Here is a 52,834-nt window from a genome sequence, read left to right as displayed (position 1 = left end):
AGCTACAGATACAGCAAGGATTAAAAATAAAGCAGGAACAATTAAAAAAAATCACATACAAGTAATGACACTTCACCTCTCCAAAATGGCCTTAATAAATCCAGAAACCGCGGGGGGCGGGCGGAGAGAGGCAGGCTGGGCCGGAATTGCAGATGTTCTGTGTCCGAACCAGCTCGTTTATTATTATTTCTCTAGATAAACAGCTTAGGAACCTTTTGTTGAATCGCAGTAGATAAATATTTGTTGCTGTTGTTGAAAATGTTACTAAAAGGATGGGAAAAAATCTTTAAAAATCACATGCAGCTACAGTAAGGAATAATACAATACTATACAATAAGGAAAATAAGAATAAAAACCAGATTTTAAATGAAAATTAGGAACAATGGGGTTTGGCCTCTGCAATGTTCCCAGCACTGCAGTTTCAGAGCGACACTGACTTTTTGTGGCAGAGAAGAATTACCGCTGTGGTGTAAACACGAACCACATCTCAGTCAAACACAGAGCATCACACAGAAAGAGAGAGAGAGAGAGAGAGAGAGATATGAAGGCACCCCACCATCCCTCGTCCAGGAAGGCGAGAAATGATTCAACCCTGACGTCAGCCCTACCTACCACTAGCTTCTTTCAGCCCCCTTAGAAAATGTAGCTGGCCGGGGCCGTGGGTGTTTCGGGGATCAGCGTGATGACACCCCAGCTGTCGAAAATGTCAATGAAAAGGGCTAAAAGTGGGAGACGGCCCTTCGGAGGTGTGAAGTGAAGGTGCCGAATGGCTGACACTACACACACCACACACACACACACACACAACAGAAACCTGGAAAGTTCAGGCTGGGATTGCAGTGGACGCTAGACACCCATGTTGGCCTTGCGGGTACAGATTGTTTGGGACCGTTGGCTGAAAAGACCAGCCTCTTCCAGCCCAGGGTGACGGGAATTCGGCCCTCCCGCTGTGGTCAGACTAAAACTCCTGGCATCTCAGTCAAGCTGCCAGTCAGTGTCACAATACCCAGCTAGCTGGACCAAGCATCAGACTCTGTATATAGCAGCTTCACTAGCAGAATCCATAGCTTGGTGGTAGAGCATCTGCTTGCCTGCAGAAGGTCCCAGGTTCAATCCCTGGCAGGAAGGGCTGCGAAAGAGTCCTGCCTGAAACCTTGGAGAGCTGCTGCCGGTCAGTGCAGACAACACTGAGCTAGATGATACAAGGGTCTGACTCGGTTTGGCAGCAATATGTGTATTTATCTAGGTTATCTGTTAATCAGTAATAGAGCATCTGCTTTGCATGCAGAAGGTCCCGGGTTCAATCCTTGGTGGCGTCTACAGGAAGGGCTTCTAAATATTTCTGCCTGAAATCCTGCAGAGCCGCTGCCAGTCTGTGTAGACAATACTGAGCCAGATGGACCAAGGGTCTGACTCAGTATATGGCAGCTTCCTATGTTTCTAGAACATTTGTTTGAAATGTTGCAGTACTGTATGCTTGCGAAAAATAAATGTTCATGCAACATTAGGAACATAGGGAGCTAAGCCATCTTCATACAGGCCTGCATTTTAATATCATTTATGGGAACATATCCATATATTTCCTAAAGTGTTGACATTCAAAATCTGCACAGATAACTGGAGCACCTGTGGGCATGCTCAGAGTGGCCCATAGATATGTCAATGCTTATTTTTAAAAAACCTGAAGAAAACCCTAAGGGGAACAAAAGCAACCAAACCAAACAAAAACAGAAAACTTGCCTCATAAGGTAGGTGCTCCAGGCCCCTGGTCATCTTGGTTGCCCTCTTCTGCACCTTTCCCAGTTCAACAATGTCCTTTTTTAGATATGGTGACCAGAAGTGTACACAGTACTCCAGGTGTGGCGGCACCATAGTTTTGGATAAGGGCATTATAATATTAGCAGTTTTATTCTTTTTATTCTCTCCTTCCTAATGACCCCTGGTCCAGCTCCATTTAGCCTCACAACAACCCTGCGAGGTGGGCCAAGCTGTGAGCCCGTAATTGGGCCCATGGTCATCAGCAACCCCCATGGCTGAGTGGGGACGAAAATGCCGGGTTTCGCCCATTCTAGTCTGCCTTAAGCCTAACCCTCTAACACCACCACCCAAATGTATGACCATTTTGCACTTTTCTCCCCAGCCTGCCGGCCTTGTACATAACCCGTAGAATTCTGCACCACAGTCTTTTCGCTGAATCGGGCAAGCAGAAATCCCCTGCTTCGTAGACGTCTGCCTAGCTGGCGTCACCTGAGCTGAGCAATGTGCGGAGGTTGTGTTTTGCACCATTCCCCCTCCCGCTTGAAAAAAAAAAGGTTATGGTTTCAGGTCTGTACCTGGAAACCCAGGGTTTTTGCTGCTCTTGCAGGAGAAAGAGCTCGCCTTTCCCCCTGCAAAACAGTCTCGTAAGCGCTGACGGCATCCGTTTTTTTGGGGGGATGACTCTCAGTGGCTATCGGCGCATTGATCAGTGCGCTTGAAACCATGACGATGGGAAGCGAGAAAGGCAGCAACGTGCACAGACGCACACCACACGCAGACCTGCCGCCGTCAAAATGTGCTGACTCCGTGTCGCTTCTGACCACCGGGTGTCCATATCTGTCTCTCTCTCTCTCTCTCTCTCTGTGCTGTGATCACGTAACAGAAATGTGCAGAACGGGCCTAGGCCCGTTTCCAAAGGAAAATTCGGAACCGCACCATGCAGGGACGTAGGAAGCTGTCAGGAGTCGAAATCAACTCGACGGCACACTTTACTTCGTTCTTATCAAATTGCTTGGAAAGGGAGCGTGTTGCATACTCCTATGGTGGGCTGGGTGATGGCGGGGGAGAGATGTCTTTGGAAGAAGGCAATGTAATAAATCTATAAATGGAAACACACACACACACACACACTTAATCCATAGAGAAATAAATGAATATTTTAAACTTCATGTACTGTGAAATACTATAACTATCCTGGATTCTTGACGGTGTACAACTCGTACAGGAACACATTATTAGGTCTGGAAACCGAGCTCTCTCTGCTGTTAACCTATAGGTACTGCAGCCAATTTAATCTCGCCATCAACAACACAGCACCAACTTTTAGGTCCTGCGTCATCATCGCCGTGGATTAGACAAGCTCTTGATCACCTTGAGAACCCCCCCTGCCTCATGGGCTTTCTGGTGGCTATTGGGGGAAACTGGATGCCCCATTTGATGGGCTTTGCACTTGTGAAACTTTTATACCAAACTCCTAAAAGTATAAAGTTCTGGAGGCCTTTGGTCCCGAGCGAAGCTTCTCGGCCGCTTGAGTCGAAAGAGAAGGAAGATAAATAGTGCTTCGGTCAGCACCTTGGTGAAGGTAAAATCCCTCCACATCTGATGCGCAGATATGATCAAAGATGACAGGATGAAGACACAGAGTTCGGAGTTATTTTAAACATGCACTGAAACTGCAGCTCTCTTACATAGACAGCTTCTCCGTGGTGCTCTTCTTCTCTTTCCGGAAAAACCACATAGGCAGCAGAAGCTCAATGGAAAACGATCAGCGAATAAAGCTGATGGCTTTATTCCCAGCTGGAAAGAGGAAGTGCTTCTCCAGACAACCCAGTTTAGCAGGTGGGACTCACTCCCACTGGATGTGAGAACAGACACTAGCTTGGATGGCTCCCCCTGCTGGTTTCTAAGTTTTATATCTTGTGCACACACACATCTCCAACATTTCAAATTAAAATATTTCTCATTTCTAACAGTCTGATGGACAGCCGGCTGCCAGCTGATAAGGTAAAGTGTGCCATCAAGTCAATTTCGACTCCTGGCCCCCACAAAGCCCTGTGGCTTTCTTTGGTAGAATACAGGAGGAGTTGACCATTGCCTCCTCCCTCACAGTATGAGCAGATGCCTTTCAGCATCTTCCTATATCACTGCTGCCTGATATAGTGCCAGTGGGGATTCGAACCGGCAACCTCCTGCTTGTTAGTTAAGCATTTCCCCGCTGAGCCACTTAAGGTGACATCAGCTGATAAGAGGAAGTGCTTTTTCAGGCAACCTAGATGAGCTGCTGGGACTCCCTGCCACTGGCTGAGAAGATGGATGCTAGCTTAGATGGCTCCCACCCAACCATCGCGCTGGACCCTATGTTTTATATTGAATGTTCACATGCACACATCTATTTCAAATGGATATCATTTAAATAGGTTTAATTTTTACACCATTTCTAATGAAATATTCAAAGTATTAAACCCAAAACACTGCCTTAGATTTTTTGACTTTTTGTCCTTTCCATGTGGCATCCCAAGGAATGAATGCAATCATCATGATTCTTGGCAAAACTGACCCCCGCACCCACTGACTCCCTGAGCTGTGGGGGAAAGCAGCTTTCTCTGTGTTATCACCCCTTCTTTTTCCTTTCACCCCAAACGATTGGGATAAAATTGCAGTCATTTTACACAGAGCAAAGGTTTTGGATTAGAGTCATGACAAAAAAAAATGGCCCCTCTTCACGGAGTAATCTGTGGAGGACACTTCTGCCCATTTTCATTTCCATCCCTCGGACAACAGCGATACAATCTGATTGTAGTGTTGGTGTTTTGGAAACTTTTTAAGGCGTTGAAAAACTCCTTGCAAGTTTGCCCACAGCAGGCCCGATGATCAGGATAATAAAAGCCTGAGAACATCGTGGAAGCTGAAAAGTTTGCACAGATATCTCCTCTCTTCCATTTCTAAAAGGCAAAGTGTGCTGTCGAGTCGGTTTCGACTCGTGGCGTCCCCAGTGCCCTGTGGCTGTCTTTGGTAGAATACAGGAGGGGTTGACCATTGCCTCCTCCTGCGCAGTCTGAGATGATGCCTTTCAGCATCTTCCTATATCGCTGCTGCCTGATAGAGGTGTTTCCCATAGTCTGGGAAATACACTAGCGGGGATTTGAACCGGCAACCTTCTGCTTGTTAGTCAAGCATTTCCCCACTACGCCACCAAAACTCACAAGGAATATTCATCCCCCCACCCTCCCCAGAAGGTACTAACCACCCCCAGCCAGATCATGGACTACAACACGTTAAGCTTCATTCCTGCTGATTTGATGACATAAATCCTAATGTAGTGTGGTCATGTCAGCCTAGAGAGAAAGAAGCACCAAACCCCAACAATGTTTATTTTTTTATTTGTTGCAGCTGTTAAATCCGTTTCGCCTTTCACCAGCACCGGAGTGGGGTGCTTGGTTGTAAAATAATAAACACAAAGATGTTTAGAAACAGAGCAGGGGGGAAAAATATTCTGCATCCACGTCATGAAAATAAATGCATTTTCAAAAGTGAAAGAGTTGGCTTTGGCATGTGGGTTGATCACATGCATACGTGCAGCATTTTTAAATTTTACTTTTGCGGGTGGGGGGTGGGCAATTCCGTAAACAATAACACCCAGGTAGTAATGGATCGTCCTACCTGCAGACAAAACAGAATTCAGGATGCAAAAAGCCGAGAAATGCAACGGATTGCCAATATCGTAAGGGAAGACCAGAGTTTATCAGGAGTTTAAGCAGAGCAGAAATCCACAATTCCATTCCTGGGCATTTCCAGTTAAAAATGTTAGGTGGCAAGAATATTCATTTTAACTGCATCGCATCTCATGAAAAGGGCTATTCACATATTACGGTGTAATATGAACATACCAGTTTTTGTGTGGATGATGGTATACCTGTTCATTTTTTAAGGGGCCCTGGGGTTCAAGCATCTCAAAATGAGGAACATAGAAAGCTGCCAAACTGAGTCAGATCCTTGGACCATCTAGCTTGGAATTGTCTATTCTGACTGGCACCAGATAGCCAAGGTTTCAAGCAAAAGGCTCTCCCAGTTCAGCATGGAGATGCTGCCATGGATTGGGACCTTTGGCAAAAGATAAAGGTACTCTACATGGAGCTATGGATGTGAAGCTGCCTACTGAGTCTGACCTTTAGTCCGCCTAGCTCAGTACTGTCTACTCTGACTGGCAGCAGCTCTCCAAGGTTTCAGGCAGAAGTCTTCCTCAGGACTTCCTGGATAGGCCAGGGATGAAACGTGAGACCTTCTGCATACAAACTGGGTGCTTTAACACTGAGCTATGGTAACATGTGAATAGCTCTTTAGAATGCTGAAAAAGGCGGATTTGAAGTTGCAGGAGACTGTTATTATGGTTATTATGAATAATTATATACCACTTTTCAAAAACAAAATTCTGAAAGAGGTTCACATTAAGAAGGAAAGAGGGCATTCCCTATCCCAAACGAGTTCACGATCTAAAATAAAAGAAACACAAGGTAGCCACTGGAAAAGGGCTGATCTCCCTTTGCTCAACAGAAGAGAGACACCACTTTTAAAAGGTGCCTCTTGGCCCAAGCAGCAGGGAATATTTGTCCCGATGGGTATACGGAAATAACCTCTATAATCAAAAGCTGTTACGCTCTGGATACCAGATACTAGAGAACAAACAGCACAGGAGGTGCCATTTCTTCCAGACCCTCTTCGTGGCTTTCATAGAAATATTTGGGGCTGGTGTGGGGAACAGGAGATTGGATTAGAAAGTGCTCTGGTATGATTCATCAGCACATTTTAGATTCTCCCCCACAGAGAACCTTAAGAACTGAAGCTCTATGATAGGATGCACAACTTTGGCTATCCAGCTGATTTTTGGGCCACAACAGCCCCACCCCCAGTGACAAACAGTGAGGGATGATAGGAGTCATAGTCCGACACCTGCAGGGGCAGGGGCAAAGTTGGGGATAGATCTCTAAACGAGATTTTTCAACTTCCATAGAACCACAGTCCTTCGCATCATTTGTGGGAAGGCCATGACCCTCAAAGATGGTATTATATTTACATGTGTCTGTTGAATACCAACAAATTCCATGCGAGATTTAAAAACATGTCGAGGTTGCTAAAGAGATCAGGGTTGAGGGAGGCACAGAGGAAGTCCAGGTCTCAGGTGGTTTGTAAGGTAGAAAAGTGCAGGTGGTCTGCAAAAAAAAAAAAAAAGAGAGAGAGAGAGAGAGAGCATTGGAGACTAGGGATGTAAACAGACCATTTTTGGGTGGTTTGGTTCAAATTTGGACCAAATTCGGACGAGTCGGTTTGAATCGAATTTGCAAATCGAACAAATACATAAACCAGTTTGGTCGAACCAGCCAGCCAGTCCGTACTGGTTTGGTGGGCGATACTTGTAAAGGGGGATCCAATGAGGAGTTTTAAAGGACTTTTAAAATCCAGTGAGGATTCACCTTTACAAGTAAAGGGGAAACCTGACTTTAAAAGGCTTCTAAAGGACAGCCGCGGGTGGTGGCAGCAGCAAGGGGGCACCTTTAAAAGGAGGTGTTTTCCAGTCCGGCTCTCCTCCTAGCACTACACCCATGCGGCGGCACAGTTCCAAAACTGACCTGGCCTCTGTGGATATGGGAAGGCCATTTGTGTGACCCCTGCAAATGTGCGGAGGCCATTTGTGTGACCACAAAATGGCAGAGGACGTATTCACGCTCAAACAGTTCGTGCACACCGCTCTCGAAGACCTGCCATCCTGTGCCGCAAACCCAATTTGGAAGTTCACACACACACACACACACACACACACACACTCTTCCACTCCACTCAGCAACAGGTGACATGCATTTCGGTCCGGGCTTGCTGGGGATGGTCAATTCCGCACCAGGCTGGATTTCAGATCAACTTGCTGTTCCTGGATGGGAATGCGATAGGTCTTCCTTCCATCTGAAAAAAACAAGAAAAGGCACCCATTGCAAGGAAGCCTGAGAGAACAGGGGGAAGATGAAGAACAGCTGTTACCCCAAAGGGTCCCATTTCCAAAATGTCTGCCTTGGAAACCTTAGGAACACAGGAAGCTGCCAAATACCGAGTCAGACCATCGGTCCATCTAGCTCAGTATTGTCTACCCGGACTGGCAGCGGCTTCTCCAAGGTGGCAGGCAGGAATCTCAGCCCTATCCTGGAGATGCCACCAGGGAGGGAACTTGGAACCTTCTGCTCTTCCTGGAGCGGCTCCATCCCCTAAGGGGGGGAATATCTTCCAGGGCTCACACGTATAGTCTCCCATTCATATGCAACCAGGGCAGACCCTGCTTAGCTAAGGGGACAAGTCATGCTGGCTACCTCAAGACCAGCTCTCCTCTCCTAGACCTTGGAACCTAGACTATTTTCATCGTTGCAGCTAAAACTCGAGGCCATCCACAAACCGGGCAGAATCAGGGGACAGAATCCTAGAATGGGCCATGTCAGAACACGGGTGGAGTGGGGGGGGGGTCGGTCGGTCGGTCGGTCGGTCTCTCTCTCTCTCTCCACTCCCCCCTTCAACATACAAAACTTGCACACCAGAGAGAGAAGTTGAGTATAGCCAGTTGTCACATAGACCCCAAATGTTTCCAGGAATGCTGCCAACAGTGCCTGGAGGAAACCACCCTTCTGTGCTGTGGTTCCCACTGCTCAGTGGTGGAACATCTGCTTTGCATGCTGAAGGACCCAGGCTCAGCCCACAGCATCCTCAGGCGAGGCTGAGAAAGCCTCCTGCATGAAACCCTAAAGAACCGCTGCTGGTCAGTGCAAGCAATACTGAGCTAGATGGACCAAGGACCTGACTCCATAGGCAGCAGCTTCCTATGGTCCATCATCTTTCATTCCTGCTATGGACTGACCTTCGTGGAATGGCACCTCTAGTCTCTCCGGTGCCACCTTCTTCCTCTGAAGCCTTTGCAGAAAATAGCAAACTGCCCCTGCTATTCCAAGGAGGAGAGTGGCGCAGGTGATGGGAACAATTAAGAAACCTAGAAGACCAAAAAAGGGAGACCACCCAGAGTTACAGGGGTTTGGGAACCGGGTTGCTGTTCAGAGGCGATGCAAAAAACACATCAGGGTGGACAAACCAAACCAATGACTCTTCACTTTATTTATTTGTCAGTTAAATTTTTATACTGCCTTTCATTAAAATAATCTCAAGGTGGTTAGAGTTAGGGTTAGAAGTCAGTGCAGCCAGGGAGCCCGGAGACGCCTCCCGGGAGCCCGGAGACAGCATGGATTCCCATTACCTCTCTAAGTATTTAATGTCCAGCAAAACCCTCAATCCCCTAATAATGTTCTTGGCCCCACCTTTGCTTATCCCAAACGAGTTGTTTTAGAATCCGGAAGAAGCACCGGTTTCTCTTGTGAGTTTGGGGAGAGCCCCTTTCCCTTACCCCAGTTAGTGACACTCGGAAGGTCCAGGGAGGAATCAGTGGGAGGAGTAACGGGAGGAGACGTGGGCTTCAGGGTAGTCACAGCTGATGTTCCAACCCCATTTCCTGGGCTGGAGTGGGGCAGGGTGGAGATGGTTGATCTTGGAGAAGGGGATGGTGGGTTGTCACATATTGCATCGGACGTACTTGTTCCTGAGCGTAGTGTCTTTCTGCCTTGAGCAGCGCAACTACCGGAGAAAGTGAAAACGGGGGTCCATTATCGGCTAGCTTTCTACATGCAAGGACATCTCCCACTTCATCAATAGCATTCAAGCCCGCAGCTTGAAAGAGCATTCCGATTCGCTTGCAGACTGAAAATTGCACAGGCCAGGATATAGATGGGATTCATTAGGAAGGGGATTGGGGAGAAATAAAAAACTGTTAATATTATAATGCCTTTATACAAATCTATGGTGAGGCCACATATGGAGTACTGTGTGCCGTTCTGGTCACCACATCGCAAAAGGGACATTGTAGAAAAGGTACAGAAGAGGGCAAACAAAATGACCAGGGGGTTAGAGCATGAGACAAAGGCCTCAATATCTGGGGCTTTCTAATTTAGAAAAGAAGGGGGACACATGATAGAGGTCTATACAATTATGTGTGGGGTGGAGAAAAATTGTTTTTCTCCTTCTCTCACAACACTGGAGCCATGGGTCATTCCGTGAATCTGACTGGCAGGAAATTTGGGGCTGCCCAAAGGAAGAACGTTTCCCACACAGTGCAGAATTCGTCTATGGAACTCTCTGCCTCAGGATGTGGTGGCAGCAGCTACCAGCCTGGATGGCTTTAAAAGGGGTTTAGATAAATTCACGGAGGACGGGTCAATCCATGGCTACTGGTCCTGATAGCTATAGGCTACCTTTAGGCTCTGAAGCCAGATGCTTCTGAGTACCAGTTGCAGGGGAGCAACCGGAAGAGGGGGGGGGCATGCCTTTGTCTCTTGCCTGTAGGCTTCCAGCGGCATCTGGTGGGCCACTGTGTGAAACAGGATGCTGGACTAGATAGGCCTTCTTGAGCCTGATCCAGCAGGGCTGTTCTAAGGCTCTTATGCAGAGGAGGGGAAAAAATTTGGCTACTTAATTCTCATTACCTTTAAAGTAATATTGGGAAACACTTACTTCGTCCACGGCTGACACATCTCTTTCTGGCCCCTGGAAAAATAGCCCTCGCGACATGCGATACATTCTGAAATGACAATAAGCAACAAGATGGTAAGGATTAATTATCATCATCATCATCATCATCATCATCATCATCATCATCTACAGAGGCATTGTAAGCCTGGTGTCACCAGTGAACATGTCTCCTGGTTGAAGCTGGGAGCCGTCACCCTGAAATGGGATCGAGTGAGCGGGGAAGGAGAATTCCCTTAAGGGGATGGGACTGTAGCTCAGAGGCAGAGCATCTGCCTGCATGCTGAAGACCCCAGGTTCAATCCCCGGCCGCATCTCCAGGTAAGGCCGGGAAAGACCCCCTCCTGACTGAATCCTTGGAGAGCCACTGCCAGTCAGTGTAGACAATGCTGAGTTAAGGGGGGTTGACTCAGTATAAGGCCACTTCCTATGTTCCAGTGGCTACTGGTGGAACCCCCAGTTTCAGAGGCAGTCTACCGGTGAATACCAGTTGCTGGAGAGCAACAGCGGAAGAGAGTTCTCGCCCTTCGTGGCTTGGCTTCCTGACTGGGCCACTGGAGACAGGGCATGCTGGAATAGGTAGGACTGATCCCAAATGGGTGGTCTTAACGCAGTTACCGGCAAGAGCAAGAATGTCCCCCTCCCAGGTCACCCCACATCCGGGGTACTTGCCACTGGCAAGCTGGCTGGTTGGTTGCTCTGGGTCTCAGCTGTCAAAGAGGATCATACTTACGCTCTATATCGTCACTCTCTTTTGCCGGCGAGTAACCCGCACGACACGTGCAAATGGTGTTCGAGGTACTGCTACATTTCTTTACCTTCTCGAGTCCTCTCTCTGGGGAACAGAAGAAGAAAGGGAACAAGAAAACCTAAGAATATCGCTTCAATTATTATCAGGGTGCGACAGCCGCTGGCCAATCATTCCTTGATTATGTGGCCAGCTGACATTTTTCGTGTTAGAAGAGGATCTCTTGATGGCTGGGGACCTCTCTCTCTAGCATTTGGAATGAGATACCCCACCTCCAAACTATTTTACAGATCATCTCTTCCTCTGGAATTCCGCTCATCAGTTTAACAGCTTCTTGGGGTGGCTCTGCTTACTCCGCATGGCCATACGAAACGAGGTTCAGTTCTCAAGCAAGCACCTGGGGGCCGGGCCTTGTGCTACTGGCTTTCCCCAGAAGGTTTGTACAACTACATCTTTCCTGGGTTTTTAGGCAAACTGTAAAAATGGTTATTTTGCAATGCCTGGAGAGGAGGGGCAGAGAGAGAGATTGGGAGAGAGAGAGAGAGAGAGAGAGAGAGAAGTGTGCAGAGGAAAAAGAAAGAACTTTGTTTTCAACTACAAGGGAGGAGCGTAGGAAGAGAACAATTCCGTAAAAGTACAAAAAAAAACACAAAACACCAAACCCACAGAATGTGGTTCACGGTACCGAACTCGACTTCCTTAGAATTTTAGCTTTAATTAATTTTTTTTTAAAAAAAAGAGAGTAACTTTCTATTTCTAGACCTCATTGCAGCAAAAATGCACACTTGAAAATGTGTGGGTGCTGACTGCTGAAATCTCAGGAACCCGAGTGGTGAGGGAACTGGATTTCCTACCACGACAGGGTTGAGAGTATTGGTGCTCTCTGGTGCCCCCACTGACAACTTACCAACGCAGTTATGCAAAATAAGGTAAATGGTACAGATTTGTCCCACTCATACCTGCTGCAGAAATTGGAGAACATTGGAATTATACTCCCCAAAGGTGGATCTAATCTTACCCAAGGCACAAATCCAATCCTATCAAAGGGCTTGAAAGCCATATATATTATCCAAACACATCAAATTTCTCTTCCACACACAGATTGAAGAGAGCCTCGCTCTTGGCAGAAGAAAACAGGAAGATTAAAGAACTCCAGCAAGCTAGACAATCAGGGATCACATAGCCAGAATGGAGGACAGCAGCCAGTAACCAGAATGGAGGACATTGGGGTGGGCAAACCTGACCTCCAGTTGTTGAACTACAACTCCCATCTTCCCCAGTCACATGGTGGCTGGGGATGATAGGAGTTGTAGTTCAACAACAGCTGGAGGGGCACATTTGCCCAGCCCTGTAATTGATATTTCAGATTTGGATTCTCTCTCTCTCTCTCTCTCTCTCTCTCTTTCTCTCTCTCTCTCTCTCACACACACACACTGAAAAGAGTCTTGTTCTGATTTGAGGAAAAGAGGCAATCTAAATAACTCAAGTAGACAATACAGTCTAGCCAATCAGGGATCACATAGCCAGAATGAGGACACTGGCCCATCAGATTCGCACACATCACAACATCCTTCCCTCAGACTCAATGAAAGCACATTTCTTGAACCTTTTCTCATGGCCTGGAAGTCTGCAACTGTAAAAGAAAGGATTCATCTCTCATTTCCGAATTATCACCAGAAACACAACCCCTCCCCTTTCAGCTCTGCCCCACTCCGTAAAGCATCACCTACGCCGATGGGGCTATGCCCAGAAAACCAAAACGTGTTCGGGGAGTGGATCTGGTGGTGCAGTTCTGACTGTGAGGGCTCTGCCCCATGAACATTGCAATTTAAGGCTTCCTTGTGAAGCAGGGCTTACCTGCAAAACAGACGGTGCATGGCTTACAATCCGAGGAGCCGAAATTCTCGGAATAACGCTGTTTGGGACATGGCTCGCATCGTGTGTCAGCCTTTGGCTTGCATCGTTCTTTCATTTCCCATCCTAAACAGCAGAAAAAGTGTGTCTTGAGAGGTGGGAGAGAGGAGCTTGGAATCAATTCCACCATCCGAAACGCAAAATCCCAAGGATTCACCAAGCAACACCCATTTACTCTGAAGGAAGGTCCACTGAATTCAATAGGGTTCCTTCATTTTTCGCTTTTACAAAAGCTAACTTTTAGAAGCTAGAGTTTCTCGGTTTTTAAAAGCTATAGAAAACCCCTGGAGAAATTCACCTTCCTTTTTTCCCCTGCTAACCGAGCAAAGAGGCCCCCTTTTAAAGTGGTGATTATCTTATATTTAGCAGGGGGAGAGCAACTGGCCCTATCCATCCCCAGCACAGCATCCCTCCAGTGGCTTTTGCTGGTGTCTACCTTATGTTTCTTTTTAGATTGTGAGCCATTTAGGGACAGGGATCAATCTTATTAATGTATTATTGCTTTCTCTATGGAAACCACTTTGGAAACTTGTGTCAAAAAGCGGTATATAAATGTTTGTTTGTTTGTGGGATTCTCATGAAGCTTCCCTAGAAAGCCTTGGATATTTGCCCTTGAGAGAAACCCAGAAACTGGCTTTGACTCTCACTTCTCCCCAGAAGTTTAATGTCAATCCAGAGTTCCGAAGGCTACATAGGGTTGTAGCCTTAGCCCCTAGCTCCACCATCATCATCTTCAGAGAGATGGGGGGTGGGGGGGGGGGAAGCAAAGAGCTGTCACTCATCCAATAGGCCTCCCTCCCTCAGGGGACTGGGGACATTTGTCTCCCCTTGTTCAATTCTAGCTACGCCTCCAAGTCAAACCACATCTGGGGACCCAACTCCGAGACTCGATCACCCCAGCAGACACTGCAGTCTAGCCAATCAGGGATCACAGAGCATGAGGACAGAAGCCAATCAGTTCTGGATATGTCACAACATCCTTAACAGAGAGAGAGAAAGACTGGGGAGAGCCATGATCTTGTCCGAGGAAAATAGGCAGTAACTCCAGTAGACACGACAGTCTAGCCCACCAGGGATCACGTAGATGAAATGAGGACAGTAGCCAATCAGTTTTGGATATGTCACAGCTTCCTTCTCGTTACCTCCATGGGAGAACATTCCTTGACCCATTTTGCTCTGTGACCGTAAGAGAAATGATTCATGATTCATTTCCAGGTTATCACCGGAAGCACTTCCCTCCCATTTCAGTTCTGCCCTACTCCATAAAGACTCACCTACGATGCTGCTACAATGCCCGGTTAGATCAATTTAAGGAGTCTTCCCCTCACTGATGTTTGGATAGCAGATTTTTAAGAATTCACTGTCCCTGGGGTGTGCCTAGCCAATCAGGGACCACATAGCCAATCAGGGACCACATAGTTTAGATGGCTTTTTAAAGGGGATTATTATATATATGAAACTGCTCTATACTGAGTCAGACCCTTGACCTGCCTGGCTCAGAATTCCCTGCACTGACAGGCAGCTGCTCTCCATGTGGGTATTTCCCAGCCCTACCTAGAGATATTGGGGATTCAACTTGGACGAACAGGGGCTCTACCACCGAGCTATGGATGCTCCCAACGAACACCTGAAGCTGCCAAACTGAGTCAAAACTTTAGTCCATCGAGCTCAGTATCATCTACTCTGACTGGCAGCAGCTTTCTAGGGTTTCAGGCCGGGATCTTTCCCAGGCACACCTGGGAATGCTAGGATATGGGACCTTCTGCCTGCTTAGGCAAAGCAGAACCAGGAGCTACAGCCTGTCTCTGACATGCCCTGACAAAAGTTGTTCTCTTTGACTGTCCTAAACCTTCAAGACCTTCCTAAACCTTCAAACCACCAGGTTGAAGGTCCTCACTTTGCACCTCCCAAGTCCCAAGATTATTAGAAGTGGGGGGGGGAGGGCATCTATACAATTCTGCAGGGTGTGGAGAAATTGGGAAAAGATGCCCCTTTTTTTCGTAATAGTGGGATTTGAAGCAGAAGGGTTCACCTGTTGGAACTCATCTTGCCGAATCAAGATCAGAATCAGAAGCTCTTGCAGAAGCCCAACCCTTTCTCACGGGCCAGATCCTTGGCCACCAATTTTTCCTCTAAGAGCCAGTGCCAGGTTTAGGTGCAAGTTAAGAGCCTCACATTAGGAGGGGCCTCTGAAAAGAAAAAAGGGACTAAATCTCAGGTTGTGTGTGTAATAGGTTTCCATTGCGTCTTTGACGAGTGCAAATAAAGCTTGCTTATTTCTCTTTTCGTTGTCCTTTTCATTAGTCATTCATTCATTTTATTTTATTTTATTTTATTCATAGGCAGATTGTGCCATCGAATCGGTGTCGACTCGTGGTGACCACAGAGCCCTGTGGTAAAATACAGGAGGGGTTGACCATTGCCATCTCCCACGCAGTATGAGATGAGGCCTTTCAGCACCTTCCTATCTCGCTGCTGCCCGATATAGGTGTTTCTCATAGTCTGGGAAACATGCCAGTGGGGATTCAAACCGGCAACCTCTAGCTTGCTAGTCGGGTCATTCCCCGCTGTGCCATATACCACCCAAAACCTATGTCGCTGAGCGGTTTACCACAAAACAATAGAAATTAAAACAAAACTGAAATGATACAATAATTCGACATTTAACGCTGTGTTACAGACTGTGAAGAAGTCCAAATAAAAGTCTGGGTGAGCAAATGTTTCTTAGCTGCTTTTTAAAAAGTTGTCATGACTAAGGAGGCTCTTATTTCAGCAGGGACGGTCGGACAGGCTAGGGGGGCTATTAAGCTTGACGTATCTTAGGGGCTCAGAATGTCATAATCCATATTATTTGTTTTATTTCTCTTTGTAAACTGCCCTGAGCCATTTTTGGGAGGACGGTATAGAAATCGAATTAATAATAATAATAATAATAATAATAATAATAATCCGGCCGTGCTAAGCGCTCTGCTTTGTCAGGTTTCCTCCACCCTTTCTCGACGCATACTCCTGTGTGACCCCCGTACACCCAGCATCACTCACCTGGTGGACATTTATTGCAGCATTTCGAGTAGCGAGGGTATTGGTTCTGGCCGCAGCTGAGCGGGGAGCCCAGCACAGTGTGGGCCAGCGAGGAGAAGACGAAGGCTGCGGCAAAACCCCAAACACTTTGCCCGGTCATCCTTGGAGTGGGTGAGCGGATTCCCAGCTTCGTGACACCGAGGAAGCAGGCGTTCAAGGAGACCCCCCGGGGAATCCTATTCCTGTAGCAGAAGGAGGAGATCTGTACACGTCTGAGGCTTGACAGCAATTGAAATGGTACACCTAAGCCACTTCCTTGCGTACGTTTGGGAAGTTCCCAGGAGGCAGAAAAGATCGACCGTTGCAGTTTTCTGAACCTTTTCCGTGCTCTGAGTCAGCTTCAGAACGAGGGGAGAAGTGTCGTCCTAAGCACTTTTGATGGCAGAGGTGGGGTGGGGGGGAAATCCCAGAAATACTACGGCGATTTCACCAAACTCTTGTTTTCTTCAGCAAAAATGGCATAAATTTGGGTGATTCAGATACTCTGCGAACGAAACAGCGGCTTTGGAAAGAATGGCAAGTGGTCAGAGAAAACAGACGAACGTACCTAATACTGAGTCAGAACCTGGGTCCTTCAACTGCAGCGCTGTCAACCCTGACTGGCAGCGGCTCTCCATGGTTTCAGGCAAGAGTCCTTGCTCGACTTACCTGGAGATGCTGCCAGGGATTGAACCTGGCATCTTCTGCATACAAACCAGGTGCTGTTCAGCTCAGCCACAGATAAGCCCAATGGAACTGCCAAATTGAGTCAGACCCTCAGTCCATCGGCTTCAGTGTTGTCAACACTGACCGGCAGCAGCTCTTCAAGGTTCCAGGCAGGAGTCTTTCCCAACCTTACCTGGAGAGGTTGCCAGGGACTGAATTTGGGAGTTTATGTAGGCAAAGCTGATGCTTCACCATTGAACTAAGAGCTACAGCCTCATTCATAGCTCAGAAGCATCACTTCTGCATGCGTGAGGTTTGTTTTGTCCTGTTAAAGATTGTGCAGCTTTCTAAAACCTAAGAACATATGAACAGCCCGGCTGGATCAGGCCCAAGGAGGCCCATCTAGTCCAGCATCCTGTATTACACAGTGGCCCACCAGATGCTTCTGGGAAGCCCACAGGTAGGAGTTGAAGGCATGTCCCCTCTCTCCTGCTGTTCCTCCCCTGGAACTGGTATTCAGAGGCATCATGCCTCTGAGACTGGAGGTGGCCTATAGCCATCAGACTTGTAGTCATTGATAGACCTGTCCTGCGTGATTTGGTCTAAGCCCCTATTAAAGCCACCCAGGTTGTTGGCTCTCACATCTTGTGGCAGGGAATTCCATAGGTTGATTATGCATTGCGTATCTTGTGGCAGCAAGCACGAGTCTGTCCCCCCCTTTGCTAAGCAGAGTCCAGTTGGGTGTGCATCTGGATGGGCGACCACAATTGAGAACGCAGTTAAGACATTCCTCTTGGCAGATGGGGGCCGTAGCTGCCTGCCCCTAAACATAGAGGCTCTATTTAGCCACCAGTAGCTGACAACAGAGTGCTTTCCCCCATGAATCTGGTTATTGTCCTTTTAAAGCCATCTAAAAGGTAAGCCCTAAGATCCACATGTGGCAAACTGAATACATTAAAATTGGGCAGCTTTGGATACCATATTCCATCCCCGCCCACTAGGCAATCACAAGCAAGGGTCCCAACCCACTACCCCGCAATCCTGGGCACTGCTCCACGTCCTTACATGGCTGGCTTAGAGCCCAACCCACCTCTAACCAGTAGGATTTAAACCAGACGATCGCCGCAGAAGGCAGAAATACACCAACATCGACAAGAGGCCTCTGGGTGGACAGTTAGCTGACCCCCCCAAATGGGTCACAACTCAGGTGCAATGCTGTAGACCCGCAGTAGCCAACCAGGGTTCCTCCAGATGTTGCTGAACTTCAACTCTCAACATGGGAGGTGGTTTTTTTTAAAAAAACATTTATTATCCCGCTCTTCCTCTGAGGAGCTGAGCGGTCTACATGCTTCTTTTTATCCTCACAACCACCTTGTGAGGTAGGTTAGGCTGAGAGAGACATGACCGGCCCAAAGTCACCCAATGAGTTTCATGGTTGAATGGGGATTCGAACTCGGGTCTTCCCAGTCCTTTTCCAACACTCTAACCACTACGCCCATTTGGAGGAACCCTGGTTGAAGACTACTGCTTGTAGGCACTTACTTGGAAGTAAGCCTCATCAAACTCAGCAGGATTTATGCTTGTGCAAGTATGCCCAGACGGCACAGCCCATACAAAGTGGGATTTGATAACTTTTTGCTGCTCTTGAAAAGCAGTGTATAAATGTTTCTAGTGATAACGAGGTCTACAGTTTTCTCAGAGAAGTCCCATCGAGTTTAAAAAGGGACTTGCTTCCAAGAACTGCTGATTCAGAGTGCTGACATTTCTCCGGATATTTGAAATCCAAGCTCGGTGACCCGTCCTTGAAGCAAAGCAGCAGCAGGGACTGAACCTCGCTTCTTAAATATATGCATAGGCTTTGCATATATTTCCGCCAAGTGGGGAAATAAAACACGTCCCACACACAAAACCATCTTGATACAAGCTGTTTACATAAAGGGGATCTTTTAAATTGGGAGAGAAGCACACGCCGTTACAAGCATTTACATTCAATTAAGAGCAATATTTGGAGCCGGAATCTTAAAAAGAACGAAGTCTTGGAGGAAGGCTGAAAGGTGGACCACAGCGTGAGTGGATGCAGTCCCAATGTGAACATTTGCAAAGTTAGAAGGGTCAGTGGAGATTCTCTCTAGATGCCAGTCACAGCATGATTTAGGGAAAGAGTAAAATGCAGACGGGTTTACAGAAGTCGGCTATGATCCACTGCTTGTGATATTTGTAGTTGATGTGGGGCAAAGGTGTATAGATCCATGAGCGCAGGTAAAGAAACACTGACGGGAGGCCATTCTGCAGAGAGGGAGCATAGCTGCATGGTTCGTTTTGGGTTTTTTTAAAAAATAAAATAAAATAAAATAAAAATAAAAATGCACATATTAAATACATAAATACATGCATTTATTTAATAAATTTAAAAAATGCATCTGGGGAGGTAGAGTTTGGCTTGAAGATAGAACTCCCAGAAGGTACTGACATGATGAAAGCAAAAACGGATTGAATGAGGACCATTTTCAGTTTGGGAGGGGGGAGCTCAGCAAAAGCAAGTGGTCGAGGTTTTCCTGGATCATACTAGGCTGCAGGAGTGCACTGAATTTCTGAAATGTATTCACTCACTCACTCGGCTGAACCCTTCTCTGCCATCAGTTTTCCACGTCAATTCTTATTAAAAAGTGATTTCCCATGGTTCTGTCTGCCACGGGACACTCAAAACAGCTAACATTCATAGAGTTAAACATGAAACTATATTTACCGGAAGAGAAGACACTGTATTTAAGATGACCCCCTTCAAAAACAGATGTTAAATACAGGTTATAGGTGTATTTACCTGAAAGGAAGATGACTCTGAATTTAAGATGACACCCCCCCCTCCATTTTCTAGGATCCAAGATCTTGAAAAAAACATAGTCTTCGATTCAGGTAAATACTGCCTGTACCATTAAAAAACACAAACACAAAAAACCCTGCCAGGGACACAACGCAAGATTTGCAAAATAAACAGCCACAAAAATCAGCTGCAAGCATAGAAAACTCAGGTGTACTGTTTCCTTGCTAGAGCTTACTTGATCTCACGAGGCCAGGAGTTCCACAGACTGGGTGGCATTGTTTCAATGGCACCTACGAAACTAGTAGTAGTAGAAGATAGGGCGTACAAAAAGTCACAATCAACTACAGCAGGGTGTGCAAAAGGGTTTCAGCAGATAACCTCAAGAACTGGGTAGAAATATAAGGATGCAGGTGGTCGTAGAGGTATCCTGTTACTATGCCATTTGGGATTTTGCTGCAAACCACATTCGCTGATGTAGTAACATGCAAACCACACACACAGCCTGAAGTGGTCCTGCCCAGGATTTATCACCATTATTTTTAATTCTGCTCACCCAAATAGGTATGCTCAAAAGGGAACAGGCAATGCCGAGCGAGGAAAGGGAGTGGGGTCGCTTAGTTATGCCTGCTTTCCTTGTGAGAGAATTCTGGCGGGCGCAGTCAGGTATTACTCCTTACCCTGGAGTGGGAAAGAGATTCAACAAGTGATGGGAGAAGCCCTTGGAAGCCACGATACACTCAAGCCCTGGGTAGATGGCACTGGTCAATTGAAGCCCATGTGGATATGGCCCGTGGGTCCAGCAACAGTGGTACAGTTGTGGGGAGAATAAATAAGCATGTCAAACCACACAAATGCCCCCCGCAACTCCATGCACAAGCATGCCTCTTGCAGAAGGTGTACGGATGGCATCAAAGGTGTCTTTGGGCGAGCAGATTACATTTAACTGGAGAACGAGGTGTGCAAATTGTGGGGCTCTGTCCCAGAATGGCGCAGGGAATCGTCCAGGTAAGGAAAACGGCAGGCTGGAAGATGCAAGTGAATGAATCGTGTGAAGAAATGAGGCGATGGGGAACCTGGGTAGGAATGGACTGCACTGAGATATATGGACTGCACAAATATACCGCATTTAGCCAAATAGAAGACAACCCTGAATTTAAGATGACCCCCTTAAAACTATACAGTTTAAGTATTTATCAGGACGAGAGACGACACTGATTTTGAGACGAGCCACATCCAAGAACTTGGGAGAAAAACCCTTTGTCTTGAATTCAGGTAAAGATGGCAAACATCCCTTGTGGGGAAAAGAGTCATGAAGAGGCAGCCAGGTCAGTGAACTTTCAGATAAATTGTATTCCAATATGAACCCACAACCCCACTGCATTCCGTAGTGTATAAAGTAAATTATATGTAGAACCAGGACGCTGGCTGTGAAGGAGGCATTGCAAATAATCGCCGATTTGCCTGGCATGCTGTTACAAAATCACCCGCCCATACTGAATCTACTGCCCCCGTTCCCCACAACCCACCCACCCCCACCTGTGGGGCAATGATCCTGGGAGGTTAAGCATGGCTTTCAGAAATCAAGCGAAGCAGGAGAGGTTCACAGGCAGCCTTGGGAGAGGCCCAGGGTCTCTGTCGGGGGAAGCCGGAAAACAGGCGAATGAAAATGTGTCCGGATCCTGCCCCGTAGGCTTGCGGGAGTCCTCTTCGCCCAAAGGCAAGCATGATGTGTGTGCGAGATTGTTAACAGACGGACGGCTTTCTGTCTGAAAAATAATAGGAAGAGTCTAGACCACGGCACGCACGCACACGCACGCAGAACACAGATATAGCAGCAAAGGTAACTCTCTTTGAGTTTCTTTTCTTTCTTTTTTTTTGGAAAGCAAGAAAGTGCATTGTGAGCCCGGCGGGGAGCGCTCAGAATTCCTCGTGGACGTTCCGGGCATAGTCCATCAGCTTGCTGCCGGTGAAATACTCGCTGTACTTGAGGATCTCCTCCAGCTCCAGGTGATGGTTCTGGTTCTCGTCCGCCACGGCAATCATTTGCTTGGCTTCGTTCAGAGCGTTGTACTCGTTCATGGGGTCCATGTATTCCTGGGGAGAAAGAATGGAAAGAGGCTGGGAGAGGCGGTTGAGGCAAGGGTCTCTGACCACCTGAAGTGGCCATGTTGCTAAGTGGGTGGAGGCCTGGTCAGGGCCTCGATTGAAGTGGATGGGGACATAACTGCACGACATCCAGAAAGTTCCTGGTTCAGGCCCTGTGAGTGTTCCCTCTAACAGGGATTCCCAGATGCTGCCGACTACAAATCCCATCATCCCCAGCTGCAAAGGCCTTTGCTGGGGGATTATGGGAGTTGTAGTCCACAACATCTGGGAATCCCTGTTAGAGGGACCACTGCTCCCTGGCAGTATCTCCTGGTATGGTGGGGAAAGCCTGACCAGGACTTTGGAGAGCTGCTTCCGCTCTGCCAGTCAGAGTGGACAATCCTGAGCAAGACAGACCAAGAGTCTGGCACGATTTGGCAGCTGCATGTGCAGCATCCATAGCTCAGTGGTAGAGCACCTGCTTTGTACACAGAGGGTCCCAGGTTTGCTCCCTGGCAGCAGGAAAAGAGCTCTGTCTGAAACCCTGGAGAGCTGCTGCCAGTCAGAGTAGACAATACTAAGCTAGCTAGACCAAGGGTCTGACTCAGCAGAAGGCAGCTTCTTATGTACAGGATGGTGAAAGGCACTGTTTGAGTATCTACTTTGCATGCAGAAGGTTCCAGGTTCACCCCTTGGCTTCTCCAGGTAGGGCTAGGAGAGACTCCTGCCTTGGAACCCTGCCGCTGCCAGTCAGTGCTGACCACACTGTGACAGATGGAGCAAGCGTCTGACTCAGTCTGGCAGCTGCGTATTCCGCAAGATTATCTGTAGCTCAGTGATAGAGCAACTCTCTTGCAGGCAGAAAGTCTCAGGTTCACTCTCTGGGCCTCTCCAGGTACAGCTGGGAAAGACCCCTACCTGAAACCCTGGTGAGCCGCTGCTAATCAGAGCAGACCAGACTGAACTTGATGCACCCAGTTCTCTGACTCAGTGCAGATGTTCCTACAAGGCCACCTTGAATCCCACGGTGGAAAGCCTAGACTTCGAGTGGGCGTTTTGCTAACAAACAGGATTTGCAGAACTAATAGAACTCTGTTCAGCTCCTAGAGTCGAAAACCTGCAGCAATTGACACTTTCTTAGGCGCTGACTTTCAGGGTGCTGGCGAGGATTCAACCAGTGCTTAGGAGAAGCCGGGGATGACAGTAGAACGCCCCAGAACCAGAAGCCCTACAGATTAAATCTGATCAATCTGTTTGATATTAGACACCACAATCTCACTGGCCTCTTCAAGAGGAACCCCTTGTAAGACGTGAGAGAGAGATGGATTCCAGAAAGCCGAGCCGCTCTCAAAGAGGGGAGGCGAGTCAGATATACCAGGAACTTAGACCACAATTCTCTGCCCGCGCACACACTCGGCAGGGACTTCCCCGCCTTGAAGTACCGTCTCGGTATGGAAAGAGATGCCCACGCTCCAGTACATCAGCTTCCGAGCCGAGAATCGGTTCATGGCTGAAAGGCCCGTTAGCTGGGCCCCCAAATTGTGGCTATCGGCATCGCCAAAGGGGACGAAGGCGCAGACCATCTCTGGCAACGGCGACCACCCGAGGGATGGAAGAGAGGGGACGACGGCATTGTGGCCCTCACAGCTTTCTGGGTGCGATCGCCCCTTTATCTCTGCCCCCACCAATGACCAGGGTAAAACTGCAGTCATTTCCGCACAGAGGAAAGGGTCAGGGTGGCGAGGAATCAATGGCTGTACCCTCCCCACGGAGGGCACAGGAAGCTGCCATGTACTGAGTCAGACCCTTGGTCCATCTAGCTCAGTATTGTCTGCACGGACTGGCAGCGGCTTCTCCAAGGCTGCAGGCTGGAGTCTGCTTCTCGCTTCTCCAGAGCTTGAATTTTTTTTTTTTTGGTTCAGAACCAACGAGGCTGCCAGGGACTTCCGAGGAAGCCAGAATGCCCACGCCAGTTCCGATCACCTTGTCTGAGAGAGCTCGGCGCCAAGTAGGGAATTAGAGGCCACGCGTTTATCTCCTCCTGCATCTGCTTTTCTACCACCACCTCTGCCTGCAACAGCGATTTGTTAGCTGGTTTCCAAGACAACCACTTCCCCTCAGCCTTCATAAGAAAAAATTAGGAAACACAGTCAGTCCACTGGTCCATCAAGCTCTGACTGGCAGCAGCTCTCCAAGGTTTCAGGCAGGAGTCGCTCCCAGCCCTACCTGGAGATGCTGCCAGGGATTGAACCGGGGACCTTCTGCGTGCGAATCAGATGCTCTTCCATTGAGCTACAGCCCCATCCTCAAAATGGTGGTCTGCTTTACAACAGAAGCTGCCCTATAAAGCGTCAGACCCTTGTTTCCTCTAGCTCAGTATTGCCTACACTGACCGGCAGCATTTCTCCAAAGTTTCAGTTCTTAATGTGGAGTCCGCCAGATGTTGATGAGCTACAATAAATTGTGGCATGGGATCCTGGGAGCTGTAGTTCAGCAGCGTCTGGCGGACCCCACATTAAGAACCACTGGCCTACACTGACCGGCAGCAGCCCTCCAGCCTTTCAGACAAGGGTTTCCCTGGACGGTCCGCACTGACTGGCAGCAGCTTTCTGAAATTTCAAGGAGGGCTCTTTCCCCCGCCCTACCAAGGACTGAACCTGGGACCTCCCATGTGCAAAACAAGGGGCATATAAATATAGCAACAACAGCTGGAGGGGGTTCTTCCACCAAACAGCCCTTCCATCCGGGGGGGGGGGCAGATCTGGGGACTCCAGCAGAAGTCTAATTATAACCTCCTGAAATCCCATGCAAGGTAAACAAGGCCGACTTGCTCACAGGAAGAGAAAAACTGCATTGTGCTTGTACTGTACGTTTCCTGCAGGGGGGAGATTGCCCAGACAACCAACCTCTAACTCTTCCATGGTGACGATGCCGTCGTGGTCCGCGTCAATGACCTCCTCAAACTCCTTCTTCCGGTCTTTCACCCAGTCGTCGTCGATGTCCTGAGCTTGCTGGTTCTCGACGGTGCCAACGGGCAGGGAGATGAATTCGGAAAGCGTCAGCTTCTTATCGCCGTCTTGATCTGCAAGAGGCACGGGCGGATGGGAAGCGAAATGGGCCGTGAGTCACCCCTCGTTTCCCTCAACGCCCCGCCATTCAAAATGAGGTGCCCAGGTGCATCCTGTGCGAGGCTTTCCCACCTCCCGTGTCCCGCGAGCAGGGCAGGAATCGGTGGCCAGGACAGCGCCAAGAATTTTAGGGCCAGGGTGCTTGCAGGGACAATTTAATGCCTGCCCACACAGCTTCGATTCCTAAGACTGCTGTCACTAGTAAAAAGGGCAGAAAGAAAGAAAAAATGGCATGGGGTGGGGGGAGAACACAGGATGTGGACGTGGGGTGAATCACTCCGCTTTGTGGAACCTCCACTACCGTTTCTTCAAAGAGAAACTCAAGTTTCTAGCCCTCACCGCTGCAGAGCGATTTTCGGGAGCCCACGTGGGCCTACCGAAATCTCAGAAGCCTGAGGGACTGTTGGATAAACTTCCAGTAATTTGTGGCGAGACGTCCACAGCTCTGAGCCATCTCAGCTGTCTGGCAGAGAAACCAGTCAGATATATGATGCAACATTACTCAGGTCACACGATTTAGGGGAGGAGATTTATTTATTTTATTGTCTTGGGGTGCAACTCAGGTGGTATATAAATTGAATGAATGAACTAAACAAGCATGGATTGCCTAAAGTAGGCCTGCTCAAGTTAGGCCCCCCCCACCCCAGGTGTTTTTGGACTACAGCTCCCATAATCCCCAGCAACAGCGGCCAATAGCCAGGGATTATGGGCCAACATTTGCAGGAGGCCCAAAGTTGCACAGCCCAGGACTATATCTTCTTCTTCTTTTGCACAGCATGGGATACATCATCTTAATCTTGATTGAATCCTCATCCCTCCTTCTCCATCTAAAACAGCATTCTTCGTTGTAAGGTCTGGGGGTCAATTAAGCCCCCCCCCCAACCCTAAGTGGTCCTGTGCGGAGATCCGCACAGTGAAAAGTGGTCCTCGCATGAAAGAAGAGTGGGAGATCACTGGGACACACACAACCTTGTCTCTAGCCGGACAATATTTTGCAGGTTAAAAATGTAAGGAAGGCCCCCACCGGATCAAACCCAATGGCCCGAAAGCACGACACAAACGCTAAGTGTTAGTGTTAATTTTAAGGACTTGTCTCGTCGCTCGGAGAAAGGTACGCACCCAGGTCCCGGACAATTTCTTTGACCATGAACTTCAGCATGCCCTGGCTGTGCTCTGGATGAAGGAAGGACAGAAATTCTTGCTCGTCCAGCAGAAGGTCAGTGGGAGGACTGTCAGCTTGGTACCAGCGGTCTTTCAGGTTATCAAGGACTTCCAGTGCTAGATGTTTGCGGGTGGGGTGAAGGGGGTGGGGAAGAGATGCTTGTTAATATCTATTTATTATTTGTTTAACATGTTTTCATACCGCCCCAAACTTGTGGCTCTGGGCGGTTTACAACAAAAACGACAACAGGAAAGTTAAAAACAAAACAAACAGAGGAATGAAAACATTTGTTAAAATAAATGTCAGCAAAAAGTTAACACAGGACGACAATTTAAAATTTTAAAACAATAACTTAGAACAATGATAAAACTATTAAAATGGTAAAGCCTGGGTGAACAGATCTGTAAAGATCTTTTAAAACCCGTTCTTTAAAAATTAAATCTTTAATTTAAAAGATTTGTAATTTTAAAAGCTGTTATTTTCCAGGTCTTTAAAAAAAGAAGTTGAGCCACGCTGAGTTGACCCCTCTTACCTGAGCAGAGACACCTTTTTAAATTGTGACTCTCTTATATTTAGCAAGGGGAGTACAACTGGCCCTATCTGACACCTCCCCCCCCCCCGCTGAAAAGGCATTTTCTACTACTACAGATATTTATATACCGCTCTTCAACCAAAGTTCTCAAAGCGGTTTACATAGAAAAAATAAATTCCTAAATAAGACTGCCCTCTGTCCCCAAAGGGCTCACGCCATCTAAAAAGAAACACAAGGCAGATACCAGCAACCACCACTGGAGGGATGTTGTGCTGGGGTCGGATAGGGCCGGTTGCTCTCCCCCGCGAAACAGAAGAGCACCACCATTTTAAAAAGGTGTGCTTCTGCTCCGTTAGCACCTTGCGTCAGAGTCACACTAACAAGGGAGCAAGACGCAAGTTTGGGCGGTATAGAAATGTAAGAAAATAAATAAATAAATAAATAAATAAATAAGAGAGTGACAGACGAAGGCAGGAGCGCAATACAGATAGATGAAGGGAAGCTTTCAATCTGCTGCCGCCTCCCCTCATGCTGGAGAGGAGGCATACTGCCAGCTGGAATGCCTCTGCCCCATATGGCCCATTGCACCAGACCAGAGTCATTAAGACAGGCGGCACAGACGGGATTACAGGTTTGCCTCATATGTACGTTGACTATTTTAGATGGGATGTTATAATATGCTTGCAAGCAGAGTGAGTGTGTGTGAGAGAGAGAGGGTGTGTGTGTGTTTTGTTTTAACCCAAATCACGCTCCTTCCAATCCTCCTAAACTGCTCTCCCGCAAGAACTCATTTTAACTGACAGGCCTGCATTTCTCAGATTCTGCTACAAGCAGAATCTTCTGTTTCGCGGGGGAGAGCGACCGGCCCTATCCGACCCTAGCACAACATTCCTCCAGTGGTTGTTGCTGGTATCTGCCTTGTGTTTCTTTTTAGATGGAGTGAGCCCTTTGGGGACAGAGGGCCATCTTAGTTAGGCATTATTCATTTTTTCGGTCTTATTTATGGCTGCGGCTTCATAGCAGAGGAAGCACTTTGTCGCCAGAAGCCTCAGTTCAGAAACTCCACCCCAAGAATAAAAGCCCTGCTGGGCTTCTCCTGCTAGGGACTGGGGCCGCAGCTCAGCAGCAGAGCATCCGCTTTGCATGCAGAAGGTCCCAAGTTCAGCCCCTGGCAGCATCTCCAGGTAGGGCTGGGAAAAGACCCCTGCCCGGGACCTTGGAGAGCTGCTGCCAGTCAGTGCAGACAATGCTGAGCGAGGTAGAGCGGGGGCTGACTCCGCTGACAGCAGCTTCCTATGTCCAGTATAAAGCCACTTCCTGGACTGGAGGGCATGCCAGCCAATTTCCATTTCCATTCCTCCAACAACATCATAGCTGTTTTTAAAGCTTTTCAAAGCGTTTAAAAAGACTATCGCGAATGTGGCCCGAGGGTCAGGAGAATCGGAGCAGGAGAACACATCGAAAGCTGGGAGTCTTGCAATGCGGTCACCTCTTTTCCGGCGCTAGGGATTCAGCTCTTGTCAGGAGTCACAATGAGCATTTGTCCTCCCAGATCAGGGGAGGGCAAACTGGGCCCTCCGGCAGTTGTTGTACTACAACTACATCATCCCCAGCCACAACAAACGTTGCCCTCCCCTGCCTCAGATCGTAACCACCACCACCCCAGCTAGCTCCAAGGCGAGATCTCTTGGAGTACCCCTGAAGGCAGGACAGGATTAAAATGCTAATAATTACACCTACCCATCCCCTTTATGATATTCCCACCTGCCACACGGCTACTTACTCTCCTCGTCAATTTTTAGCTCTTCGTTGTTCTTGATCTTTTTGGCCACCTCCTTCTCGTTAAATCCTTTGCTTGCCAGGAACTTGATTTTATATTCGTCCCAGGACACGCGGCCTGTGTCAAAGAAACCAGAGGGGCAGAACGTTACCAACATGTCGAAGGACACAGAGCTATGATCCACTTTGTAGCCGGTACGCCTGATAAAGGCTTTTACTCTTCTGCCAACAAGGCGGGACGCTCGGGGTGGGTGGGATGGAAGAGGCTTTTCCATTTTGAACACAGTAACACTTCATTGTGATGTACAAATTTTTTTTATAAATAAAGATTGTGCCCCTCTAAGGCACCATAATATAAGACAGGGGAGCTGGTCTTGTGGTAGCCAGCATGACTTGTCCCCTTTGCTAAGCAGGGTCCACCCTGGTTTGCCATTGAATGGGAGATTACAAGTGACCACTGGAAGATATTCCCCTTTGGGGATGGGCCTGCTCTGGGAAGAGCATCTGCATACCTGCATGCAGCAGGTTCCGAGTCCCTCCCTGGCAGCATCTCCAAGATGGGGCTGGGAGAAACTCCGGCCCAACGGCTGCTGGTGGACTACAACTCCCATCATCCCCAGTCGCCGTGGCCAAAAGCCAGGGACGATGGGAGTTGAAGTCCAACATCTACAGAAGGCCTGACACTGTGCGGCCCGGGTCAGCCTGTGTCCGTCCAGCAAAAGAGACACTCGCACAAAGGACCCGGGGAACTTCTGCATGCCAAACAGGTCCCTCCTCTGCTCCGGAGAACAGGCCTACTGCCCACCTACCATCCCCGTCAGGGTCCACCGCCCGAAAGTGCATTTTGTTCTCCTCCACGGCCTCCTGGAAGTGCTCCTCCGTCTTCTCCATGATCCAGCGCTGCATCTCTTTCGCACTGACCTTCTTGTCCCGGTTGATGTCGACTCTGCGGGGAAGCCGCCCAAAGGGGAACGGGTTAGAGCTCACTGGTGTGACTACCGACCCCGCCCCGGTCAAAATCAGAGCAGAGGAAAGAGGGCTGCGTTTGGACACCGAACGGTCCAGATGCAGCTATGAGCTGAGCCACACACACACATATATGCATAAGCACACAAATTTAAGTGTCACAGTTAGGGAGACAGGCTAGGCCGAACCCTAACCTGCTTGCATAAAACTGGTTCGCCCAGTTCAAGTCCAGCCATTTGTCAAACGAGACCTGGCCAGGCAAATGGCCTGCGCGTGTGCACGGCGGCCTAAAAGATGGCCGCCACACACTCACAGAGGGCCAAAATGACCCCCAAACACGCCAAACCAGCCCATAGGAAACCGGGGGAAAGCCAGTGGGGGGAGGTGTTGCCAGTGACAACCCCCCCAGGCTGACGAAGCCCTCGGTGGCAGTAAAATTTTAACGTGGATGGCACCCCCGAACCGGGCCCGAACCGACGGTGGGGCGTCAGCTCGACCTTGAACCAAGCTGGCTTGAGCCCGAACCGGCTTGCACATCCCCACTTCCACCCACATAAGTGACTCATGAGCCGTCTTATTGAAATTAATGAGATGAATTTACTTGTCCCGTTAATTTCAGGGGGAGAGCTCAAGTGCTACTTTTCTGAAGCCTGTCAGACGGGACGGGGGTATGCCGAGTGTCAGCATCGGCATGTAGCTAGCCAATCAGGAACAGTGGAGGAAGAACTCCTCCCCGCAAAGGGCACACTGTTGAAACCAGCGAGCCACAGTGGGGGGGAACAGAAGGGCTCACCCCCTTGGGAGCCCTTCAAGAGCCTCTATGGGTACTAGTCACCCCTCTTGGGAACGCCGGCCCCAGGCTATCCAATTTCAACTAAGCTGGAAAGTTTGCAGAACGTGCATTCAGCAGGGTAAGGAAAATTCCCATATTGCTGGGAAAGTTAAGAATGACATTCGAAAAACACGTCTCTCGATGAGGCTGTTTCTCTCTATCCCATATCCACAGGGGAGTGCCCTTTCTCCACCCTACACTCAGTCTTTGCGGTTTACCTCTTAAACACAGAGAAACCGTCTTGCTTTCCCGAGATCGACAGTCCAATTGCTGAGCTGCAGGCCCGAGGGAACGCCAGGCAGAACCAAGCTTGCCCTCTGCCCGCGACTGTTTGGGAGGCAGCCAAAATGCTTTGGACCCGCGCTCTCTGCGATGAGCAGGCCGCAGCGCAGAAGGACAGGGTCTTGCTGACGACAGGACTCCCTAATCGGCCTCTGAGTGCACTAATCAGCTTTCAATTTCATTATTGCCGAATGCTGATCTGCTACGCGCTTTTAATTTGCAGACAAGAGGTCAGCAAGGCGGTGACCGAATCCACAGGATTAGAGCCCAGTGATCAATGAGGAGAGGAGAGCTGGTCTTGTGGTAGCAAGCATGACTGGTCCCTTAGCTAAGCAGGGTCTGTCCTGATTTACATTTGAATGGGAGACTAGAAGTGTGAGCCCTGTAAAATATTCCCCTTAGGGGCTAATGGGGCCGCTTTGGGAAGAGTATCTAGGTTCCAAGTTCCCTCCCTGGCAGCATCTCCAAGATAGGGCTGGGAGAGATTCCTGCCTGCAACTTTAGAGAAACCACTGCCAGTCTGTGTAGACAATACTGAACTAGATTGACCAAGGGTCTGACTCAGTATATGGCAGCTTCCTATGTTCCTAATTGATCTCGATGGACATCAACAAACTCACTTGTCTGCTCGCCGGTGGCGAGTGCCCACAGCCCTCTGGTGAGCAGGACACCCACACTGCACAGATCACCTCCCTAGAGGTTTCATTCCCACTGCCCTTTTTGAGACGGCAAGGAACAGCCGGAATCCTTTCAGGGTAGTCGGGGAGGGTCATCTCCTGATGACCACAGAGCCCTGTGGTTGTCTTTGGTAGAATACAGGAGGGGTTTACCATTGCCTCCTCCCACGCAGTATGAGATGATGCTTTTCAGCATCTTCCTCTATCGCTACTGCCCAATATAGGTGTTTCCCGTAGTCTGGGGAACATACCAGCGGGGATTCGAACCGGCAACCTCTGGCTTGCTAATCAAGTCATTTCCCCGCTGTGCCATTAGGTGACTTTAAGCTACGCTATTGAATTTCAACAGGACTACTCAGGAGTAATTTGGCTTGGAGATCGGCTGATAGGCTGAATTTTGTTTAAAGCACATTTCAGCCCCTTAGCATTGGGGAAAATGCCCTCCTAAGTAACAAACAAGGGGAATAGAGGAAAAAAGACAACACTGCCTTCATATTCCCAGCATGCCACAGCAACACCCACTTTGAAAAAATAACCATGAGTTTCCTCCTGTTCCTCCGTGGCTCCGAGTCCTCGTCAAACTCCTCCATCTCTTTCCCCAAGAAGACCTCCTGATGGAACTCCTTGTTCAGGTGACCGTCCATCTCCATCTTGACCCCATTCAAGTGGTCTGGGGGCAAGATCTCGTTCTCGTCTTTGCTCTCGGCCACCTTCTCCTTCAAGGCCGAGTTGTTGGCGGGACGGGCGTAGACGTCCATGAGCAGAAAGACGAAGAGGAGGGACAGGTAGATGGAGCCCAAGCTGCAGATGAAGGCCCGTTTGGAAACCATGGCTCCTCTCCTTCACAGCGTCAGCAACTTAAAAGGGTGCAACGGCCACTGAATAACCTGGGAGGAAAAACAATGAAGGAAAAGAACGGGTATTGTGGGCAACTTCAATCAGCTCCGAGATTGACCCAGTAATTCCCCATCTGGTACAATTTGGCCCAGTATACACGTACTGCGTCACCCTGGTTTGTTCATTTCTTACGTTTTCATACCACCCCATACAAAAAAAGTCCCTGGGCAGTTGACAATCGAAAAACCACTTCTTTTATTTATTGATCAATCATATTTTAAACCAGCTGATATGGATATCTCTAGGCCATTGAAACACAGGCACAATGCACTCAGTTTAAAAATACACTTCAAAACTAAAACCGGAATTGGTTAAAAACTAAAACCTGAAGCTTTAAAATTATGAACTAAAAGCCTGGCAGAACAGGTATGTTTTCAGGTCCTTCTTAAAAACATTCAGAGGGGAAACTCTAATTTCATTAAGGAAGCGCATTCCAGAGTCCCGGGGCAACTACACAGGTTCCAAACTACGCACAAAGGCAGCCCAACGTAGAGCGCATTGCAGTAGTCAAGTCTGGATGTTACCAGCAGGTACATGCCTGTTTTAAGGCCTATCTCCAGAAATGGACATAGCTGGCAAGTCAGCCCAAGCTGAGAGAAAGCACTCCTGGCCACTGCCTCTGCCCTAGCCCTGGTCAATGTCCCTAGCCCTGGTCAATGTCCCTAACCTGCAGCAAAACAAAACAGAGCTTTAGTTTATCAAGCTAAGTCCTGCCCCAGAGGGCAAGAACATGGAAATGTCAGTGAGATGAGCTTGTCACCTTGCGAGATGAAAAGGCAGGAACATGGCAGAAACCATGGCTTGCTGGGGGCAGAGACAACCGTGGTTAACTCAAATGACTCGCAAACCCACTTCACACTATGGCTGCACCTCCAAGTTTGCAGTCCGTCCCTAACAAATTTCCTTTGGCTCGATAACCCCCAAATTCAGAAGCCATACAACGGGTACCTGACAAGATTACCAGGCTTAGTGATGGACCCTGTGAAGAAGGAGGTTAATCACACTGCTCTTTATCTTATTTACAAACAGAGAACAAAGAAAGATTGAGCCACCACCTTAGAATAGCTTAGTCTAGGTGCCAAAGTTACATTTTTAGGCACTACGGCTCCGCGGCACCTGGGATTTGCAGGTGCAATACAAATACAGCAAATATTGTCAAGTCCTGCCTGAACCATGGGCCTCAATGTCCACTGACCCCATAATTCAGCTTGATGAGCTTAACAGAGATCACATACTCACTTTTAAGAACTGGATAGACCAGATCCATCCCCACCCCTCATAAAACAGAACTTGACTTCAGCCAAGATTGCAGCTTTTTGCTTTCTCATGTGGCCAAGAACCAATCTGGGAATACACCCACATACCCGAAATGTTTAACTTGCCTTATGCTGTTATCACCAAGAGATCGGCTTGGCTTGGAGTGAATAGTGGCGTAACGCCCTCCCTGGTTTTCTAGTAGTTAATATTTATACACTCATTTGTCCAAAGTACTCTGTTTCCCAATAAGTGTTTTCAAACCTATTCAAGGCTGCAACATAGAATGGAGAAAGCTCTTAAGAATACACCTTATATTTAGGGTATTTTTAATGTGGGCCATTGCTCAGTGGTAGAGTATCAGCTTGGCATGCAGAAGGGGGCCAGTCCCTTCTCTCTCAGCCTAACCTACCTCACAGGGTTGTTGGGAGAAAAAAACATAACCATGTATGTTATGGATGCTTCCTCCTGGAAGGAAGAGTGGGATATAAGTGTAAAAATAAATAAGCAAACTTCCATCACAATTATAAGACAACATGAATCCCCCCCAGCATTAAGTATAAATATCTCTCTTTTCCCCATGTGTACAAAATGTTTCATGCACGTTATCCCAGGAATGCTGACCATGAATATTTAGGTGTGTGTAGAATAATACAACTTTACAGTTGGAAAAGACCTTGGCAGTCTTTCAGCTTGTGATAATAAAAGAGATCTATAAGAGAATAAACAGACATGTTTGTTTGGCTTATATGTACGCTCACCCACATACCCTAAAAACTAGATATTCCCAGTCAAGGCACTCTGCACATGAGCAGACAACTTTAAGACTCTCATTTTGTATGACATTTCTCCATATACCTACAACTAAGTTTCCCAAGCACCACTGAGAGACCTTCAGGGCCAAGTTGAAGACAGATCATCCTGGAGAGAATCTATCAATGTGGTCACTAAGAGGCTACACTGACTTGACAGCACTTAATCAACCAAGTTTTCCAATCACATCCCCCCCCAAAAAGGTGGGGTTTACTATTATTCTTTCTTGGTGGGGAGAGTCCCTTGCATTCTTTTCCTCTCTAACCCCAACCAAAATGGATAGACAACAAAGAAATGATAATCCATATAATTATAACGATAACCCACAGAATCCATTACACTGCCTAGGGCTGCACATGTCAGGCGGTATAGAAATATGATAAACAGCTACATAGTCGAATTTTTTAAAACAGACGAATGGGGGGAGAAGATACATTTGTAACGGTAAGAGATACATCTCTACCCTTTCCTCCCTGTGTGTGTGTCCAAAGCCAATCCCTTTACATGTGCGTGAGGGAGAGAACAAATAGAAAACATAGTTGCAAACTATCACGTTTTTCTTATTGGTCGGCAGCCACAAAAACCCTAACTATTTTACTCTGGGGAATCGTTTTGTTTTATTCTGCGAATGGTTTTTAATGGTTTGCTGCTCTGTGAAAGTCCTTTCATTATTATTATTATTATTATTAAAATTATTTTATGTTGCAATTGTGTACACCGCCTAGAGCGAGAGAGAGAGACCAGGCGGTCTATCCATAGGATGAACACCCACCCACCAACCCACACATACATTTGTAGCTAGGATAAAGAAGCCCATATCCATCCAATTCCCTCTTTAAACAGACACGCAGGCAGGAGGTGCCTTGGCTGCGCCCAGGCAAGAGGCGCTCTCTGCACACGCCCAGGAGCCCTCTGCGCGCACACCAAGGAACTCCCAGGTGGCGATGGGGGGCGGCCCTGCCCTCCGCCTGCCCCACCCGCCTCCTTCCTCCTCCAGGCGCCGGTACCTGCCCGGGCAGCCGCAGCGACTCCTCATGCCCAGCGCCCTCCTCCTGAGTCCTCCTCTTCTGCCGACTGCAGCCGGAAACCGGAAGCGCCACTCGGCACCCTGGCCCCGCCCCTTCCGCCCTTAGCCCAGCTGCTTGCCCGCGAGAGCCCCTCACGACGAGCCCGCCCCCTCTCTCATAAAGGCAGGCGACCCGGCGCCTTTGGCGACCACCTTGCGGAAGACGTTTTTTCCCATAAAGGCGGCGCATAAATAAAACATGTACAATTTTATTTAAAAAATAAACAATCACGCTTGTTTTTGGTTTTTTTTAATCGAAGCAGCAGGCAGTTCAGTAGCCACCCCTAAGGGCGGAGGGGCGCTCGGGCCGGTTGCCCAGACGCAAGATGGCGGAGGGGACGCCCCGAAAGGAAAGCGAGGCGGACGGTGAGGGAGGGCACGCGCCCTCAAAGATGGCGCCGGGCTTCGGCCTCGCTCGCCCTCACTCGGCATGGCGGGCGCGGGAGGCGGGCGCCGGGACTCGGTCACGTGACGCGGCTCGCGCAAGCCCTTCCACCCCGCCCGCCCATCATAGACTCCTATTCATTCCTTCGCCTGAAGAGACGGAGCCGCAGGAGGGAGGCCGCTGCTCGGAAATGAACGCGGGTCCCCCAGCCCTCTCAACGCCCTCTTGAGCAAACCGGCGAGACAGGAGCGGGGGGCGGGCAGTGGGATTTTTTAAAAAAGAAAAAAGCAACCCGCGACAACCCCGTTGAGAGGAGACCCGGCGGCGCCTGGGAGCGCGGACTCAGGAGGTGTGTCCCAACCCACGAACCGTAGCCCTCAGAGCCACTCTCCCCGCCCCCTTTCCCGCCACAACCCTGAGGCGAAGGGAGGGGGAGGAGCTTGGCCTTGCGCCTGCGGCGAGGCCAGCGGTGAAGGCTGAGGGAGGAGCCATAGGGTTGCTCCGCCCTGGCCCCAAAGGGGAGCAGCTAGCCTGCGAGAAGACCATTGGGCCGTTCCCCGAAGGGGAGGAGCTTGAGAAGTCCCCCCCCCCGCTCAGAAGACGGAGCCTTGGCCTCTGAGAGAGCAGGGGTTCCTAAAGGGGAGGAGCCAGCCTGTGAAGAGGGCCGCCTCCTGGAGGGGAGGGTCTGGGGTTGGACCGCCCCTGAGGAGGAGGAGGAGTCTTGGCCCCTGAGAGGGTGGCGCTTACACAGGTAACCGCCTTCGGGGGGCAGTTGAGCCTCCGCCCCGCCCACCACCCTCATGAAGCTCCTCCGCCTGCTCTGCCGCCACAAGACGGCCCTCGGCCTGGGCGGCCTCTCTCTCTTCGGCGTGGTGCTGCTCTACCTGGCCAAGTGCACCTCTGAAGGCCTCAAGCCCTCCCACGGCTGGGGGCTTCCACACCAGCAGCCGCTGGTCCGCTCGGGAGGGGCGGGCGGGCCTCACCCCCCAGCCGCTGCCCCACCCCCGCCCCCTGAGGAGACTGCCTTCCTGGCGGTGCTGGTGGCCAGCGGCCCGAAGTACACCGAGCGGCGCAGCATCATCCGGAGCACGTGGCTCTCGGCGGCTGGCCGGGCCCCGGGCCGGGACATTTGGTGCCGCTTCGTGGTGGGCACCGGGGGCCTGGCCGGAGAAGAGCTGCACACTCTGGAGCTGGAGCAGACCCGGCACCAAGACCTCCTGCTCCTCCCCGACCTCCGAGACTCCTACGAGAACCTGACTGCCAAAATCTTGGCCATGTACGTCTGGCTCGACCAGCACCTGGACTTCCGTTTCGTCCTCAAGGCCGACGACGATACCTTTGTCCGCTTGGACGTGCTTGTGGAAGAACTGAGGGCCAAGGAGCCCCGACGTCTCTACTGGGGCTTCTTCTCTGGGAGGGGCCGAGTGAAATCGGGCGGCAAGTGGAAGGAGAACGCCTGGCTCCTTTGCGACTACTACCTGCCTTATGCCCTTGGCGGGGGCTATGTCATCTCGGCTGACCTGGTCCACTATCTGCGCCTCAGCCAGGACTACCTCAACATCTGGCAGAGCGAGGACGTCTCCATGGGCGCCTGGCTGGCTCCGGTGGATGTGAAAAGGGTCCATGACCCTCGCTTTGACACGGAGTATAAATCGCGGGGTTGTAACAATAAATATATCGTGACTCATAAACAGAGCATTGAGGACATGTTGGAGAAACACCAGACTCTGGCCAAAGAAGGGAAGCTATGTAAAGAGGAGGTGAAACTCCGACTCTCTTATGTGTATGACTGGGGTGTGCCTCCTTCGCAATGCTGTCAGAGGAAAGACGGTATCCCCTGAAGAAGACTGTAGATTGAGCGAGAGAAACGGCAACATGAAAAAGGGGGTGAATGGAGATTGGGGTGTGCCACACAGAAATACCTACCCCCTGTGGCCAGAGATTTTAAATTTTATTTCGAGATTTCATATCGTGTGTGGGGCCAAAGTGTCGAGGGACTCACACCCCTTTATGTTTCAAAATGGCACGTTTTCTCTAAAGCCCCAAATTATATACAAGGCGAGTTCAGAGAAAGTTGTGTGTCCAAAAAAAGAAAAGGTACTTTCTGAAAGCAAGAAATAGGAATGAGACAACGGTCAATTAAAACCAAAAAACATAGATTTCTTAAATTTCTGTGCTGGGGTGATTTCTACACTCTTGGGCCACACTGCAGACTGCAAAGAAAAACTAGTGACTATTTGACTTTCCCCCCTTTCAGCATACTTCAAAAGGATAAGTGCATTTTGGCCAATTGGATTGGCAAAGGAGGACTGTTGTGATAACAGGATTGCAAATCGTTATCTTGAATATTTGACTAGCGCTGTTTCTAAATGAAGAGACCACTTCTGTAATTGATCAGTGGATGCCCTGGCTATGGTGTGTTAGATGTGGGAGATGTCCATTCTTGCAGGGAACATTCTGACCGTGAAAAGTTTAGTGCACTTGGACGGGCTGAAATCATTCTGTCACTGGAGCAAAATCTTTTGGCCTCCTGTCTTGCTGTACAGTGTGTTCCCCGAATTACCTGCTTGTGACTTAGAAGGAGAGAAACTTTCATTTGTGCAAAGTAAAGGCAGCTCACTGTAGTGTGGTAGGATTTTGCTGTGAGCGGATCACAGAGTCATTACTTCTTGTGGCCGAACCTACTGGCGTTAATGCAACATGACCCCTTTTTAGTGGCTGCTGAATTGATCCCTCCTCCCCAAACCTGTATTTGGAAAGATGGATTATTATGCAGCCCATAAAATTGCCCGATATTGACTGGAAAAGAAGTGACTGTTGCTGCTGGTCCTCTCAGTGGAAATGATCCAAGATATATCTGTAGGAGTTGATTGTCAAACATTGGGGCTGCTTACATCTGTGCAGATGAGTTCCTCAAACCACTTCTGCTTTGAACAGGCAATGGTCCACTCAAGAGGCAGAGGGCTGAGAAGTGCAAAGGAACATTTCCCTTTTACCACGATCTTCTATTGCTTCTCTCAAACCAGCTTCCACATGTCTACATTTCCTCCCTGGAGTTTCTGGCCTTAACCCTTGAAGCTGTTCTCGAATGATCTCTTAGGTTATCACAGGTACGGCTGTAAAATAGTCCTTTAGATGGGATTGAGAACTCTGTAGGTCACATCCAAAGTGTTAATTATGATTAAACAAAAAACATTTCTTAAAACAGTTTACATAGCGGAAGGAAAAGAGAAAATGGTTCCCTGCCCCAAAAGGCTTGCAGTCTAAGAAGAGACACTAGCAACAGCCACTGGATGGGGTACTGTATTGGCTCAGTAGGAATAGTTGCTATTATTCATGCTAAATATAAAACAGCCACCCCTTTAAAAGGTGCCCCTTTGCCCAATTAATGGAAACATACCCAAAATTGTGTTTAAGGTGGTAATAGCTAGAGGAAGCAGGATTTCTTAGTTGACATCTGCTATCAGGGCAAAGAATGACACAGGGGTGGTGCAGTAACTCCATTTGGTCCCTCTCTGGCACCTCTACCTTTCAAAATCTAGAGCTTAAGATGCCCATATACTTTTAGACAGCTTCTTCCGAAGCCCTCCAGAGTCTTTGGGCAAGAGTGAACTTGGGAAAGCATGCATAAGTGAAGAATCCACAGTATCCATGGTCTTGACACTCCCTTTAGGTACATCTTCCAATGGCCTGTAGTCTTTTGAAAAAGAAAATAACAATTAACTTTGCTGTAAGGCCTGCGCAGCTTGTGACCTACCAAGCTGAAGGTAGCTCAAGAGCCGTGTGCTATGGCCTGCAAACTGTTTAATCCTCCTCAACACCCTGTTTTTGCAGTCTGAGGCCGATGCAAAAACAGAGTCTTTCTCTGTGGGCCTGGTTGGTCCCCCCCATTCATGATTTCTGGTCTGTCTCCAGGGCATCGCCAGTTGTGCGGGCGTTTACCGTAAGGGCAGTCCCGATTGCGAATAAAATGATCTGTTTACAGTGGTGATAACTTATTTATAAATATTGTAAATGTACTGTGTATAATTGCAAGCGGGAAGACCCGCCGCGCGGCATGGCAATTTCTAAATTATTGAAAGGAGTGTGTCAGAGCTCATGAGTGTTCCTTCTCAAACGCCTTTGCCACTGTACAGTTTATTATTTAAATTCTCTGGGGCTGAGTTTTAATCCCAGACTGGAGCTTGTAAAAAGGATGTCCCAAGCGCTGCTTTCGTCAAAACACCAATGCTTCTGAAAGTCATTTCTGTTGTCACTTCCTTTTCGAAGAAGAAGTAAATACCTCTTATCTCCTTCCCCGTAACTCCTGCGTGGTGATTAGATCTGAAGCTTCAGAAGAAATGGAAAATTGCCAAATGAAATGTGACAAGGGGAAGCTCACGTGAGCACTGCTGATAGCCGAGAGGCTTTTTATAGACATCCGTGCGGTTGTCAGATACCTGAGTTGGAAGGATTAGAGCACCCTTTCTGCATCATGTGAACTCAGTGGGCCTCGGCATGGAGAGGGCATTTGACTTCTTGGGAACGGCCCCGGCAGGCGTTTCAACATGTTAATTTATATAATGGTGCATCGACGGTATATTCTTTAACAGGCTGGATTTTGCCGCCGCCGCTAAACATTTATGTAATACCAGTATTTACGTTGTGCAATTCTGTTAGAATGACAAAGGACACCATTAGAAAACCGCGGCATTCAGAACACAAGGCAGGCCGTGGATGTAATTTCATGTGTTTATTTATGTGGTTCGACTGCTTGGATCCCCATCTTTCGCAGCACTGCAGGTAACTGACGAAATTCCTGTCCCTTGCAGTCTGAGTCAAGCTCAGCGTATAAAATCCAATGCAAAGCCATTACTGTGATTGTTTTTGTTGTTAAATAAGCTCGCGGAAGCGGGATGAAAAGCATCCAGCCCCCAAAGGGCTGGGGAAATGAAACCGTTGGGGGTCAGCAGTCATAACTTTTGCAATGCGCTCTATGTGGGGCTGCCTTTGTACGTAGTCCAGACACTTCAGTTGGTTCAGAATGCAGCAACCAGGTTGCTCTCTGGGTCATCTCAGAGAGACCACATTACTTCTCTGCTGATGGAGCTTCACTGGCTGCCAATAGGTTTCCAGGCAAAATACAAAGTGCTAGTTATATTATAACGTATAAAGGCCTAAACATAGGCTTAGGTCCTGGGTATTTAAGAGCGTCTTCTTCACTACAAGCCCCACCGCCCATTGAGGTCATCGGAGTAGGTCCGTCTCCAGTTACTGCCAACTCGTCTGGTGGCTGCACTGAGACGGGCCTTCTCGGTTGCTGCCCCAAGATTGTGGAGTGTGCTCCCTGTAGAGATACGATTCTCCCCATCTCTGGCAATTTAAAAAAAACAACAACACCTGAAAACCCATCTTTTCACCCAAGTTTTCCCAGCTCTTTAAAAATTGTCTGTTTTAATTTTATGGTTGATTTTAAACTGTTGAATTGTTTTAACTTTTTGTATGTGTTTAAATTGTTTTATGTTAACCGCCCAGAGATGAAAGTTTGGGCGGTATAGAAGTTTGATAAATAAATAAATAAATAAATAGCTTAATGGCTAAGGTCCCGGGTTCAGTCCCTGGCAGCATCTTCAGACAGGGTTGGGACAGGCCCCTCTCTGAAACCCTGGAGGGCTGCTTCCCATTAATGTAGATTGACGTTGCACAACTGTGGCCCTCCCGGCTGCTGTTGGGTTACAACGCCCATCATCAGTTGTGCAACCCTAGCTTAGACGATGCTGAGAAAGGCGTCAAGCTACAAATCGCTCTGAGATTGACCAGCAGATCTTGATCTGCTTTCCTCCCACCCCTAAATTGACCCGTAGATCTGATCTGCTTTTCTCCCACCCCTGAATTAAAGCCTCTGAATTAATGTTCAAGCTGTACAGCACCTTTGAATGGCTGCATGTTCAGCATATGCCTCTGGCTGTTACTAGCTGAGCTCCAAGATCAATCTGCATTTTTCTTCATTATCCTGCAGTCTTTATTTGTAGATGTAGTCTACTGCTGCTCAGCCTTTTTGCCAAGACAAGTGTTCCACTGGAGGGGGGGGGGGGATTGCTGTCGCATTTTGTGCTGGGTGCCGAAATCTATCAAACTGTCCTTCATGTATACTCCGTTACGGCAGAGTGCTTGCCAGATGGGAAGTCACAGTTGTCTATTTTCTTCCTTGGTTACAGCGCCGAAATGAGATAGAGGGCTGGTTTGTAACAAAAGGAATCTTGAATGAAGCTTCTTTTGCTGGATAGAAAATGGCTACCGATTGCAATACTTATCCAAATGGGAACTCCCCCCCAAAAAAACATCAGCTCAGTTCATACAGAGCAGTCTGCATTGGGAAACGAATCAATCAGGCAAATGCTGTCATTACTGACAAACTGACTATCAAATATGCAAAACGGTAGCCAACATCTTAATGTCATGCTTTTGGGGGATGGGGTTCAGGAAACTACAGGCCGGTTAGCTTAACCTCTGTTCCGGGTAAATTGATGGAAAGCAAACTTAAGGACAGTCTGTGCCAGACAATACTGAGCTAGATAGACCAATGGTCTGACTCAGTATATGGCAATTTCCTATGTTCTTAAGGACAAAATGGTTCCATTTATAGAAGAACAGGCCTTGCAGAAGGCGCACCAGCATGGCTTCTACAAGGGCAAGTCTTGCCTCACTAACCTTTTGGAGTTTTTTGAGAGTGTCCACAGGGATGTGGATAAAGGTGACCCAGTTGACATAATATACTTGGACTTGCAAAAAGCTTTTGACAATGTTCCCCACCAAAGGCTCTTGAGTACACTTAGCAGTCATGGGATAAGGTCCATATGTGGCTTGGTAACTGACTGAAGGACAGGAAACAGAGGGTAGGGACAAGGCCCAAGGCCCATCTAGTCCAGCATCCTGTTTCCCACAGTGGCCCACCAGATGCCTCTGGGGAGCCCACAGGCAAGAGGTATGTACATGCCCCTTCTCCTGCTGTTGCTCCCCTGCATCTGATATTTAGAGGCATCCTGCCTCTGAGGCTGGAGGTGGCCACTAGTCAGTCACCAGACTAGTAGCCATTGATAGATTTGTCCTCTGTGGATTTGTCTAAGCCCTGCTTAAAGCCATCCAAGCTGATGACCCATCACCACATCCTGTGGCAGAGAATTCCATAAATTAACGATGCTCTGTGTGGGGAAAAGTACTTCCTTTTGTCGGTCCTAAATTTCTTGGCCATCCGTTCACGGGATGACCCCCTGGTTCTAGAGTTTTGAGAGAGGGAGACCAATCTCTCTCTGTCCACTCTCTGCACCATGCATGATTGTATATGCCTCTGCCATGTCTACCTGTGGTCACCTCTTTTCCAAACGAAAAAAACCCAGATGGCCTAGAACAGGGATCCTCAACGTTGGGCCCCCAGATGTTCTTGGTCTTCAACTCCCATAATCCCCAGCCAAAGGCCACTGGGCCTGGGGATGATGGGAGTTGAAGTCCAAGAACATCTGGGGGCCCAACGTTGAGGATCCCTGGCCTAGAAGAGGACATCTCTACAATGCAAAGGTGTTTTCAGGATGGCTGCCACAACAGCCGTGATATCCTCTACTCGCTTCGGGAGAGCGCCACCGAAACGCCACGCATCAGTATCCTTAAGTGATCCTAAATGAATTCGACTTGCGCTCTCCAGAATGAACGGCCTCAAGCAAGCAGACCAGACCTAAGCTTTCCTTCTTGGAAGCTTCACCGCCATCTATGGCACAGGATTCTGCCAGCATTTACAGGCATTCCTAGCCATTTCTGCAGCTTTTGAGCATTGCATAGAAGACACCAGATTATGAATAGCCCTGACCTAATTAGACAAGATGGATCAGACGCTCTGTGAGTTCCAGACATCTGTATTAAGTATTTATAATCACAGATGTATTTGTTGAACTACAGATGGGGAAGTGAATGCTGCTTGTTAAGTAAAAGGCAGAACCCACCCCGCCATGTGTGTATTAATAATTCAGATACATATTTCTACCCAGGGTTGAATGTTGTGTCTCCACTCGTGTAAAACGGCTGCAGGATCTTCCTGAATAACCTCTACCTCCTGTTTTCCCATCCACTTCATACCGTGGGTCATACCCAGCTGATAAATGGGAAACCACCTTACATCAATGGCTCCTTTAGTGAAACCATTGACTTTGGGAAGTGCATGATATGAGGTCGACTTATTGCAAGGGGGTTTGGAATGGTTATGGTCCTGCAGCATCTAGAAAACGGAAGCTGGGGAGAGCTGGTCTTGTGGTAGCAAACATGAATTGTCCCCTTTTCTAAGCAGAGTCCACTCTGGTTTGCATTTGAATGGGAGATGTGTGAGCACTGTTAGATATTGCTCTTAAGGGATGGGGCCGCTCTGGGAAGAGCCTCAGCCTGCTTGCATGCAGGAGGTCCCAAGTTCCTTCCCTGGCAGCATCTCTAAGATAGGGTTGAGAAGGACTGGCCTGCAACACTGAAGAAGCCACTGTCAGTCTCTGTAGACCAGGCCTGCTCAACTTAGGCCCCCTAGCTGTTTTTGGGCTACAACTCCCATAATCCTCAGCCACAGTGGCCAATAGCCAGGGATTATGGGAGTTGTAGGCCAACATCTGCAGAAGGGTTGAGCAGCCCTGCTGTAGCCAATACTAAGCTAGATGGATTGATGTTCTGACTTGGTATAAGGCAGCTTCCTATGTTCCTCTGACCCTGGCACATTGCCTATGCTGAACTGAAATGTTCTTATGTCACATTTCACAGTCCCTTTCACAAGCGCTGATACTGGGGTTTTTATTAGCGACAACGCTTCTCAGCCAGGTTCAGAGACAAGCAACAAAGTTTGAGTCAGGTTTCAGAGTGAGTCAGGCAGAACCTGAGGTCTAGCACAGCAGACAGAGATTTGGGGCAGAGACAGATATGTAGTCATGGTCAGGCAGATGTTTCCAAAGGCGTTTACTTATTGCTCAGACAGGCCCTATTGACTCTCCAGATCACCTGGCCTGAAGAGCTGCAGTACCCTCTCTGGCCATCATCTGGGTGGCGCTGCAGAGCAGCAAAAATGTGCCCCATAGTGCCCTCTGCCTGTGAGCTGCCCCAGTGGCGCAGGGAATAACGTATGGGAATAAGGAGATCCTCAAAATAGGGAGACCCTAGTTTGAGAACCTCCCAGTGCCTTATTAGAGCTACTGAATCCAAGGTTATTTTAACAGAGAATGCTAGGAATTACATTTGGGAGAGAATATGTACTCCATGACTGTGCTATGGTCCTTCCCTGATGAGACTCCTTTGAGAATAAAATGCATTTAGAACTGCGAAGTATGGTGTGCAGCAGCAATGGAGTCAACGTCTGCCATTGGGTCGAAATTGTACCCTAGTTGAATTTGAACGACCACGTCCTTTTCTCCTCCATTGGGGAAGCCATTGTTTTCAGGGGATAAACTACACAGCGCTTTCCCCAGAGCTGCAAATGTAACATACACCAGAACGCTCCGGATAATATCTTCAAACCAACAAAATCTCTGCAAGCCATCTTGCTTACCCCAGGGCCGAGGAGATAGTGTGGGTGGAGATGAAAATAAATACCTTTGATTTCCTCTCTGCCTTTTGGACATGGATGAAAGCACTCTCCTCTCCTCGAGGTATCGAAGGAACCTTTTTCCCCCATCCCCTGCCTCGCTTTCAGGGACCAAGGTTACAGGAAGGATAAAGTAGTAAGTTTCAAAAATCTCCCCACCGCATCTCCTTTCTAGGTTTGGCCTGTGTTTTGGTTTTCTTTTAGAAAAGTTTGCTAGAAGGCATGATGAATTATGCATGAGCATGCTTTATTTTTGTTTCTTCCAGGCCGAAAATATGGTGGGTTGTTTATTTATTGCTTCCTTCCTATCGTGCATTATACTGCAGGCAGAGAGCCATTGAGAAGCTGCCATCCTGCCTGGCTCACTGCCCTGACCAAGCCTCCCCACGAACTGCTCTTCGGCTTGTTCACCCACCCCCTTGAAAAGACACCTAATTATTCCAAACAGAATCGCCATGATTGGTTGACACGGTAATTGTTACTAGCTCTAAGCGGACTCCCCGCTTTCTGCCCCTTTATTAGGCTGCAGGTTTCCTCTGCTCTGTATTCCGCTTCTGCTGAATCCTGGCTTTACTAGGCGCCTTTCTAAGATCAACTGCAGAAATGGAGCATGTGCAGTTGATCGAGGTTCTCATTCCGTCCGTGCCTTTTCCTGGTCTGCATGAGAGCAGGTCAAGGAAGGAGAGTTAGTCTTGTGGTAGTGAATTGTACCCTTTCCTAAGCAGGGTCTACAGTGGTTTGCATTTGGATGGATGACTTTATGTGAGTGCTGTAAGATATTCCCCTTAGGGGATAGGGCTATAGTTTAGTGATAGAAGATTGATTGATTGATTGATTGATTGGATTAGATTTCTATACCGCCCTTCCAAAAATGGCTCAGGGCGGTTGACATGAAAAAAAAAAACAATTAAAATCAATTAACAATTAAAAGCAGAGACTATAAAACACCATGAAACAATTAAAACATTCAAAACAGTTTAAAAACCCTGGAAAACCAGGTTACAGCAAGTTAGAAATGTTTACATCACGTTAAAAACCCTGGAAGGCCAGGCCAAACTGATAGGTTTTGAGGGCTCTCCTGAAGGCCAGTAATGAGCTCAGATTACGGATTTCTGCTGGGAGCGCATTCCACAGCCCAGGAGCGGCTACAGAGAAGGCCCGCCTCTGAGTCGCCACCAGAAGTGTTGGTGGCAACTAAAGACAGACCTCCTAAGATGACCTTAACGTGTGGTGGGGATCGTGCAGAATATCTGCATGCTTGCATGCAAAAGGTAAATCCAAAAGAGGAACACAGAAACATTGGCAACTGCCTTCTACTGAGTCAGACCATTGGTCCATTTGGCTCAGTATTGTCTTCACAGACTGGCAGCGGCTTCTCCAAGGTTGCAGACAGGAGTCTCTCTCAGCCCTACCTTGAAGATGCTGCCAGGGAGGGAACTTGGAACCTTCTTGCTCTTCTCAGCGAGGTCCCATCCCCAAAGGGGAATATCTTCCAGTGCCCACATGTGGTCCCCATTCAAATGCAAGCCAGGGTGGACCCTGCTTAGCAAAGGAGACAATTCCTGTTCGCTCCCACCAGACCAGCTCTCCTCCTTGCCGTTCTGGAGTAGGAGGACCCCAGATCCTCACCCTCTTTACTAGGACCTCTGGAATCCAAAGAGATTTCCCTCTCATGAAGTTTGCTTTGGGTCGCAGCTTCTGGAAACATCGTGTCACATTTGGGTTGGGGGTGTCGCAGAAACGCGGCTTGGAACGGCTCCCTTGAACGACTCGGTCCGAATCGCAATCTGCTTCCTTGGCCTTCCTCTCTGCAAACGGAGCTTGCTTGTGAGCAAGCAGGCTTAGCGTTGCTGTCGCAGGAGCGGCATCGGATGCGGCAAGGAATTTTCTGTGCACTAATGAACTCCGTGGGCAATCTCCCAATTCTGCAGAGATGCCCAGTGTATACCAGTTACAAGATCAGCACTCCGTTTCATTCAATAATTCAGCAGGAGATTAAAGTTTAATTCCACCCCTGCAGCTGTCTGGAGTGCTGGGAGTTCCATTTATTCATTAATCTGAACATTATTATTGGTTTTAATTAAACACACAGCCGTCGCTTTATTGCAGAGGGAGCTAGGGCCCTTTGTCGGTGACTCTGCGTGCTGAGGAATGGAGCAATTTCAAGTGATAACATGATTAACGAGCACCAATGAGGAAGGAGGGGAGAACGGGGAGAAAATTTTGCACGAGGGAGACATTTTCTCTTTCGGGGGCTGGAGGCAGCCCCTCCACTGGATGGCCCAGTGATGTGCCATCACCACAATCATATGTTGTGACAGAGATATGGATTTTGTGATAGTGAAGCCTTTGGTGGCGATTGGCTAAGCTGTCCTGATGTCACAGAAGGGTAAACTAGCTTCTGGCTGTCATTGGATGATTGGTTCAGGTCCTAGAGAGGACAGGCCTAGCCTAGAGAAAGGAGGCGGTAGAAGAAAAAAAGGGGAACAGAAGATGCAGGGGATAGTAGCCTAGGAAACGGACAGTCGTCCTAGAGAACCAGTGTGGTGTAGTGGTTAGAGTGTTGGACTAGGGCCTGGGAGACCCGAGTTCAAATCTCGTTCAGCCATGACCCTCACCGGGTGACTCTGGGCCAGTCACTTCTCTCTCAGCCTAACCTACCTCACAGGCTTCTTGGAGGAAGAGCGGGATATAAAAACAAATAAATAAAACAGAAGGTAGAGATCGAAGGGGTAGGAAAGAAAGTCAGAGAGAGGAGTATGAGAAAAGGTGGAAAGAGTGGGCGGAAGAGAGGCCAAGAACATTATTGTGTTTTATTAATTTTTTTAAAAAACTTTTTTATACCATCAGATAACAAAACCTCAGCAGTTTACAAACCAAAAAAGAACTTCAGATGATTAAAAACGGTTAAGAACTGAAGCTATGAGAAAGATAGAAGCACACATATTGATCTGAAGGACAGCTAAAGCTGCCCCCTACTGAATCAGGCCATTTCTTCACCTCCCACCGAACTACTGAACCTGACTGGTAGAAGAGGGTCAGACCAGCCTCAAGTGGGAGGGAGTTCCACAGAGTGACTAAGGAGAAGGCCCCGTCCCGGGGCCCCCTATCACCCTCACCTCGGCCGGTAGAGGGACCCACCAATCTAAAGCCTACCTAAGTCCTATATCCCATGTTTTCCAGCAGAGCAGACTTCCATAAATCCCCACCTAAGAATTGATTCTCAGATGTAAGACATTCAAGCTGATGCCAAACTCAGCGTCTTTTTCATCTCCAGCTACAGGCCTCCCCCTTGTGGCCAGCCAAGGACGGTTTGCTTCTTTTCTCAAGCTATCTGAGCGCAGACATCTACCCACAAAGGAAATTGACGTGGGACGATTAGCAGAAAAGCAGATGAGCGCAAGGAACTTTGTAGGTTCTGGGGAACTTTCGTCTGCCTGGCCATGCAGAGCACAGTTTTCATTCGGATGCAAAACTGCTTGGTTCGTGTTGGGAATGAATGTATCTGCTCAGAAAATGACATGATTCACAAATGTAATGTGTGTCATATTATTAAAAGTGTTGACGTTTAGGACTGCCTCGGTCCAGATAAAACTACTGCAATCATGTGGAGATGCTCTACTCTGGGTCCCTTTACCGGCCAAGGTGAGGCTGATGGGTCCCTGAGACATGGCTGTCTTAGTCACATCCAGGCTGTGGAACTCCCTCCCACTTGAGGCATGTCTGGCCCTCCTCTACCACTATTTTCTGCATGATTGTGAAGAAAACCCTTTGCAGGGTTTTTGACCTAGCGTATTGTCTTTCACAATTCCCATCTGTTCTTCTGTTGAAAATATATAAATATCACAAGACTCAAGTCTCTGGCACTCTCTCCTTACAAGGAAATTAGCCAACATGTCCCCAGAATGTCCTATTGCTCTATCAAACGGGAAAGCAAAACATGCGTGCACAGCAAGTGTGGACATCAAAACTCCATTTTAAAAAGTTGTTGCAAAAGCCTCGCAGTCATCTAAAGTCTTTAAAGACGCATCTGTCCACCCAGGCTTTTAATGCATATTGTTCTAATGATTTTAATGCTGTTTCAAAATATTCTTTTACAGGAATTTTAAATGGTTGTAATGTTTTAAACTTTTCATTTTTGTTTGAACTCGTGTTTTAGTTTCTGTTTTTATTGCGTTGTAAACCTGCCCAGAGATGTAAGTTTTGGGCGGAATCAAAAATATGTAAATAAATAAATACATACATTTTGATTCCAAGAGAAGGGTGTGTGTGTGTGTGTGTGTGTGTGTGAGAGAGAGAGAGAGAGAGAGAGAGAGAGAGAGAGAGAGAGAGAGAGAAGAGGGCCTGGGTTAATTCAATGTGGCCATATCATGTAAGCCGAAAGATGGATTATTCCCTTATTAGAATAAGAATCCACCCTGGCTCCCGTAAAACCTCACCGAAGATGGATTCCTGGGGCGAAAATGAAGTTTATGAGATGTGAAGAGGAGTGAGGAGAAGGGACTCCTTAACAGCAGAGATCTGGTTTCTTAGGAATAACAGATAGGCCAAGGCGGGTAGGAATGGCCGTCTTTATAATAGTCGCAGATAAGATCAACCCGCGGCTGGTGTTTCCAGCGAGGCCAAGGCGCCGAGACCAGAGGCAGTGAAAATAAATTCTTAAAGACCGAGACAAATTAAGTGCAGCCGTTAAGAAAAGCTGACAGGCTTTCTCTCTCCACCCCGCCACCCCTCGGCCCTGCTAATTTTATCTAGTGAATCCTGGCAGGAACTCACACCACTAGGCAAGGCTGTTGAATCATAAATACTGGGGTTGTTGGAGAAAACAATGGGATTGCTGACTTTATGTATGGCATTGCTATGCTGTCACACACACCAGGTCCCAGGGCAGTTGGCAAAAGCCAAAACGAAGAAACCAAAGTTCAAAACCAAACGTTAAAGCATTGAAAAGTTTAAAACAGCCATGAAACCGGCATACAACTGGTCGAAGGCTTGGTTGAACAAATGGGACTTGAGGACTCTTTTAAGGGCTGCCGGAGATGGAGAAGCTCTTACATCCACAGTGAGTTCATCGCAAAATCTCAGGGAGACGGTAGGAAAGGCCTCCCTCTGTTTCGCCACTGGGCGAACTGGAGGTGGCCATAGGCGAACCTCTCCAGAAGATCGTAATAAGTGGTGGAGATCTTGAAGCAGAAGGCGCTCTCTGAAAAACCCTGGGCCCAAGCCTTTTAGGGCTTTCGGTGGACACCTGAAGTCCAGACAGAGGAACAAGCTTTAAATGTGATGAGAAGATGGGATTAGCCGATACGGCGGACTGGCTTTGCTTTCGGCACGATGCGGGGAGTGAGCAGACATCGTCTGCTGCCCCCACCCGTCCGGATCTGCCGCCGCATAATCGCATGTGGGGTGGTGTGTGTGAACTTTCCCTCACACCTGATTTAAATACGGCATCAAGTAGTATTTAAGTTGCATGTGGGTGGGTGGGGGGTTTCCGAGAAACATGATACAACGCAATCGCTCCGAAGCGGGAAGTGTATTTTGTTTGATGTTGAATGCATGTGTTTGGGTGGGCAACATTTTAGAAGAGATATCCCCCACTTCTGTCACATATAGGAAGGAATTCCTTAATATCACCTTTCCCCCTTTTTTCACACATAGGAAGAAATGCCTCTTAATGATGCCTTGAAAGAGGTATTCCCCCTTCTTTCTCACACAGGAAGGCCTTAAAACCACCTAAGAAGAGGCTTTCTTCACCTGTTCTCAGCTGTAATATCAGCTTAGAAGAAACATTCCTCTGAGGAATGTAGGAAGGAATGCCTCTTAGTGCTGACTTAGAAGAGGCATTGCCCTTCTCTCACACCTAGGAAGGAATGCCTCTTAGTGCTGTCTTAGAAGAGGCATCCCTTCTTTTCTTATGCTTAAGAAGAAATGCCTCTTAACACCACCTGAGAAGAGGCATCCCCCTTATCACACACTTAGGAAAGAATTCCAAGCTGGTGCTGGAGATCTCTAGTTTTTACAAGCCATGGTAAATAGTTTTAAAAGTCTGCTATCTGATTAGTGGTGAGCGTGATCCTTTTAGCAGAGCATGCTTTCAAAAAGAGATTAATCCGATTCATGGGTTAGTTCTTGCATCCTGGCTAATTCTGCACTGGACCACAAGATAAACTTTCAGATTTGGGACTGCTATCTTAAGTGGGCTGGACTTCTGGGCCTCTGGAGACGCTTGTCCCGATCTTCCGTTCGGTGATGTATTTCTGTTGTGTCAATCAGCTCGGCAGAGAATGCTCATCTTCTCCCTGCAAGGATTTATTCTGGATACGCTCCTTCCTTGCTGACTGCAGCCAATTGGTGATTCACCAATTTCTCTCGGAGCCAACACAGGACCCCCTTCCAGTAATCAGAGTTTGTTTACGCCTTCTCTTTCATCTTGGTCCTCTGGCTTTCTTGATTTCCTTATGGCCATCAAAAGCCAATTTCCCCCCTTGGCTTTTGTCAGCTAAATGGTCTGTAACAGGGACTCACAAACAAAGGAAACCAGTGACGTCCGGGGTTGATTTTCAGGGCACCTCTCTTAGCTGCTCTCCTCTGGCCTCCCACCCTCCGCACTGGTAATTTATCATTGTGGGAAACCCAACATGGCTTTCAGATGTGCGGCTTGCTCTCCTCCTTGAGCGGGGGAGGAGAGATTTGCCTCCTTGGCTCCACAAGTCTTCAGGTCTTCAGAAACGGAGCCTCCATATTCAGAAGCAGTATATCTTAATATCCAGTGTGAGGAGGCAAACAAAGGGTGAGCAGTGATGGCCACCAGCTTGGATGGCTTTAAAAGGAGCTTTGATAGATTCATGGAGGACAAGTCTATCAACGGCTACTAGAGATGGCTATAGGCTACCGCCACGTTCAGAGATAGGATGCCGTTAAATACCAGTTGCAGGGGAGCAATTGTCTGCAGGAGAGAGGGCATGCCTTCCTCGGCTCTTGCCTGTGGGCTTCTCAGAGGCATCTGGTGAGCCACTGTGGGAAACAGGACGCTGGACTAGATGGGCCTTCTTGGGCCTGATCCCGCAGGGTGGTTCTTATGTCCTTAACAACAGTGTCACCACAACACGACCGGGAAGTCGGTGGACGCGAGACAGCTGCGAATTCTGCCAACGTCGGCTCCACTTTGTGGCTCTTGCCTGGCTCCAGGGCTGTGCTAGAATATGTTATTAAAAATTAGAGCATGGACCTCTACTGAAAACGTTCTCCTTCCAACTCACTGCATTCAAAAAAGCTGGATGTGCACAGAGCAGTTTGCTTTGCAGCATCCTGGCTGGCCAGCTACCTCCAGGTTGCTCACCAGCACGGCTTTCCTCTGTCCCAGGAAGAGTCTATCATGGCATTTTCAAAGGGATACCTGACTCTAGTGGGCCAGTTCTCAAAATCATGGTGGGAGGAGTGTCCAGTTGGACTCCAAGCCTCATCTGCACTCCCACAAAGAACCAGTTGTGTTTGGGCAAAAATCAAGGTTGAAGGATCGTGGTGTTCTTTGGACCGGACTTCTGGGCAGAGGCCCCGTGCCCTGCAGGCCTTGTGGGGAGCGGGTTCTAAATGCTGACCTGGGGTGCGTGGCCTCCAAATTCTCAGCAGCCTGCTCATTTAATGGCAGGATTGTCCTTGCAAAATGTGGTATCTGTCTCTGCAAGTCAGCAGGATGTAACACTGGAACCAGGGGTCACCCCATGAAACTCAAGGTTGGGAAATTTTGGACCAACAAGAGGAAGTACTTTTTCACACAGCGCATAATTAATCTGTGGATTCCTTGCCAAGGGATGTGGTTTTGGCC

At 48.3% G+C, this 52,834-nt stretch overlaps 3 protein-coding genes across 4 annotated transcripts; 1 reads left to right on the top strand and 2 right to left on the bottom strand.

Moving 5' to 3' along the window:
* Window positions 1-7,636: 7,636 nt before the first annotated feature.
* TNFRSF4 (TNF receptor superfamily member 4) lies at window positions 7,637-16,202 on the bottom strand. The gene is made up of 7 exons (XM_053281365.1): window positions 16,064-16,202; window positions 12,965-13,087; window positions 11,093-11,194; window positions 10,345-10,411; window positions 9,185-9,411; window positions 8,648-8,776; window positions 7,637-7,710 (listed from the first exon to the last, which is right to left on the bottom strand). The coding sequence occupies exons 1-7, from the start codon at window positions 16,200-16,202 to the stop codon at window positions 7,637-7,639; spliced, it is 861 nt and encodes a 286-aa protein (XP_053137340.1).
* A 4,696-nt stretch (window positions 16,203-20,898) lies between these two features.
* On the bottom strand, window positions 20,899-35,115 carry SDF4 (stromal cell derived factor 4). Of its 2 annotated transcripts, XM_053281409.1 has the most exons (8): window positions 34,983-35,060; window positions 33,575-33,630; window positions 31,534-31,898; window positions 29,064-29,200; window positions 28,259-28,372; window positions 25,901-26,059; window positions 24,560-24,735; window positions 20,899-21,662 (listed from the first exon to the last, which is right to left on the bottom strand). In XM_053281409.1, the coding sequence occupies exons 3-8, from the start codon at window positions 31,839-31,841 to the stop codon at window positions 21,486-21,488; spliced, it is 1,071 nt and encodes a 356-aa protein (XP_053137384.1). In that variant the 5' UTR covers window positions 31,842-31,898; window positions 33,575-33,630; window positions 34,983-35,060; the 3' UTR covers window positions 20,899-21,485. The 2 variants fall into 2 exon arrangements, with proteins under 2 accessions (XP_053137384.1, XP_053137385.1); XM_053281410.1 differs by lacking the exon at window positions 33,575-33,630 and having other exon boundaries at window positions 34,983-35,115.
* A 406-nt stretch (window positions 35,116-35,521) lies between these two features.
* On the top strand, window positions 35,522-40,277 carry B3GALT6 (beta-1,3-galactosyltransferase 6). Its single transcript, XM_053281463.1, has one exon. The coding sequence runs from the start codon at window positions 36,227-36,229 to the stop codon at window positions 37,265-37,267; it is 1,041 nt and encodes a 346-aa protein (XP_053137438.1). The 5' UTR covers window positions 35,522-36,226; the 3' UTR covers window positions 37,268-40,277.
* Window positions 40,278-52,834: the final 12,557 nt, after the last annotated feature.

This window comes from Hemicordylus capensis, chromosome 16, assembly GCF_027244095.1.
Source record: "Hemicordylus capensis ecotype Gifberg chromosome 16, rHemCap1.1.pri, whole genome shotgun sequence".
Lineage (NCBI taxonomy): Eukaryota > Metazoa > Chordata > Lepidosauria > Squamata > Cordylidae > Hemicordylus > Hemicordylus capensis.
This window is presented reverse-complemented; position numbering and strand designations above follow the sequence as displayed.

What these genes read in the sequence shown, in the direction of transcription:
- TNFRSF4 (XM_053281365.1), bottom strand. Translation starts at nt 16,202, where the DNA reads ATGACCGGGCAAAGTGTTTGGGGTTTTGCCGCAGCCTTCGTCTTCTCC. An exon ending in AGAGAGTGACGATATAGAGC is followed by an intron (nt 10,412 to 11,092) that starts GTAAGTATGATC and finishes TTGTCATTTCAG; the next exon opens with AATGTATCGCATGTCGCGAG. An exon ending in ATGTGTCAGCCGTGGACGAA is followed by an intron (nt 9,412 to 10,344) that starts GTAAGTGTTTCC and finishes TTTCTCCGGTAG; the next exon opens with TTGCGCTGCTCAAGGCAGAA.
- SDF4 (XM_053281410.1), bottom strand. Translation starts at nt 31,841, where the DNA reads ATGGTTTCCAAACGGGCCTTCATCTGCAGCTTGGGCTCCATCTACCTG. An exon ending in GCTAAAAATTGACGAGGAGA is followed by an intron (nt 26,060 to 28,258) that starts GTAAGTAGCCGT and finishes GCAAACATCTAG; the next exon opens with CACTGGAAGTCCTTGATAAC. An exon ending in AGAAATTGTCCGGGACCTGG is followed by an intron (nt 24,736 to 25,900) that starts GTGCGTACCTTT and finishes TGCCTCTTGCAG; the next exon opens with ATCAAGACGGCGATAAGAAG.
- B3GALT6 (XM_053281463.1), top strand. Translation starts at nt 36,227, where the DNA reads ATGAAGCTCCTCCGCCTGCTCTGCCGCCACAAGACGGCCCTCGGCCTG.